Here is a 72,089-nt window from a genome sequence, read left to right as displayed (position 1 = left end):
ATCCATTTAGGGCTAGCTGCCATTCGTCATAAGAAATATAAATCTTGTCTAAGTCATCTTGTAGCCTCGAACAGTGACTCGACGACGACACCTTCCCGTACACCACAACATCATCAACAAACAGCCGTAGGTTGCTGCTCAAACTGTCCGCCAGATCTTTTATGTATATAGGAAATAACAGCGGTTATATCAAACTTCTCTGAGGAACTCATGACGAAGCCCTTGTCCCTAATGAACACTCTCGGTCTAAGACAACGTTCTTCGTTTTGTTACTTTAGATGTCTTCGAGTCACTCACGTATCTGTGAACCTAGTAACTATGCTCGAACCTACGCTGTCTGCAGTACGGCACCGAGTCAAATAATTTCCAGAAATCTACGAATACAGAATCTGACCTTTGTCCTTCATTCATAGTTCGCACGACACTATGCGAGAAAAGGGCAAGCGATATTTACTGAAACTGTGCATATTCGTGGACAGGAGCTTTTTCAGTCAGGAAGTGGGCTCGTTTGCAGCGAGACAAGAATCCACACGACGTCGCGGGCAGCACGGAGTGTGAGCACGAAGACCTTTGTCGTGTCAGCCCTTGACGCAGCAGCACGTATCTGTGTGGCGACGACAACAATGGACACCATGTTGTCTTTTCACGAGGGTCACGGTTCTGGGTTGAGCACCACGAGGGTCGTATAAGTGGAGAAGGACCATTCGCATATTACAATCGTCATCATCACACGGGCGCCGCACCTGCCTTGGCCATTAGGGGTTCCACTGGGTACAAAACACAGTCCCCTCTTATTTGCCTATCCTGTTACATGTTTCAAATGGCTCTGAGCACTATGGGACTTAACATCTATGGTCATCAGTCCCCTAGAACTTAGAACTACTTAAACCTAACTAACCTAAGGACATCACACAACACCCAGTCATCACGAGGCAGAGAAAACCCCTGACCCCGCCGGGAATCGAACCCGGGAACCCGGGCGTGGGAAGCGAGAACGCTACCGCACGACCACGAGCTGCGGACCCCTGTTACATATCTGACGTGTTAAAGCCACGGCTGTGACCTATTCTTATGGTTTACCTGACGTATCTTTCAATAATGTAACGCAACATTGCATGTTTCCCGTGCTATCCTGGTCAGCACGTTCCCCACATCACTCACCCACTGAAGACTGCTATTGCCAGAGGCGTCATCTCAGCGTTTTAAATTGCACTCTCTGTGTATCCCGAAATTACTTACCAGTTTAATCGTTTGTTCTTCCTACTGTACTGTATATGCACAATGAGTAAAAATTCATTATTAGCTATCTTTCTTGGTATTGCACTTTTAATAGCCGGCAGTGGGCAAATGATTGATATTCCATATCTCAAGAACGGTGGATAATTCAAACAAAATGCTTTGCCTTTTATGAACCATCATGATTCTATTGTCTTAGAGTACTGGATACCAAGATGTGTACCTTAAAGTTTTGTTTGTTGTTATTGTTATTTTGTTTATCAGCCTTACCTATCTGACCCCTTATAATTGAGCTAATGCTTCATTAATTATCATTCCAGCAACACCGAGCGGGGTGGCGCAGTGGTTAGACACTGGACTCGCATTCGGGAGGACGACGGTTCAATCCTGCGTCCGGCCATCCTGATTTAGGTTTTCCGTGATTTCCCTAAATCACTCCAGGCAAATGCCGGGATGTTTTCTCTTAAAGGGCACGGCCGACTTCCTTCCCCATCCTTCCCTAATCCGATGAGACCGATGACCACGCTGTCTGATCTCCTTCCCCAAACCAACCAACCAACCATTCCAGCAACGGTATGTTAACTCCTTACCTCTGTGAAGTTAATGACTCCGTATAGTATGTTGATAAACACCACATAAACGACTGATTTCAGCATCCAGGTGCTGGCTTTCATGCATATGCAACATGGAAGGAAGCGCGAAGCACTTAGCACTTCGATTTCAGCTACTGCCCTGCTCTCATAATAGCTTTTCTCCACATGCATTAGAGACTGCGGTCGCCCGAACGTACCTTTGTTTGCGTAAGAACATCTGTTAAGAACACCTATAATATGAAGTATTATTTGATCACGCGCATTCAGTTTTATACGAAGAAACCTTGTATCCCCTTCAAAGTCATAAACATACATCTAAAGGTTTGAACTTTGGGTACCGTGTTGGTCTGAGAATAATGGCAAAGACAGATGTGTAATATCGTTAGCTTGTGTCCCGCTTTGGGGAAGCGTGCTAAATTTAATTTGAGTTTCCTTCGTCTGTGTGATTTTCGACGTTGTTTTCTTTTAGCGGCTGGAGTGGCTCGAAGGTCAATGTAGGCTGGCGCTATCCCATCTGTCATAAGCACTGAAAACAATATAAATTTAATTTGAGTTTCCTTCGTCTGTGTGATTTTCGACGTTGTTTTCTTTTAGCGGCTGTAGTGGCTCGAAGGTCAATGTAGGCTGGCGCTATCCCATCTGTCATAAGCACTGAAAACAATATAAAAGAGGGTGGTGGTAAGTTCCTATGGGACCAAACAGCGGAGGTCATTGATCCCTAGGCTTACACACTACTTAATCTAACTGAAACTAACTTACTCTAAGGACAACACAAATGGTTCAAATGGCTCTGAGCACTATGGGACTTAACATCTGTGGTCATCAGTCCCCTAGAACTTAGAACTACTTAAACCTAACTAACCTAAGGACAGCACACACACCCATGCCCGAGGCAGGATTCGAACCTGCGACCGTAGCAGCCGCGCGGTTCCGAACTGAGCGCCTAGAACCGCACGGCCACCGCGGCCGGCAAGGACAACACACATACCCGTGCTAGAGGGAGGACTGGAACCTCCGACGGGGGGATCCGCACCAACCGTGGCAAGGCTAAATACGTTTTTTGAGCAGCTTTTCCGGTGACCGCTACGTCACAATTTTATGTCAATTTGCTTAAATTATTTAATTATATTCGTGATATAGCCTCATTAGAGCAAAAATGGCAATACAAAAACATTTAACACAAAGACACTTAGATCTAAAAGTAGATTTCATCCCGTCTTTGCATGCACTGATGCATGCACTACAATAATAATAATACAACATGTTTCCGCGTGTTAAAATATTTAGTATTTAAATCAGTGATATGTTAGTGCCATGTATTAATGTTCAATACAATCACAACTATGGAGACGATGATGATGATGGTTGTGTTGATTTCAATATAGTAAAACATTATACAACTTAATAATGAAAGTACCTAAAAAATACTGTAATACTTCTTCAGTCTGTTGTAATCATAACAATTTCTCTCTATGCGGAATTTTGCCCAATAACAATAGGATGTTTACACCACGCCTGGGGGAAAGATCAGTTTTCTTTACTTGCAACATTTTGTTAAATATGACTTTAATACATCACACACGAAATCTTGGTTTTATGGTATCGTGTAATATATAATTCTAGGTGTATTGTTTACAGTTTTCATTGTCATGTAACCCCCCACCCCCCGCCTATCCCATTGCTTTAAACTGAAATTAAATTTCATTGTTTCAGTCAGTATTACCATTTCTTACTTCTCTGTTCTAAAGAGCAGTCTGCTTAGAGCCCGCAGCTAGTGGTAGGACTACCTCCTGCCGCCAACTTGCAGACATTGAACAGGGTGTCGGGCAGCTCGGCCGAGCCGCAGCCCCACCACTCGTAATGAATGGCAAATGGCCTGGGATAGGGGGTGGGGGGGGAGAGGAGAGGGGCTGGGGCTTTATCCCGTAACTCGGCGCTGGCCCTATCCCATCTGTCATAAGCACTGCTGAGCCGCGCAGTCGCCGGGCGTATATCCAGCAGAGTTCTCGTCACCTCTGTGCTTACTGCGCGTACAAATATACTGTCCCTTCATATTTCACCAAACGGCCACAGACTGATTATTTAACTCGCCTCGCTTTTTGAGGATCAATGGTACCAAGCTTCGCAGTATTCGCGACGGCAGTTCGTAAAGCTTCTAATGCGAGAAATATTCACAGTAGAAGAGAGTATTTTACTTAAAAGTTTGGCAGCAGACGAGAGTAAACTGTCTGCGTCACCACTTTGCCTTATAACATATAACGTCGTAAGAGTAGAACTGTCAAACTATTGTCAAACCACAGTTAACATATTACTTTCAATATATTTAAGTCATTTATCATCTAATCGACACACTGACAGTTATAAGACACTCATCGATGTCACATCATTCTACACGCCAGTACGATATAGTTACTTTAATATAAATGACATTCACATTTATACACGGCCTCGCCAAAATTGTATTCGCAGGTACCTGACAATGACGGTAAATGACGAAACAGTCTCTCGTTAATAAAGATTAATTATTATAAGCAGCTATTCTGTTGCATATTTCTAATAATCTGAGGTACTGCGTAACAGAGCACTCGTAAAATTATGCAGTCAAAGAATAACACAAAAGAAAGAACAGACTTTCTGCGCGAAACCGTGCTACTTCCATGCTTTCGGAAAAGAAGCTACTACCCTGTGGGTCGTATCGAAAACTAAGTTACACATGTCGTCACACGTTAAGACCAATGCGCAACAAGAGAGGAGCATTGTCAGAAGAGACAGTTCATTTATTTCTAATTTACACGTCTAGTTCCGTTGGAACAAATTGACGAGCAAACCTCTGTGGTCATGGTAACAGTCAGTACATAAACAACAACAAAAAGTAATAAAAATGTTTATGAATTCTAAAAAGACGACAAGCTATAAGCTTATGTAAACGCAGTGAACAATGTTTCAGAGGATTTAGCTTAATTTTTCAAGGAATTGAAAATAGATGCAGAAGAGAACTGCACACCTTTCTGCACAAGAGTCAAGGAGGTGCGATTAAAATGCAGACTGGATTTTTCCAAGTATTATATATACGTTCACAAACGTTCACAAACTTATACCACTTATTGCTCGAACTGCAAGTTCCTGAGCCAAAAATACCATTTCAGAATGGGAAGAGTTACTGCGAAATATAGTGCCATATATTATAAACGAATGAAAATAAGCGAAGTAAACTACTTTTCGCGTCGAACTAGCACTTACTTCAGATACTGTTCTAATAGGACAAATGGCAGCATTAAGTCTTTGAACAAGATCCTGAATATGGCCCTTCCACGACAGTTTACTATCTAAATGGTTCAAATGGCTCTGAGCACTATGGGACTTAACTGCTCAGGTCATCAGTCCCCTAGAACTTAGAACTACTTAAACCTAACTAACCTAAGGACATCATACACATCCATGCCCGAGGCAGGATTCGAACCTGCGACCGTAGCGGTCGCGCGGTTCCAGACTGTAGCGCCTAGAAACGCTCGGCCACTCCGGCCGGCGTTTACTATCTATCTGAACACCTAGAAATTTGAACTGTCCATTTTCACTAATCATATGCCCACTCAGTGAAATCAAAACGTTGTGTTTTGTTGAATTGTGTGTTAGAAGCTGTAAAAACAGAGTCTTACTTGTGATTTAGCGTTAGTTTATTTTCTACAATATATGAACTTATATCTTAAACTGCACTCTTTGGAACACTGCCAGTGTTGTACGCAACCTCCTCTACAACCAAGCTAGTGTCATCAATATTTGAAAATCGCCTGTAATAACAGAAGGCGTATCATTCATATAAATAAGGAACAGGAGTAGCCCCAGCACCGATCCCTGGGGCTGATGCAGTCGTCCATCCTGTTCCAGAGGAAGCTTCTCGGCCCGCAGGGTCTGGTCGTTCACAGAGGGTGGGCTTGCTGGTAGTTGGGAGCTCCAACGTTAGGCGCGTAATTGGGCCCCTTAGGAACTTGGCTGAAAAGGAGGGGAACGAAGCCAGTGTGCACTCCGTGTGCATTCCGGGGGGAGTCATTCCGGATGTGGAAAGGCTGCTCCCGGATGCCATGAAGAGTACAGGGTACGGCCAACTGCAGATGGTGGCTCATGACGGTACCAATGACGTGTGTCGCTTTGGATTGGAGGAGATTATCTCTGGTTTTGAGCGGCTTGCGAGATTAAGGCGGAGCTCACCATCTGCAGCATCGTCGATAGAACCGACTAAGGTCCTTTGGTGCAGAGCCGAGTGGAGGGTCTGAATCAGAGGCTCAGGCGGTTCTGTGACCGTGTAGGCTGCAGATTCCATGACTTGCGCCATCGGGTGGTGGGTTTGCGGGTTCCGCTTAATAGGTCAGAAGTCCACTACACACAGGAAGCGGATACACCGGTAGCGGGGGCAGTGTGGAAGGGACTGGGAGTTTTTTTTAGGTTAGAGGGCCTCAGGTAACCACAGAAAGTGCGTCCGTCTTAGAGTGGGCGGGTAAAACACAGCAATTTAGTTGCAGAAACGACCTGTATTGTAGTTGTAAATTGTGGTAGCTGTTTAGGGAACGAACAGAGCTCCAAGCCCTGATAGAAAGTACTGAAGCTAAAATAGTTATAGGTACAGAAAACAGACTAAAGCAAGAAGTAAGCTCAACAGAAATTTTTCTGACAATCTAACAGTGTTCAGAAAGGATAGATTAAATACAATTGGTGGTGGTGTATTTATTGCTGTCAGAAGTAATTTGCCTTATACTGAAATTGAAGTAGATAGTTCCTGAGAAATAGTATGGGTAGAGGTTATACTTGACGCCGGCCGGAGTGGCTGTGCGGTTCTACGCGCTACAGTCTGGAACCGAGCGACCGCTACGGTCGCAGGTTTGAATCCTGCCTGGGGCATGGATGTGTGTGATGTCCTTAGGTTAGTTAGGTTTAATTAGTTCTAAGTTCTAGGCGACTGATGACCTCAGAAGTTAAGTCGCATAGTGCTCAGAGCCATTTATACTTGCCAATCGGACTAAACTATTAATTGGGTCGTTTTACCGACCCCCCGACTCAGAAAATTTGAGTCTCATTTCAAATAGGTAAGTAGTTCCATTATGTAGGTTCTAGCTCACTTCTCTCATTGCCTAAAAAATAACAAAATCGCTCGTTTCACTCGCAATTTTATTTTCTACGAAATTTCGAAAAAGAACCTAAATAATGGATCTACTATCCCCCTCCTAAAAATCACTTATTTTACACACAGTTTCCATAGGTGAACGTAAGAAATTAAAAAATGAGTAACTCATTTTCCTAGGTAAACGTAAGAAATTAAATTTAATGAACTTGGTGAATGACTCATTTCTCTTGGTGAACGTAAGAAATATAAAGTGAATGTATAAAATTATTCACTTCCTGCTTTAACAGCCATAAGCTTCTTATGAATTAATGTTCTCTCATGTTTTCTGAGTGCACATATCGCTACGATTGTACCACAAGTAACTTTAATTTGCTGGTAATTATAAACACAATCTTTACATATAGTTCGATGTTCCCATTTTAGAACACTCTTTCAGTGTAATTTTTCATTTTCAAAAGTGCAAAACAACCACCACAATATCCTACACACATCGTCTGTGTTTCGGAATCCTCTGACCCTATGTACACAGCGCTACACGAAGACTAACTTCTGAATTCCTTCATTAAGTCGGGCTGTTATTAAGTACATAGGCGAGGGTGTTGGATATTTTAGTCAAATGGCTAGCTCTCTTCACGCATAACGTTTTATTGACCTCCGGTATGGCCACTCCCTTTGGTCAACGAATGTCTGAAGTTTGGCTGAAGTACAGAAGCTTCGAATTTGTATACAAGGTGGTCCATTGATCGTGATCGGGCCAAATATCTCACGAAGTAAGCGTCAAACGAAAAAACTACGAAGAACGAAACTTGTCCAGCTTGAAGGGGGGAACCAGATGGCGCTATGGTTAGCCCGCTAGATGGCACTACCATAAGTCAAACGGATATCAGCTGTGTTTTTTAAATAGGAACCCCCATTTTTAATTACATATTCATGTTGTACGTAAAGAAATATGAATGTTTTAGTTGGACCACTTTTTTCGCTTTGTGATAGATGGCGCTGTGATAGTCACAAACATATGGCTCACAATTTTAGACGAAAAGTTGGTAACAGGTAGGTTTTTTAAATTGAAATACAGAACGTAGGTACGTTTGAACATTTTATTTCGATCGTTCCAATGTGATCCATGTACCTTTGTAAACTTATCATTTCTGAGAACGCATGGTGTTACAGCGTGATTACCTGTAAATACTACATTAGTGCAATAAATGCTCAAAACAATGTCCGTCAACCTCAATGCATTTGGCAATACGTGTAACGACGTTCCTCTCAACGTCGAGTAGTTCGCCTTCCGTAATGTTCGCACATGCATTGACAATGCGCTGACGCATGTTGTCAGGCGTTGTCGGTGGATCACGATAGCAAATATCCTTCAACTTTTCCCACAGAACGAAATCCGGGGACGTCAGATCCGGTGAACGTTCGGGCCATGGTATAGTGCTTCGACGACCAATCCACCTGTCATGAAATATGCTATTCAATACCGCGTCAACCGCACGCGAGCTATGTGCCGGACATCCATCATGTTAGAGTTACATCGCCATTCTGTCATGCGGTGAAACATCTTATAGCAACATCGGTGGAACATTACGTAGGAAATCAACATACATTGCGGCATTTAGATTGCCTTCGATAAAATGGGGACCAATTATCGTTCCTCCCATAATGCCGCACCATACGTTAACCCGCCAAGATCGCTGATGTTCCACTTGTCGCAGCCATCGTGGATTTTCCGTTGCACAATAGTGCATATTATGCCGGTTTACGTTACCGCTGTTGGTGAATGACGCTTCGTCGCTAAATAGAACGCGTGCAAAAAATCAGTCATCGTCCCGTAATTTCTCTTGTGCCCAGTGGCAGAACTACACACGACGTTCAAAGTCGTCGCCATGCAATTCCTGGTGCATGGAAATATGGTACGGGTACAATCGATGTTGATGTAGTATTCTCAACAACGACGTTTTTGAGATTCCCAATTCTCGCGCAATTTGACTGCTAGTGATGTGTGGATTAGCCGCGACAGGAGCTAAAACACCTACTTGGGCATCATCATTTGTTGCAATTCGTGGTTGACGTTTCACATGTGGCTGAACACTTCCTGTTTCCTTAAATAACGTAACCACCCGGCGAACGGTCTGGACACTTGTATGATGTGGTCCAGAATACCGAGCAGCATACATAGCACACGCCCGTTGGGCATTTTGATCACAATAGCCATACATCAACACGATATCGACCTTTTCCGCAGTTGGTAAACAGTCCATTTTAACACGGATAATGTATCACGAAGCAAATACCGTCCGCACTGGCGGAATGTTACGTGATACCACGTACTTATACGTTTGTGACTATTACAGCGCCATCTATCACAAAGGGAAAAAAGTGGTCCAACTAAGACATTCATATTTCTTTACGTACTACACGAATATGTAATTAAAAATGGGGGTTTCTATTTAAAAACGAAGTTGATATCCGTTTGACCTATGGCAGCGCCATCTGGTTTCCCCCTTCAAGCTAGGCGAGTTTCGTTCTTTGTAGTTTTTTCTTTTGATGCTTATTTCGTGAGATATTTGGCCCGGCCGCTATCAATGGACCACCCCGTACATATACTTTTGCTAATCATAGTATGGAAGTACAATTACAGATCTCTGACTCGAACCCTACGCCAAAATAAAATGGTATTGTTTCTCAAAATATGTAATAATTAGAGTGCAAAACACTTGCAGCGCTACCACCACAACTTAACTATTATGTAACACTAAAATAAATAAACATGGCCTTCATATTGACACTGCTGATTTAATTTGTAGGTTAAGCCACACCTGGAAGTGTTCATTGTATGATCCTTGTACCGCACTTTGCAAACACAGGGAATATTCAAGTTACGTACAGAGTTATTCAAAACGATCTAGACACAGTCAAGGGACGGGAAAAACTTCAGTATTGCGGTAAAGTGTTATATGTTATCTATATGGATACAGCAACTCAAGAATTTTTTTTTGTTACAATGACTTCCATCAACATGGCTGCCAGACCAATGGTGAAGGCATTTTGCGTGATGGAGTTTCGCAAGAGTGAGTCAACCATTACAGTGGGTCGGAAATTCTGGCCCGTATTTAACACGTTCCACCTACCAGAAAGTCTATTTACAGGTGAGAACAGACGTTTAGGAAAACATGATATGGTTCAAATGGCTCTGAGCACTATGGGACTAAACATCTGAGGTCATCAGTCCCCTAGAATTTAGAACTACTTAAACCTAAGTAACCTAAGGACATCACACATATCCATGCCCGAGGCAGGATTCGAACCTGCGACCGTAGCGGTCGCGCGGTTCCAGACTGTAGCGCCTAGAACCTCTCGGCCACACCGGCCGGTGAAAACATGAAATCTTTGTAAAGACAAAAGCAGAGAGCAGCAATCAACATTTAAGAAACTGTTCGCACGGATCAAGGAAGTGTTTCTCAGAAGTTCTCAAAATTCAACGTCTCATGCCAGTCATGACCTAAGAATTTCATAGTAAACTGTCTGAATAGTGCTGAGAAAATGCCCGCAAATAAAATTATATCGGATTCAGCGCCTTCAGCGCCAGCAAGTCATGGATTCCGACATCTTGGAATGTAATATCGTGTGGACAAGGTTAATGACCTTCAGGTTCGTTGTCATGATCGTGTCATAGACAACGGGGTGTGGATGTGATGTCATGGATAGGTAGTGACTTCTGCATGTGAAATCTCAAATCTAAGCATTTTGTTTGTTGGAACAAAGCCTTACTTGCTAGCATCACTAAGTCTCAGCTTGCTAACTGTTCGCTTTTGCTTGTTGGAACTATTCACGTTTTGACAGAACAAATCTCAACCTGCGTCAGAACCTTATCAATTGACAATGATCTGCATTGTCCCAGTATCTATGTTTACACTGAAAAACTGTTATACTGAGGAACTGTTACACTGGCAAACGGTTACACTGGAAAGCACCAACGTGTTACAGTTTTGCTGTAACATGGAGGGCAATTCGTCACAGTTTTGCTGTGGCGTGGGGCAACTTGTTACAAATTAATTTTGTAATGAAGGGTAAATTGTTACACTTTTGTTGTAACATAGAATACAGCTTGTCACAGTTTTGTTATAATATGGGGCAACTTGTTACAGTTTGGTTGTAACGTGTAGAGCAACTTGTTACAGTTTTGCTGTAACATGGAGTGTAGCTTATTACAGTTTCACAGCAACAAGAGCAGTTTTCTATAGGTTTACTTTAATGGAGGACAACCCCAGTAGCTGAAACCGCAACAGTAGCTGACACTACAGCAGTGACTGATACCACACCAGTAGCTGATACTAAACCAGTAGTTGACACTCCCCCCCCCCCCCCCTAGCTGACTGCCAAAATAGCTGACAGTCCTTCAGTAGGTAACTCCCTGAGTAACTAACTCCCCGAGTAGCTAACTCCCCCAGCAGCTGACTTCCCATTAGCTGATTCCCCAGTAGCTGGCTCCCCAATAGCTGACTCGCCCCATAGCTGAACCCCAAACCCCCCCCCCCCCCCCTCGGGGCTGACACGCTTTACACTGGATGAACATTAATAAAACCTACAAACTGCAAGGACGGATTCCTGACTGGAAGCCGGCCGATGTGGCCGAGTGGTTCTAGGCGCTACAGTCTGGAACCACCCGACCGCTACAGTCGCAGGTTCGAATCCTGCCTTGGGCATGGATGTGTGTGATGTTCTTAGGTTACTTAGGTTTAAGTAGTTCTAAGTTCTAGGGGACTGATGACCTCAGCTGTTAAGTCCCATAGTGCTCAGAGCCATTCGAACCATTTTGAACCTGACTGAAACTGGAGGAAGAAGCGGTTGTCATACAGGATACACATAATCGTACTTTGGCTTACATTATGTTGGTAGGACATATGCCTAGAGCTTGTACTAGGGTTCGTCTCAATATTCTGTACAATCCGGTCCTCAAATATGGTGTAAGCACAGTTCGCCACCTCCCTGCACGTTCATCTGTCCGAAAAAACCCACGATCACACAAACGCCCATAAAGAGCTTGAAATGTAGTGTGATGGGCTTGGTGTATGTGAGGTTACTTGTTTTGGTATAGCAGTGCTGCCTCTCGAGCCTTTGCATACAAACACCATCTCGGCTTCTTGCCGACATGAATACCGGATTATTCTGTTGCTTATAGTACGCTGCGTCAATCACACAGCCTGCAGCACCCGGCACGTGGACAGAGGAACTTTCATTCATCAACGCCATTTACTGTGGCAACGATGCTTTTCTGGAAACGTGTTATGGGAACTATTTTCATCCATTTCCAGTCAGGAATCCGTCCCTGCAGTTTGTCGGTTTTATACACTTTTAAGATCCAGCAGCTGACACCTACTGTCGATTTATGGCATATATACTATCATGTTATGGGACATACACTGGCAGATTCGGGATTTAGGATTCAATTGCAATTCTGATTGCCTACTGGTTTGTGTCAAATATCAATGTCTTGCTTGCTTAGCATTGTGGTTTCCACAGTGTGACTGCATAAGGTAGAATTATCAGCATAAGATGACAGACATTTAGTAATGCAAGCGCAAGTTTTTACCCTATAAAGAGGCACTATAATGTTTAGTTGACTGTGAAAGTAGGTAGCTGGAAGCAAATCAATTAACATTTCTTACCTGTACAAATGTGTATTGCTACTGTTCAGTAACTATTTGATAAAAGTGTCTTGTAGTTTCTGTTGTGTGACTTTATGCTTTAGCATTATCAGCAGAAGATGAAAATCAGTTGCAAGACAGGATGAAGGTAACATGATGTCACTGACTGATGTGACTGCCTTTGAAAGTTGGGTACTTGAAAACATAGCAACCCTCATTGCTCACCTACACGAATCTTTATTACTACTGTTCAGAAAGCTATTTTGCTGAAATCGTACTTAGATAAAAGAAGCGCTTAGATAAATGATGATGAGCTTACTTCATCGAACGAGATCCTTAGTAAGTTGCGGACTGAACAAAGACTCAGTAAGATGATGATAACAGAAAACATGTTTCAACTACGCCACACTCTCAGAAGTTTTTCTTATTGGTCCGGCCAATCATCATTTGATGTGTCAAGAAAAAGCATTTGCTGGTGGTAGGTATTCTGGTCATATTCCTATGCTTAACGCATTTCAAGCAAGGGAAGATGTTCTGATGAATGATAAATTAGCTGAAAGTGTTTTTTTTTTGTGAGCATAAGATGTTGACAGTGCCAATGTGGTGGGAAAAGTACAGTTTACTTTGGTATTCTCATCGACAAGCGCACTTTAATCTGTGAATTACTTCATCAATAGTGCTCATGTGTATTTTGGAATCATATAACACTATTTTTATGTATTTTTCAATGAGTCTAATGTGTGGTACAAAGATCAAACTACGCTCATAGTTTCACCTGTGATTTGTTATAGTGGTGTCAGTATTCAATCTGTACGTATTTTAAAAAACAGTGCAGGCAATTTACATGTGGAGATATTTAGTTTGAGCATTGATTGTCCTTGTGAAATGTGGTACATACTAAGATATTAAATCAGTAGTAACAATATTCAAGTCATGTGTTTTATTTTAAAATGTACAGAACGATGAAGCTAAGGCAGTAGTGCTATGTGTGTTTTGTCCTTGAAAACTTACATAATATGAGAAATAATACAATTTAATTTTGGTTAAAATTTCATTCGTGGTCAGAGATCTACAATTGTACTCACATATTACGATATGGAACCTGTGTGTGTGTGTGTGTGTGTGTGTGTGTGTGTGTGTGTGTGTGTATGTGTGTGCATGTGTTTGTACCCGAACTCAATACTTACTTTGATATATAATTATATTTTTGTGACAAACTTTTTTTTTTGAGATACCTACCTTTCATCTCTATCTTGTTGCACCATTGTCTTAGTCTATTTTACAAATGGCTCTGAGCACTATGGGACTTAACATCTGTGATCATCAGTCTCCTAGAACTTAGAACTACTTAAACCTAACTAACCTAAGGACCTGGACTGAAGCGCCTAGAACCGCTCGGCCACCATGGCCGGCAGACTATTTTACAACTCTGTCTAGTTCCACCACTGTCTTTGGTCATGTTCTACGTAAATGTTCGGTATTATCTTGCCAAAACACCGTCTACCTTCCTACCAAGAATCGTGTTCGGTCATGACGTAGTTTTTTTAGTTTTTTGATATTATTTATTAGTTGATTATTGGAAATATAGTCTGTAAATATTTTAGAGAGCTTGACATCATATTTCTGGTTGTTAAAAATTGCAGCTGTCCTCAAAATTCGTTCTGTATATAACTTCAAGCAGATACAGTTCAAATGCAAATAAGGAGCAATATTAGACCGTTAAGAATATTGATTATATTTTTCTAGTGAGAACATGATAGTGAAATAGTGCGCCCTAAGGTGAAGAATCAATGAAAAACTTGGAAAAACATCAGGTGATGTCATTTAGTTCTATGAACCACACATTCTCAGAACGACATGCCAACAACTTATTTCAGACGTAGAGATACCAGTGTAACACTTGGCATAGCACTGTGTGAGTTTCTGACGTTTACCTTTATGTGGAACGAACATTGACATAAGCGAAGTGTTTCCGGCGCGTTTTGCACACATTATAGTCGTTAGATAACCATGTGAACGCTTGACAAGCATCGTAGAACAGTTTAGATGTGGAAATATCTAACTTGAGGATTCATTGTGCCTTATACGTAGTGTAGATCTGAAATGAATTCGTTCAGTAGCTGGCATTAATTCAGCCTGCCTATTTGTTTGTGTTCTTGCCTGATTATCATAGCGTTATCGCCAATAAGTGTGTTCTGCAGCAGCAATTTTGATCGATATGTGGAGAATAAAATTTGTCACTCTTGTTAAATACATTGCATTCTTTGCGGTGACTTACTTTGCAGACATTTTAGACATTGACTCAAAATTGCGACACTAGAGTTGTATCATAGAACATTTTAAATGTACAAAGTATTTAATTTGATAGTCCGTTGTACCTTACACCGACTATTATGTAATAATCGACCCTACAGACACGTCTTAATCTGCAAGGTCAGGGCAGAAACATTGTTTCTCCGTGCGCGAGCGGTTGTGTGTGTGTGTGTGTGTGTGTGTGTGTGTGTGTGTGTTCTGCTGGGGTATCTTAGATGAGGAAATACTGCATGTTACACTCATAGGTATTTCTTACACAGTTCACGTGAAGTTTGTGTAATTTTTTTGAACTTAGCATGTTGCTATACTACATTTGTCTCTGCTGTTAACTTGGTCACACTTCTTGTGAACTACCGTGCACTGAGACTTGATTACTGAGTCAACTGTTCTATCAAAGTAATGCATACAGACGTAGCTTGACTATGGAGCTAATGGCTGTAGCATGCTTTAGCTGAGGAGAACCCAAGCGTAAGAGTGTCTTTGTATCTTGCTAGGGATATCTAATTCACGTCAAAATAAATGATGTCAGAAACGTAGTTTAATGCATGGCTTTCACACTGAGGATATTTTCTCCATCTTTTCCGCGTGTATTCTAACATTTCTGCTTATCGATTCTTATACATGGATAAGCAACATATAGTTTACATAATAAATTTACACAATACTTATATATAAATTCCATAAAATACAAAACGATATAATTATTTCACAGAAGTCATCAGAATGAAAGATTATAGGCATAAATGGATAAAAATATAACTTACACACGAGTGTACGTAACGTATGACGTTATGAGTTAGAGTTATTCACTGAGTGTAAGAAAAATGTAATAACATCTTATAATTATAGGGAAGTAGCAAGTATTTACGCCATTCCATTAGACAAGTAAATTATGGTTATTTGAAGCTAGTTTGACATTTTGGAATTCATAAGTTGACAATTAAATTTCATTTAAGTGTTATCATTGGTCAGTTAGGTATTTTTTTAGTTACATGAAAACAGGTACAACTCGGCTGAGTACCAGGGAGTCGTAATGTAGGCACCAGTGCGTAAGGCTGTATATCCACTGTCTCTGATGATTACGTAAAAGTGTTGTAAAAGTTGCGTTTTGAAAAGAGTCACAAGAGGATACGTACACTAATATTCGGTTTGGATGACAGTTCCGAATTTATTTTCATGAAGTAAAAGATGCATTTTTTACGACATATCTTAACTGCGCAAGGCATGTTATGCAAAAGTCGCTTAGAGACTAATGGACTGTGTAGTATTTTTGCGATCATAACAACATATTAAATATCGACTGAAAGGTTGACTGCTTATAAAATGACAACATCGGGATTTAGTTACAGAGTGTCGTGAGTATGGTGTAACGAGTGACTGGTAGTGTGAATTTCGCATGTAAAACTACAACTGAACCTCCTTAAGAAATTCTTGAGCAGGCAGCAGACATGTAGTAGCGACTAGAATATGTGCTAAGAAACAGTTTTGTGATTTGGCTATTCTGAGAACATACATTTATTCGATCAAGTAGTTATTTCAAGTATTCGAGAACGTAATCCCGAAAAGCATAATGAACTTTCGCTATTTCATAATAAATAAGACGCAGTCTAGGGCTAGTGCTATCGTAGTTTTCCGCAGTTTCTTCTTGGCTTAGTAATTGGCGTATCCTACAAGTATATGGTACATAGCCACACACAACAAGGCCACCTCCCGAGATAGATGCAACATCGTTATGGTCAGACACCAGACAGGGCGCGAACACCATGGACTATGTTATGCTTCTGCCTTACGTCACACAAATAATTCCTAAGAGGACATTCCTCCTTCAAACCCGTATATAAGCAGATGCATGGTTCCACCCAAGCAGTTACTTTTTTATTTCAGACTGAAAGTCTTGGTATTAGTAGGCAAACATTACAAATATAGTAAAAATGGCTCTAAAAATGCTTGTTGGTTGCTGAAAAAATCTCGTAGCTGCTTTTGAACGTTTTTTTTATTTCCACATTCATAACATGTTTCGGGCCCACCCCATCGTCTGCTGGCCTGTCAGAAATTAAAATTTGGAGTTACAATCTCTTCTCATAATACAAATGCAAGTGTACACAATTGCAAGGTTTTCAAGGTATAAAAACAATAAAAAATGGATGTCACAATAGGCAAAAATGTACGTACCACATGCAATTGCATAAACTCAGGAGGCAGTTGTAAATGCCGTACATCAAGAAATGCATACAAGGGTGTATCAGGTGCAATAACTATCCACTCACACAGGCAGAAATCGGATGTACCAGAGCCAGATCTGCAGTTAACGCGCACCGTTGCCGATAGAGGGCATCTGGGCTAGTACAATGCCATGTGGCAGAGCGGCCAGTATCGTAAGGAAATTTAAGTTGTATATCCAGTTTATTAACAGTAATAAAAGTAAAGCTAAAAGGTATAAAATCGTGTAAAATATCGCAGTAAATAATAAACATGTGAAAATTACAACACATAAAAATAAACTCAAAACTGCTGGAACCTTCGCCGTCTATTTGGTGCTATAAACAGTGGCCGCAAAGGACGCACGATTACTTCCAATGGCAATTGAAGACATTATCAAAAATATGAAAAACTAATCTCTTGTTCCGCTGATCTACTCATTAAGCGGAGCCGGAATGATCCCTCTTGTCCATGTTAACTTTAGCAAATAGAAGGAACGTTTTTTCTAAAACCATTAAACATATTGCTCTGAAATTTGGACTACATGTTCAGTGAATATTTATCTACAAAGTTATAATGCCATGTTAAGAAATATTTATTTGTTTTTGTTTAGCAATTTTTTTAAACAGATGCTTATTTTTTTCTCTAAAATTTTGCACTTTTTCATCTATAACTCTTGAATTATGCAATATTTATTTACAATTTGTTATAAAAATAAAGGAAAAGAAGGAAACAACATTGTACATAAATTTCATTGATATACTGTTAGCAGTTTTTGAGAAAGTGTTCCTCAAAGATGAAAGTTTTAAAGTTATGGGAAATGACTTCCAAAGCTTTTTAATACATTCCCGCCGCATATGATGGATTATCAGCATCCTCTTCTTTTTCCAGTGTTAGTTTCCTTTTAACTGGTCTTTTCTTCCCTTTTGCTGCATGTTGTAGGCTTTTGTCTCTTCTTCCTGCACCTCTTAGTCTTCCTTCATGAATTAGGGGCATTGTGGAAATGTTGTTCTGTCCTGGTTGGAAACCTAAACGTTTCAGCGCATCACATTTGACAATGTTTCCTTCATTGTATGTTGCCACTGCATCATACACTCCAAAATGCAATGTTTTTATCTGTACAAACACATTTTTGGGAATCCAAATTAAATTATTTACACTATCATTTGGATTTTGTGTTTTCCCATGTAAACACTTTTCCAGTAAACTTGGCTACGATAAACCTCTGAATATGTGCTTAATTACATCAATTACAAGATTTGGCAAACTGTTTTTATGTGTATATTCCTTTTCTGATTGGTACTTACACCATCACCTGTGGGGCACAGTGCATGTTGTGGATGCTCATTTGTTGATGCAGTATGAAAAAATAATGCCCATACTGCTCTCCTCGTATGCGCAATGCTTCTTGTATTTTGCGTAATTGCACATCCATAATACCTCTGCAATCTATCAATTGCTTCATCTGTCAATCTTCCTCCAAGGGTCTTACCATCACTAAGCTTCTGGAACCCTAATGCCTGCTTTAGTTTGCGCAAGCGAGCCCCCACGCGCTTCTGCACATGTCCAATGCACTCCTGTTTTTAATGTGAATTTCATTGCCATAAGGTTTGAGTTCCTCTACAGCTTTATATCACTTAGAATCATCATCTCCTAGATAGTTAGTGTATCATACATTGTACCACTCCTGTGATCTGGAAAAAATTGCTTTCAGTCCCTCTACTTCCATCGCTCCACTCGTGCCATGAAAATTTGCTTCACAACTTTCACTATGTTCGTCCTTGGTATTGCCCTTACATCTATAATGTTTTGAGAGAATAGCAACATCAATTACTTTGCAACTGTCTCCAATGGTGGCTGTCACAACTCGATTTAGAGATTTATTACCTCTACGTTGCCATGATCTATCTAAAGCAACAGTTAAATCTTTAGAATTCCCATTATCTGTCACAGCTTCTTCAACTGCTTTCTCCATTGTTGCTTGAGCAAAAGATCTTACCAATTCATTATAAAATCCAAACTTGGTTGGTGGTTTTGGGTAGTTCATAGTTCCACATAACATTGTCCCTGCAGCACTGCCCTTTCCAATGCAACGCAAGCCATACACTAGCCTAACATTTATATCATACACCTTCTTTCCACTATTATCACTACTAGGAACACTGTTAGAATTAGAAAACGACACTTCTGCAGCACATTTGTTACACTTCATTAACATTTTACATGCCAAACCAATGTGGTTATTTTCTATTCCAGTCCTCTTTCTTTGCAAACTTGGCATAATACGTTATGTTTCAAAATATTAGAGAGCAAGTAAATGTCAATTATTTCATCCACATCATTACTGTCACTTTCCTAGTTTTCAAATTTTTCTTTGCCGTCACAAAGTTTCTTGCTAGAAGAAGTTCTATTACATTCATTTGGAGTAATCAGTGAAGCAGTCTGAGCAGCATCTCCCTTCGAAACAACAAAAGATTTCGTCTTCCACTCATTGTGCCTTTTCTTAAACACTCGATTGCTGAAACGGGGCGTATTGATATCCACAAACCAAATACGTAAAACAGGTAAGAGCAAAATTCGTCAAATACGCAAAATTGAACAGCTAAACAACACAAATCAAACTCCACAAGTCAACACACATGGTATAGCGTTTATATTTACCGACATGAACAGTCACTGGTCACAGAGATGAAGCCAAAAAAAAAAAAAAAAAAAAAAAAAAAAAAAACCACGCTTAGAATTCACTTAGAAGGGTGAAACTTGATTTGTTTTAATCGGAAAACTCCAAATAATTTTATAATAAAAAAAACAAAAAACATTAGTTTTGTCATTTTCATCGTTCCGGCTCCCTAAAAGTAATCTGTCTACGTACAAAAATTTCTAGGTCTTCCAAGATATCCAAATAAACACCTCTATTTTCGTAATGAAAGACTCTGTGAACTGTTTTCGATGTCACGATGCTGATGACTGCACTGACGTAAATGAGCTCCAAATGCACTACTGCAGCTGCATAGTGCGGGACAATAAGTTGCGAATGTGGGTCTCACGGGAGGCGTGCCAGGTATAAGTCCCTGCAGTCGCACTATTCTTCTGTGTCCACGGTGGCTCAGATGGATAGAGCGTCTGCCATGTAAGCAGGGGCATAAACAACAACTGCTTTAACAAACGAAATAATTGACAATAAAACATAGTTACATCAATTACAACAAATGCAGATGTCTGAAATTAAAATTCAGTCGTAACATAATATTTTTCTAACCGATACTGGCATAAGTAGAAGTACTGTCATTGGCAGATTTCCATCATGAAGTGACACATCATAGGTCAACACTACAACAAGACAACATGAGGTGGCACCACGGTGCAATAAGCGTCCTCAATGTAAAATACAAAAGTAATGTAAAACACAAGCAATAAGAAATATATCACGTTACAAAAAAAAATATACAGTGATGGTAATTGATAATACCAATTTAAATAATTACAACAAGTGAAAATGTCTGAACATTGTTTGTCAGACGACAATAACAAATTAAATATATACGTCAAAACTACGATCGTCAAAAAAGAAGAAATAAACTCGCTGAAAATATGATTCCATTCACACAAATTTAGGAAATGAAACTTATTTGTCATAATGACGAAACCGAATAGTGGTATCAATGGTCATCTGTCGTTCTACATCGTTTGTTAAAGCACTTGTTGTTTATGCCCTGTCTCTTGTATTTGTTTTATCAACGATGATGACTGATATCAGTCGAAATCGATTTGCAACAAGATAAATAAATTATGTTTCCGCGACTGGTTGCTACATTCTTTATAATTTTATATTCCACGGTCGCTGCACAGAAAGGGAACCTTAAGGAGCCCAACATTTAAAACTTTCATGTCCGACAGCCGACCAGCAACTTGCCGCAAATAAGACAACAACAGGCGGCGTGAGCCGTCCACTGGCCACCACTGCTCTTGTACAACTTAGAAAGAGCGACACGTGCAACAGCACTAAAGACAAAAGTCCCCAACAGGTGATCGAGATATGCGTGACTTAAGTGATAAAATGCGTTAGAAAAATCAAAGGAGGCAAAAGCACAATGACTAGATGAAACAGCCGCCACAGGAACCACGTTCTTGTATTCGGCCACCGGAGTCATAACTGTACGACCAGGGCGGCAACATTTATGTTTACCAATCAAACAACCAATCAATAAGGATAATCTGCTGTCCACAGCCCGTGCAACAGTTTTGCAGTAAAAAATGAGTAGCGTCAGTGGACGAAAATCAGCCACTGTTAAATGGCCATGGTGCTCCGGAATGAGGAGAACTTCCGCCCGTCTTTACGTTCGCAGGCACAGCTCTCCTCAGTAAAATCTCATTTAAAATGGAAGTAGAACCCAAGAGACGCCAAAAATGTAAATAAAATTATTTCGGAAGGACGTCTGAACCAGGTGATTAAGACAGCGGGAATTAGCAGTGAAATAAAATACTTCATCCTCCCGAAAATCCGCTAAAAACTCAACATTTTGGATTGGCGTAATCATCTCATCGATGGTCTCAAAACTAGCATTGGAAGGGGGTCGCACGGTGTCATTCGATGTATACAAATGTGCATATAATTGATGTCACCTTTAGAAGTCAGTTGATGGCCATCACGTGTGGTGAGGGACGTAATAAGAGAGCGACGATGACGAGTGTGATACAAGGATTTCAGTTCCCCGATAAAGAGAACGTGATTTAGATTTCATCCTCAACGCTCCAGTCTGTCACTTCTTAATCAGCACCAACTTCGCCTACATCCGACGAACGTCAGCGGCCGTGAGAGGGGCATCACCTGCTCGTGCACAACGGTGTAATAAGACACGTATGTGTTCCGAAAGTCTCTCGCCCTTGCAGCACAATGACATATTAGGGTTTCTCGGATTCGCGGCTTTTCGTACTCAGACTTCCATCCCAGCAAGAAGGGGTAACGCTCTATACAGCGGAGACAAAACTCCGACTCAGCACCAGTCACGGCATCAACGGGCCCATCAGCAAAACGGGAGAAGTCGAGCGTCCACTGAGCACGACAGTATTTCGTGGGTTGTCGGGCGAGGTTGACAGTCGCTGCAACGGCACAGCGACCAAAGAGAGGCCAAGGAATGACTTCGACTGCAAGAATGGGATGACACTAAACGTCGGACAAATAAAACCTGTCAAGTCTGGTGCCAGACATCGCAGTAAAAAACGTGAATTTCACCAATATCGCAAATTTATGTTTCCAAACATCCTTCAAACGCATCGTACGAACCAGTTCACGGAGATCATGACTAAAATTAAAATGAGGGGACTGCTCAACGGGAGGCAACATACAGTTGAAGTCACCACCCAGTAGAAGGTTCCAGGGATTCTTACGTAAAAGATAAGAGACCGCCTCTCTGTAAAATTTTGAGCGTGTCATCGTTTGACCAGTGTCAGACGGTGCATAAAGCACAACGTCAAAATGGCCGGCCGCTGTGGCCGAGCGGTTCTAGACGCTTCAGTCCGGAACTGCGCTGCTGCTACGGTCGCAGGTTCGGATCCTGTCTCGGGCATGGATGTGCGTGAAGTCCTTAGGTTAGTTAGGTTTAAGTAGTTGTAAGTTCTACGGGACTGCTGACCTCAGAAGTCCCATAGTGCTCAGAGCAATTTGAACCAACGTCAAAAAGACAACCCATCTCGCTGTCAGAATCGAGAACAATGTCAGAATACTTTCACGATAAAACAGAGCAGTAGCCGTCGAATCATAAGGCGCTACATTAAAAAGGGTTTGAAACCTGGGGAGAGAAAAAGTGGTAAACAACACTTCTTGCAAGAATATAACGTCTGCACTAGAATCATAAGTAAACTGACGGAGGGTAGCGTATGCCTGAGTCATCTATGAAATTGGAACAAGAGTAAAGTCCACGTATGCCACATTCCGACATCAATACACTGCCGAGTTCATAGGAGGGATGGAGGTTAGTCCCACGCTCTGCAGAATCCTTAGGTGGTGTTTCCTTGCGCGAGATAGGAAGATCCGGTTGGACACGCTGTGTATCCCGGCCCTGAAGCAAAATTTCCACAGCATCCGGAAGAAAGGGAGACGAAGCACAAGATCTGAACCTGCTTGCGCTGACCAGGAGAAATAACCTGCTCCGTATGGGTGATCATCCGGCATGACAGACAGCGACGGAACAACGGGCTCAGTAGCCGACAAGGCTGGGGCGACTCGTGCTCTACAAGATTCAAGCTTCGAACGTTGCGTAAGCGAAGCATCGTCGATGACGGTCGAAATACTGAGATAGGGATGCGTAGCTGTTCGTCAGAGTTGGACATCTGGGGAAGGGGAGGGGGGGGAGGGGGTGAAAGGGGGGCGACGAGGGGGCGGATCAGACATTTCCTGTAAGATCCACGCCAGAGGCCGAACGAACGCACAAACCTGTCGCTCCCACAGCCTCCACAGGATTACGGGAGGCCTGTATCACCAACAGAAGCAGTAGACGCAAGCGGGGGTATAACGGAGGATTCCACAGTTGAAACACATGCATCCCGAGTACAACGTCGCAGCTGAGTTTCGGCACGGCTAGTAGACGGCGCAGAAACCATCTTCGGTTTTAAGGGAGGAAAACTGCCCGCGGATAAACTCAAATCGATCTCTGGATTGCCACTAGAATCAGCACCAAGCGGAATGAGGTTTTCACTGTAAATTTATGTTGTTGTTCAAGAAAATGTTTGACAACAAAAACCCGCTTCGGTCAACTAAGATATTCGTGAAATGTATACGCAGCTGCGAATACTAGCAACCATCATCTGTGTAAGGGAATGACAACAACGAAAATTTGTGCTACACCGGGGCTCGAACCAAGATTTGCCGCTTTACGCGAGCGGTCCTCTTAACCACTTTGGCTATCCGTGCGCGACTCACAGCCAGGCGCAAAGTTCCATATCTCGTCGTCACAAGCTGTACTCGTACACACATTATGTAATTCCCGTGCAGGAGGGACACATGTTAATGGAAATTCCCTGCCTGGTATCGGCAGATAAATACGATATTTCAGTGCCTTTGTTGTTAATAAGAGTAATGCAGCCGCGCGGGATTAGCCTAGCGGTCTTCAGCGCTGCATTCACGGACTGTGAAGCTGGTCCCGGAGGAGATTCGAGTCCTCCCTCGGGCACGGGTGTGTGTGTTTGTCCTTAGGGTAATTTAGGTTAAGTAGTGAGTAAGCTTAGGGACTGATGACCTTAGCAGTTAAGTCCCGTAAGATTTCACACACATTTGAACATTTTGAGAGTAATGCAATGTACTTTCGGACAGGTAGACATTTCCGAAGGGGCAGGCACTGCGGCGACTACAGCCGTTACGAAATCGTGAAATGTATACACAGTTGCGAATACGAACAAACGTGAGCTGCACAGCGGAATGACGATAACGATGTCCCACTTTACGCTGTCGGTCGATAAACTGCTTTCGCTATCCATACACGACTCTCGATCAGACCCAAACTTGCACATGTCGCCGTTCCTGGCTCATAAGCTGTACTCGTACACACATTATGTCATTCCCGTACAGTGGAGGACGTTTTACTTGACCGTCGCTACCCGGTAAGGAACACTGTATCGTTCTTCTTAACAACACACGTACTGCAGTATCGTATTTTTCCGCCGATACCAGGCAGCGGCTTTCCATTAAAATGTCCTCTTCTGTATGGGAATTACATAATGTGTGTCGAGAACAGGTTGTGACGCAGGAAAGACGACACAGGAAAGTTTGGCCCTGGCCGTGACTCGTGCACTGAAAGCCAAAGTGGTTAAGGCGACTGCACGAGTAAAGTGAGCCATCCGGATTCGAGTCCCAGTTCGGCACAAATTTTCATTTTCGTCATTCCCTTATGCAACTGATGGTTGTTCGTATTCGCAACTGCGAATAAATTTCATGTGTTTCAGAAAGGTTAACAACACAGCCAATACCGTAACTAAGACGTCGGTGACTACCCTCATTACATAAAAAGCATGACCCCACCTGATCAGCATAAGTAACACGGACCCAGTAACCACATATCTCAACATGTGACTGAAAGTTCTGTTTGACGTGCATCTCGACGGAACATATACCACTTTAGCACTGAAGGCGGGGTTGACTCGACCAGCGTCCCCAGCGAATGCCTGTAACTTCACCACATTTAAGCAACACATCTTTGAGATATTGACCATCTCCTTCCGGCAAGAAATTGAAAACCAGCACATTGGTATATTAAACAAGGACAACACTGACCCGTCCCTATGGCGGAAGGGAATATGATTGTCGTGTTAAGTAACAATCTGTCTACTTGTATGAGGTTCATGAATTTACGAAGTAGACTTAAAGATCACTGTCAAAATATGTGGTGTGAACCTGATCGCCGGTCGTTATGGCCGAGCGGTTCTAGGCGCTTCAGTCTGGGACCGCGCGACCGCTACGGTCGCAGGTTCGAATCCTGCCTCGGACATGGATGTGTTTTATGTCCTTATGTTAGTTAGGTTTAAGTATTTCTGAGTTCTAGGGGACTGATGACCTCGGATGTTAACTCCCATAGTGCTCAGAGCCATATTTTTTTAAGCTGATCTGAGGTGAGGTCAAACGTTTCCGCTAACCAGTCATGACTTCCGAGGAAAATTGGCTGCACGTTGCGGGTGGACTTGTCAAAAGCAAAACTATCAGCACCTTTGCGTTGGATTGTGTTGGACGACATGTTCACAACGAAGCGGTCGAAACCGCTACAAAAAACACACTTAAATTAGCACAAAAGAAGATTCAACGACGAACAACTACTCATAAAAGTCAGAACATGCCACATAAACAACAGAGTGCTACTAACAGTTTAGGGACTCTGATTTATGAAAAGGATGTTGGAAACCAAGAAACGTACTTTAAGAGTTATGAAATGTGTGACTGTATCACAATGCTGACCAGAGACTGCCACGGTAGCAGAAACTGCTGTCGTAAATATTTCCGTACGAAAGTTAAGTGACCACCTGCACGTAATGCGTCGCGGGCACCCAGCTGTGTCAGACGCCTGGAGAAAAAGTCATTAGCGCGTGCCTTTCAGAGCACAGGAAGAAAAAAAAAAGAAAGGGAAGGCCATTATCCTGGCAGGGTCGCCATATGAAACGTCCCCTTTGAACAATTTATATAGGACTGCGCTAACAAAGTATTGTGTGTCAGGTTAAGCACAGTCCTATATAAATTGTTCAAAGGGGACGTTTCAACAGAAACACTGCGACGGAGCAGAAGAGTAAACTCGCCCTACCTGCACGGCGTCGCAAGCGGAAAGATCGTATTGTGAAGCAAGTACTGTACCTCTCATGTTGTACTTAGGATGACAACTGACTTTAAATGAGTAAACATTTTGATGAATGTCGTCAAGTCGCCATTTCCCATTAGTAACTTCTTTTCTTGGTTTACAACCTCATAGCGGGAGGACTGCGTCGAAGTCTGCCACTCAGTGTTGTCCACTTGTTATAGTATGTTGCCAATCGACTCCTTGTTTGTCCGTCCGTTAAGAGCTCGGTGTAGTGAGAGGGTTAAAGCAGTTTCACCGGCAGTGTATTCTTCATTGGTCTACCTCCGACTTCCCAGTTAATTATTTGTCTCAAAATGTGTACAATTTACATCATTGCACATGTGCCACCGATATAGCTCTCTTCGATTAGCATATCATATACGCTGCGAAGGTGTTTTCGTCTGAGGCTAGCAATGTCTCGCCAATGGGTACAATGTAATATCGTTACTTTACGTCAGGTTTATTAGGATTATTCCATTGCTTCTTATTGATCTAGCGTTCTGATGCAATATGTCATTGTGTATTTTGTTGCAGCTGCAGGTTTCTTTGATCCTCGAGTAGCACACGGATGTTTTGTATCGATGCTATCTCGTACTTCTGTCGCTATGCTATCAAAGTTATACATTTCCTAGTTCCTCTACAATGTTATTTGCACTATCGTAGCTATCTCTTGTTCCGTGCAGCGACTAGTACATGTTGGTTCCAAGCGCTCTTCGGAGCAGCCCCTTGGGATCACTCCCCCCGTCGGAGGTTCGAGTCCTCCCTCGGGCATGGGTGTGTGTGTTGTCCTTAGCGTAAGTTAGTTTAAATTAGATTAAGTAGTGCGTAAACTTAGCGACCGATAACCTCAGCAGTTTGGTCCCATAAGACCTTACCACAAATTTCCAATTTCCTTGGGATTATTCACATATTCGTGTTTAGTGTTATAATCCAATAATTTCTGACAAAGCGTAGATTTATGTTCATAATGCTGGCAGAGTACTATGAAGAACTTTCTGTTTATGTGAATGGGCCGATGCGCCACTTAGCACCATACCTAGTTCACAGTGTTCCGTGTCTAACATGAATTGATTTTCTCTTGGCAGGCAACGAAAAATAATTATAGTATAGTTACATCTGGGACTATAAACAACCGGTTTGTCGATGTGTTTGCGTAGTTCTGTTGACGTGCAATTTTCTCAGCGCCATTTGATACACTTTGGGATCACTCTGTCTGTTGCGTGATGTGGTAATCTCTATTTGGCGCAATTCACTCCAACCGATTCACTCACTGGTCGCATCGGTGTTTACTATGGCATTGTATTCCAAAATGACCAAATGTGGACAACAGTATATATGTACAGGCATAGTGTAAAGGTTCACTGCACACAGCGTACTGTAAATATGCACATACTGCGGTATTATCTGATTCAAAATGGTTCAAATGGCTCTGAGCACTATGGGACTTAACATCTGAGATCATCAGTCCCCTAGAACTTAGAACTACTTAAACCTAACTAGCCTAAGGACATTACACACATCCACGCCCGAGGCAGGATTCGAACCTGCGACCGTAGCGGTCGCGCGGTTCCAGACTGTAGCGCCTAGAACCGCTCGGCCATTCCGGCCGGCTGGTATTATCTGACTAGGTAAAGTTACATTATTAATAATAAAGCGATTGATTCACGATTCACTTCCTACCATCTTCATTGAATTAAGTTTATAGATGTCTCACACAGAAAGAGTATGGAATATCGGAGGTATACTTTTTTTTGCAGATGGTACAATACTCACTAATGATAACTATAAAACCTATTATTAAGTTTGGTGTATGGGCAGTAAGACCAATGTTAAATAAATATATATATATTAGTAATCGGCTCTGGCCACATTAAGTAATCAAGATCACATTCACCAGCAGCCTCATGCGTAAAGATCGCAAAACCTAAAAGAAGAAGAAAGCCCAAACCTGGTTAAAAGCACGATTATCCATAATAAAAGCCCAGAGGGTTTGAGGCGGGGATCCTTGCCAAATAAAAAATGAGAATATTTTCTTGTGCAATATTAGTACGTTCAGCAAATGAAAATGGCTCCATAGTAATTTCTGGATTGTTTGGGGTTAATAAACGCAGACAGTCAATAATTCCGCTTCGTTCAAATGTCTGTGAATTCCTCAGGGACCAAACTGCAGAGGTCATCGGTCCCTAGACTTACACACTACTTAAACTAACTTACGCTAAGAACAACACACACACCAAAACCCGAGGGAGGACTCGAACCTCCGGGGAGGGGGAGGGTGGGGGGCGGGGCTCAATCGATGACATGGCACCTCAATCTGGCCGGAGGTAGTTCGCTCTGTGGTCTTGCATGTGCAAGTGCTGAATAAACCTTCGTTAAGTGAAGTTAGTGTTCGTCATTCAACTAATTACACCTTATTCTACGTGACATTATTCTAGTGGAGGCGCCGGGAATGGAACTTGTGATAGCACACATTAGCGACGACACAGTGGCCCCCGTCAGGCCACGACAGAGCCTCCGTTTACGTGGCGAGAAACCCGAGTTCCAGCCATATTCAACAGATCGCAATTATAGGAGACAGAAGAAGAATAGGACGTTACGATGACAGCAACTATGTGCCACCACATGAGACATCCTTCCGGGTTCTCTGGTGACGATGGCCAAGATCCAAACAAGTGGTTGAAGGTATCTGAGCGTATAGCCAAATTTAACAAATGGGATGAGATCGTGTGTTTGGCTAACGGATTTTTCTACTTGGAGGGCACTGCCAAGCAATGCTATGAGATCAACGAGGAGAAGCTCACAAACTGGGAAGTATTCCAGGCGGAAATGCGCAAGTATTATGGCGACCCACAACGACAGAAGTGCAAGGCTCAAGATAAATTAAAGGGCAGGGCACAGCGTCCAGGAGAAACTAAGCATCCTACTTTCAAGTCGTCTTGGAGCTGTGTATAACAGTGGATCCTAGAATGAAGGAGGAAGATAAGGTTGCACATCTCATGAAAGGCGTTGCTGAGGACATGTATCAAGCCCTACTCCTGAAGGAGGTTCCGACAGCAGACGACTTCATAAAATGGTGCCAGTATATCGAAACAATGCATCAAAAAAGAGTTACAAGCAAGAAGTTTGTACGGCTTCCAAAAGTTGCATCGATGTCTGTGATGGAGGAATCAACTGATTTCACAAGTGTTCTTCGTTAGATAGTCAGAGAGGAAGTTTAGCAGGCACTTGGATTGCACGGCGATAAAAAAACCGAGACGCTTTAAGAGGTCATAAGGTAGGAAGTGGAACAGACATTGAACCCAATCTCTCGTCCTTCATTTCCCTTTAAAACGGTGAAAAAGTCGAGACCCAGGAGGAGTTACTTTCCTACAATGCCGCATGAGGAACCTGTTTGGGCAACAAGGAAGACTGACGTCTGGAGAACCTGGATAACCAACCAGTATCCTTCCATTAAGGGCGACCGGGGCATGTACTTCGCCATTGTCGAGAACGGAGCCGCATATTCGATATCGCCCGCGCCAGAAGACAGCAGACCGATCTTACACGCCGCCAACTCCGGGAGGACGAAGATTGAAGATGAACAAGAAGATGTGGATGCAGGACGACGTAGGTCACCATCGCCGCAAGCTAGCCGCTGGAGAGGACGCTCCCCAACACGCCGATCAAGGTCTCCATCGCCGTACCGAAGCTCCAGGCGATCACCTAGCCGCCGCAACCTGGAAAACTAAATGGTGAGACCTTCCTTGGAGGTGAGGCCGCCGAAGAGCAAAATCCTCCGCCATCGATCACTACAAAAATGATAGGAAACTACGACGATATGCTCATGGATGGCCGACCAGCTCAAGCTCTTGTGGACTCTGGAGCATCATATTCAGTCATTTCGGAGAAGTACCGTCGCCAATTGCAGAAAACCGTATTCGTCGACAGCAAAACATCTCTCCTGAAGGTGGCTAATGGGTCATATGCAAACCCTACAGGAAGATGCCCTTAGAATTCATCGTCTCACAAGAGTGTAGTCATGACGTTATTCCCGGATGTGACTTTTAGAAAGCTTCTCAGGCAATTATAGATTGTGGTCGCTCGAAGATTATGCTAGGCGAGATGAGATACTGTGGACAGGAAGATACGTATCCGAGTGTGTGGAGGCTATGTGTGCTGGATGAAGTGATCATTCCTGCAGTCAGCGCTACAAAGGTAACTGTCAGGTGTCATGCCATGCATCAACCCATGGATCTTGCAGAGGAATGTAAAAGAAGCATACCACTATAGAATAACTTGGTCATCCCAGGCTCAGTCGTCTCGTTTAAGGACGGATTCGGTGAATTGTGGATAGTTAATTGTCGCCGAGAACCGCAGATCCTTCCAAGACGTATGTGCATGGGAAAACCCTGAGCCAGTAATTGACGAACAGCTGAACGTCATAGAAACCTCCCATGCCGAGTCTGTGGGGGAAATTAGCGCTACCACTTCGACACAAGATCTTCTAGCTCGACTATCACAAGATTTCACTAAGGAACAACAGAAGAAGCTACTTGCCATTCTTCAAGAGTTCTCTGAATGCATCAGTCCACAGGTGAAGAGCAAATTAGACAAATCGATGGCGAAGCTCCGGATTAGCAGTGGAGACCATCAACCCATAAGCCAGAGAGCATACCGCGTGCCAGCAACGGAACGTCGAATAATTCGCGACTAGGTAGAGAAAATGATGAAGAATGACATCATTCAGCCTTCGCAGAGCCGAAGGTCGTCACCACTGATTCTCGTCAGTAGGAAGGATGGCAGTTGGCGCTTTTGTGTTGAATACAGGAAGCTTATTAAGTTAACTAAAAAGGACGTTTACCCTCTTCCACAAATTGACGATACACTAGTCTGTCAGAAGGGAGCTAAGTTTTTCTCTACCATAGTCATGCACTCGGGATACTGGCCAATCGATGTAGATGAGGCTGATTGTGAGAAAACTGCACTCATCTCCCCTGAGGGCCTGTATGAGTTGAAGGTAATGCCGTTTGGTTTGTGTAATGCTCCAGCAACTTTTGAATGGATGATGGATGATCTTCTAAGTCACCTGAAGTAGACGATGTGTCTTTGTTATTTAGATGACATTATAGTATTTTCTGGGACATTTGATTAACACATAAAAAGGCTGATCACCGTTCTTAAGTGTCTCTTACAAGGCGGACTGAAACTTAATCCAAGAAAGTGTCTCTTTGGAGCAAAAGACATGAAAATACTTGGACACCTTGTGTCAAACGAAGGTGTGCTGCCAGACCTAGAAAAGGTGAGATCTTTAACGGTATTTCCTATTCTTAAAAGTATTAGAGATGGGAGAAGCTTTCTCGGATTATGTTCTTATTACCGTCCTTTTATCAAAGACTTTTGGGTCGAAGCCAGGTCACTTCCAGAGTTGTTAAAAGCCGATGCTTAATTTATCTGGGGTGGTGCTCAACAAGATTCTTTCGATGGGCTGCGAAAAGCTGTGACGACTGACCCTGTACTTGGTCTGTATGTGAGAGAGCACCTACAAAACTACACACAGATGCCAGTAGGTATGGGATCGGAGCTGTTCTGGTGCAAATTTCGGTTGGAAAAGAGACGGTTGTAGCCTATGCTTCTAGGACACTTACAAAAGCCAATAGAACCTACTCAACTACAAAAATCGAATGTCTTGCTGTGATCTGGCCTATGTGCAAATTCCGACCGTATCTCTATCGAAGGTCATTCACAGTTGTTACAGACAATCATTCACATTGTTGATTGACAGGTCTTAAGGATCCAACAGGATGACTCGCCAGGTGGGCACTACGTCTTCAAGAGTATGACATGACCATAGTGTACAAAGGTGGAAGAAAACACCAAGATACCGACTGTCTCTCAAGAAACCCTGTGCAAGATCATCAAGACTTTGATGAAGATAGTGACTGTCTCACTGCACCCCAGGATCTCTCTGCTGAGCAGAAGAAGAACGCCAAGATATCTCAAATTATGCTTGCCTTAAATCGGTCAGATGATGTGAAAGGACAATTTAAGGTAGTTAATTGAGTACTTCGCAAGAAAAACTTTGATCCGTTTGGAAAGACGTGGCTACGAGGGATTCCTAAACACATGCGCTTAGATGTTCTACAGAAATTCCATGACACATCTGAGGCCGGACATTTAGGATTTATTAAGACATACTATAGGATCCGCAAGAGATTTTTCTGGCCAGGTTTATTTGGGAGTCTCCGCACTACGTGTCGCACTGTCGAGATTGCCAGAGGAGAATGACAGTTCCTCAGAAACCACTTGGCAGACTCATACCAATCCCACCAGCCGAAACGCCTTTCCAACGAGTTGGGATTGACCTCCTCGCACGATTTCCAACGTCTGCTACTGGCAATAGATGGATTATTGTTTGCACTGTTTATCTGACACGCTGAGCCATTACAAAAGCCGTGAAACCAGCCGAAGCATTCGAGGTAGCAAAATTCATCGTAGAAGACATTGTATTAAAACACGGTCCCCCACGGTCGTTAATTACGGATCGAGGGAACGTTTTTCAATCTAATCTTGTGACAGTAATAAACCGTCGGTGCTACATTACTCATCACATGACCACTACCTACCATCCGCAAACTAACAGGCTTACTGAACGCCTTAATAAGACCTTAGCCGACATGCTATCTGTTGTGACTTGGCAAGACAGCCAAGCCACTAGGAGAGGAAGCCGAAAGGCACGCGTTTAAGCTCACGGAGGCTGGCGTGAGGTCTGGAACAGGTAAAGTAATTATACTAGCAAAAAAAGTACGTAGCTGCTGGAATACTTAACTTTAATCCATAATTGGTAAACATCGGTCTGACGGTACATGTATCACAAGATAAATAGCAGATGATAATGGCGCCTTGCTAGGTCGTAGCAAATGACGTAGCTGAAGGCTATGCTAACTATCGTCTCGGAAAATGAGAGCTTGATTTATCAGTGAGCCATTGCTAGCAAAGTCGGCTGTACAACTGGGGCGAGTGCTAGGAAGTCTCTCTAGACCTGCCGTGTGGCGGCGCTCGGTCTGCAATCACTGACAGTGGCGACACGCGGGTCCGACGTACACTAACGGACCGCGGCCGATTTAAAGGCTACCACCTAGCAAGTGTGGTGTCTGGCGGTGACACCACACTATCAATGTTCGTCAATGTTGACCAGAAGAACTGGGATGAGGTGCTACCTTTCGTGACGTTTGCCTACAACACCGCCAAACAAGGCACCACAGGATTACACCGTTTTCCCTGGTGCATGGGGGTGAGGTGACCACGACGATGGACACTGTGTTTCCGTTACATCCTGATGACGTGGACGACGACTACATCGGCCAGGTGTTAACCAGGGCTGAGGAAGCTGGGCAGTTAGCTCGACTCTGCACGCTGCAGGCTCAAGGAAACGATCGCCGAAGGTATGACGCGAGCCACCGCCCTGTTGTCTACCAGCCTGGTGACCTCGTCTGGATCTTCACTCCTGTTCGGAAGGTCGATCTCTCTGAGAAGCTCCTCAGGCGCTACTTTGGACCTTATAAGGTTGTAAGACAGTTGTCTGATGTTACTTATGAAGTTAAAGATTTCTACCCCGACACAAGACGACGAAAGATCGGAGATACGGTCCACGTCCTTCGAATGAAGCCCTATAAGAGTCCCTCCCGCAACCCAGGGTAAATTCGAAGCTCCAGCGACAGGCAACAAGCGGAAAGGTGACGAAGAGCGCATTGGCAAGGGAAGTTCTAAGAAGATCACCGCCAGGGCGAATATCAGTCATCGGGAGTCGGAGTATGCAGGATCGATGACTCATTTCCGGACTAGGACGACGTAACGCCGAGACGCTGTTCCCTTAAGGAGGGAGCAATGTCGCACTACAAGCTGAGTAGCACTGTGGTGTAGTGGTTATGATACCAGACTGCCCCATGGAGTGTTGTGAATTCACAACTCCTTTGTGCTGTAAAATTTTAATTTCTATATTCGGTTCGAGTACATTTTAGAAGTATCCACAAATGTCAAGAATCATTGTACAGGAATGTTCTGTATCTGTATATATACCGTATGTTTTCTGGCCGGAGGCATTTCGCTCTGTGCTCTTGTATGTGCAAGTGGTGAATAAGCCTTCGTTAAGTGAAGTTAGTGTTCGTCATTCATCTAATTATACCTTCTTCTACGTGACATTATTTCTGCATTATTATCGAATAACTCTAAAACCGTGGCCTACAACGAAAACTTATCCCAGTACAAAAATTAGCTAAGTTAAATACCTTACAAAAAGGTCCAGCTTATTTTTCTGTAAGAGTAATAGTTTGCTCTGTCGAGCGAGGGAATACGAAAATCTCGCGCAAGGTTTATGAAGACCAGCTTGGGAATTTCATAAAAGGAGGGTGGAAGAGAAAGCTGAATCATCCTATTTATAGTGAGGATAGCGTTCTTGACAGAAAACTATTGTCTCGAATGCTGATGCCATCACATAAGTTCCGCGCGAAGTGGCCGCGTGGCTCGAGGCGGCATGTCACGGACTGCGCGGCCCCTCCCGCCGGAGGTTCGAGTCCTCCCTCGGGCACGGGTGTGTGTGTGTTGTTCTTAGCATAAGTTAGTTTAAGTAGTGCTTAAGTCTAGGGATCGATGACCTCAGCAGTTTGGTCCCTCAGGAATTCACACACACACATGACGTAAGTTTCTGAATTGTCGATACGTTTAGTAGCGTTGTGCTACGTCGATGTAATTTTTCTCACTGCAGTCTTCTCTACAAGGGTTGAAAAAAGTCTGTGTACGCACTGAGTCTGGAGACGAAGCTCTGAAAGTAGTCTCTTAAAAAGCCGCGTCAGTCAATTAGGGTGGCAGCTGGGTTTAAGAGAAAGACAGGCGCGTTGCGTACGCCACAGCACGTGACACTGCAGGTCTTAGGAAGGCCAGCAGCCGTCTCCGGTGGGGAGCGAGTAACTATTTCAGACGAATTTAGTAATTTCGACTCTGTTTAAATGCTTGGAAGTTCTCGAAAGCACACAACAAAATTAAGACCTTTATTCGGTACCTCTCCAGTTAAATATTAATTTCTCGTGGGTTTCATATGGATCCCAGCGTTCAAGAACTGTGGCGGACAAGCCGACTAGTGAGACATGACAAGTTCGTTGCAGGACCCGTATATGTCGGTGGCAGATAGTAAGATCATATGAATTTAGTGTCCGGTGGTGGCGCGGGGAGCCATGCTCAACCAACTGCGTGATGGTAGGACGTTCAAATGTGCCGTCTGCCGTGCAGCTGCGAATGACGTGCGGTTGACGAAGACACCGACGACCCCACTCATTGTCGCCACACAGGTTTGTGTCGGTGTGGGTGACAACGAAAGGGAGTGAGAGTGGTGCAATGGCAGATAGCGCCACCAAATCGTATCCCGACACTCGCCATCAGAACCATTGGGAACATCTGCCGAAAAACCAGAGGTAGGACTTCCGTCCAACGGCACAGGTGGGTGCAGCATTGTCGCTGCTGAGGGCGCAGAAGACTGTACAGTTGATGAAGGCTCAATGTCTGTAGCGGTGAAGGGTGCAGCGACTGCGGAGGTACCAGAGGCTGCGAAGGCGGGCAGGAGTCGACTTCTGTGCCGGAGTTGTCGAAAGATCCGTGTGCCCCGACTTCAGGCACCGGCAAGGGATGCTCGAGGGCAGCAGGCTGGGTTACAGGCAGCGTGTCTGAAAAATGAAAAGCTGTATCAGGATCGTTATAATCGCAGAAGAAAAGTTGGTTCTGGTGCTGTCTATTGGTGGCCGATGCGCCACGAACAGTGTAGTGAACACGGCCAGACGTCTCAGTGGCGACACGTTAATCCCAGTTGTGAGTCTTGTATAGACACGATAGAAAAGCTTGTCCTTCGTACGGAGCTTTGCTACGAAGTCAGCGATGGAAACAGTAGTGAGGATGAAAGAGATGCAGCAGAACACGTTGGCAGAAACCACGTAAGAGTTCTGCAGGGGAAGGGTAGTGAGCAAGTATACTGCGATAGGTGCACAGAAACGGGATGAATCATTTTTACTCAAGTGTGAAGCACGAAGTTCGGATACCTGAGCTCTGAAAGTGCGAAAGAAACTTTCAGCTTCTCCGTTCGATTGTGGAGAGAATGGTTCTGTTTGGATTTGTGGAACTTCATATTGTTGGCAAAATTCTGCCGACGAAAATTGAAGACTAGTGTACGAAAAATTGTTTGAAAGAAACCTACTAAGCAAAAGACCGAAATTACTGAAAAACAGAAACGACTGCTTTGTTAATTCTAGCGTTAGCAGTCCAATGCTCTGGAATGGAAAAATGCGGACGAATAGCAAAAAGAGACCCGTAATATTGTGATACAGAACTAGTAGTGTCGTGGTTGACACAGCCACGTCGTTTAAATACCTGGGAGTAACGTTGCAAAGTGATATGAAATAGAACGAGCATGTGAGGATTGTGACAGGGAAGGCGAACAGTTTATCAGGAGAATTTTAGACGAGTGTTGTTCATCTGTAAAGGAGGCCACATCTAGTAAACTAGTATGACCCATTCTTGACTGCTGATCGAGTGTTTGGGATACGCACCAAGGCGAATTAAAGGAAGACATCGCAACAATTAAGAGTACGACTGTTAGATTAATTACCGGTAAGGTCGAACAATACGCAAGCATCACGAAGATGCTTCGGGAACTCAAATGGTCATCCCTGGAGGCAAGACGATGCTCTTTTCGACGAACTCTACTGAGAAAATTTAGAGAACCGGCATTTGAATCTGACTGCAGAACGACCCTACTGCCGCAAACATACATTTCGCACAAGGGCCACGAAGATAAGATACGAGAAATCAAGGCTCACACGGGGGCATATAGAGTCGTGTTTCCCCGGCTCTATTTGCGAGTGGAGCAGGAAAGGAAATGTCTAGTTGTAGTATGTGGTACCCTCCACCACTCACCGTGCTGTTGCTTGCGAGGTATGTATGTATATGTAGAAATGGATATATGCTGTACGCATCCACGATAATGGACCATCTTGTAAGGACATCCACGAACAATACGAGACTGGAATAGAAGGGAGAACCGATAGAGGTACTCAAGGTATCCTCCGCCACACACCGTCAGGTGGCTTGCGGAGTATGGATGTAGATGTAGATGTAGATGTAGACTGTCAGGTCGAAGCCAAATGAAAACTTCTTGCCCCGGTGCTGCCTGATTTTCCGCACATGCGTGGCAGCGGACTGTCATATCTGTTTATCAAGCGCGATGCTGGTGCGCTAGCTGCTTTGTTGTAATGATGTATGTACGTAAATAATAGTTTTCCATTTGAGTCCATAGACGTATCATGGCACTGCACTGAGGAGATATTTGAATGTTGTGCAGAGGCAGTTGAATTTAGTGAAACTAAACTTCTAATTGTTATTGTTTATAAGTCTCCTAACTATGTCTTCATAGCATTTCTGCTCAAGCTAGAGAGGGATCTTGATTCACTTTGTAGGAAGTACCAGAAATTAGTTATATGTGGTGACTTCAATAACAATGTTGTATATGATGGTGCAAGAAAAAGGATGTTGGTAGATCTCATAAATCCATATGATCTGATTCAGACTGCGTTTTTTCCAACTAGGGAGCAGGGGTACAGAAGCACAGCCATAGACAATATTTTTATTCATTCTTCGTTACTAGGTGGGCATTCTGTTAGTAAAAGGGTGAATGGTCTTTCAGACCATGATGCACAAATTTTGACAGTAAAAGGCTTTAGTACACAAACAAATGTCATATTTATTTAGGCGAGACGGTTGTAAATATGTTGACATGAAGAATAAAGATATAGAATGTTAAAAACGTTCGTTGTGTTTAAAAACCATTTAAGAGTTTTCATTAAAAAAATCGGACCCATTACTTTTCAGCATACACTCGTAGTACGGTACTTGAGCAATAGTAGTGATTAACGTTATTCAGTAGCCTGCAGTGCTTGCAAATCAGAATGATCAATGTGAAGAGAAGAGACTTTTTATATGTGGAAATCCGGATCGTTTCCCATAGGTAAGAGAGACAGTGTGGCTGCGTTTGAATGCTGTGCCGTACTGCGATAACGAGTTTCATGTTGCCGGCGGTTACAGCTTCTGTGTTGTATGGTCCGCCGGCTAAAACAGCGCAGTCACAGCCTAGTGATCAGTCACAAGAAACATTTTTCTACCATGCCGATATTGATGAAAGCTTGGGACACCGGTAGCTATTAGAAAATCTTCCTTTTACAACTGACTATAGTTGACTTGGCCCTTGCTCAGCGTCTTCGACGTGAATGGCACGGGGCGTTCCGCATTACCAACCTTGTGAGATAAAACTGACCCTAATCCATGTGATGATGCGTCAAATGCAGTCAATGTTGCATGTTTCAATTTCTGAAAAGACTTTTCACATTATTCAGTCCATAAAAGGAACATTTTTACGCCTGAGGCTACGTAGAGGAGCGACTATTTTTGCTGCATTCTGAATGAACGTGACGTAGTAATTCAGTTTGCCGAGAACAGCTTCGAGTTCTCGTACATTTGTAGGAGAAGGCAATCTGCGTATCTTCTCTAGACGCGTCGTCGAATGACGAGCACCGTGGACATCAATAACGTGTCCCAAATAATCGATTTCGGTATTGAAAAATAAAAAGTTTTGTGAATTACATCTGAGTCTTGCATTAATTAAAACTTTAAAAAGATACTCAAACCTATTGAGACGCTGTTCCGGTGGTTTTCCGGATACAATGATGTAATCAAAAAATTTGAACAGGACGGAATTTTCTATGTCACTTGCTGAAGAAAGCGTTGAAATAACGCAGGAGCAGAGGCACTTTCGAAGGAAAAGCACTGGTACTGATACAAGTCGATGTGCGTATTAGCCACCACAATTTTTTTTTTTTGTTTTCTTATCCATGGGAAGTTGAAGATAAGCATCAAATAAATCAGTTTTTGAAAGGAATTATCCTCCTGCTACGCTGTCCAGAAGCTCGGCAATATGTGGAAATAGGAAGGAATCAGTCACTGTTCGAGAGTTGACTGTAACGTTAAAATGGGCAGAAAGCCCAATCGTCTTGTTCGCTTTTTTGTAATCAGAACAGGGGGTCGTTATTGACTTGCAGAGATCGGTTTCAGAACTATTTGTTCTAATCTGTTGAATTTAGAAGCAACAATTTTGCGAATGGCGTGGGGGACCGGATGGGAGTGGTAAAACGTAGATTTTGCGTTGTCCTGGAGCGTAATGTGTCCGTGAAAATTCTTACCGTGTCCCAGTGTGCCGTCGAACAAATGCCCTTAGTTTTCACACATCTGATGGATATTGACATGGGAAAGTTGCATATCAGTAGCGTGCACATTGTCCTGAAAATCCAAATCACAGAAATCAAAAGCATCCATGTCAAAAAACAGTCTGGATCCGCGCGACCGCTACGGTCGCAGGTTCGAATCCTGCCTCGGGCACGGATGTGTGTGATGTCCTTAGGTTAGTTAGGTTTAAGTAGTTCTAAGTCTAGGGGACTGATGATCTCAGATGTTGAGTCCCATAGTGCTCAGAGCCATTTGAACCATTTGAACCATGGCAAAAATATTTGAACTAGAACGTGACTGAACCACAGTGAATGGTACTGATGTAGTCTTATTTCTATATTTTTCTTCCAAATCGCGCATTCCAAGAACAGATATACTTTCGCCATCGTAGAGGTGCAAATGTGATTCTTGTAGGTGAGCGTGTCCCAATTGCTGGCAAGTATTTTGATTAATCAGTCGGACTGAAATGGTACAGATTGATTGAAAACCTACAGAGAGATGAAAGACTTTCGGCTTGTCCTCTGAATGTGACTGCCTGTTTGAATAGTGATTGAGGATGGGTTTAGCTGTAAATCTGTTAGATGTAAGCTGGTAAGAATGAGGCAAGTTTCGCACTATGCGTTCCGTTGTGCGATTCCGTTGTTTCCGTCCACACTTCCCGTGTGCATTTCCAGGAGGAGTGGGAACAGATTCATAATGAGAGATCATATTTATTTCCTTTTACTCAAGTCGAGATTTGGGTGGAACAGAATTTTCTGTGCGTTTCTTTTGCATCAACACTGGCTCTGAGCACTATGGGACTTAACATCTGAGGTCATCAGTCCCCTGGAACTTAGAACTATTTAAACCTAACTAACCTAAGGACATCACACACATACATGCCCGAGGCAGGATTCGAACCTGCGACCGTAGCGGTCGCGCAGCTCCAGACTGTAGCGCCTAGAACCGCTCGGCCACTCCGGCCGGCGCATCAACACACTTGGTTTGTGTTTCCTGATTTATGGCAGTGTTGGCATTTCGTGTGGCGGAGAAAGCAGTTTTGCAATAATGCGCTACATAACATTTGACGCAAGAATTTGGAAGGTTTAAACTAGCTGAAGAAGCGTCTGGATGCTTGGAACTGTGTTTATGCTGTCGCCTGTGGCCGCGGTTGTCCCGAGTCCTCCGAAACTGCACCCGCTGCCAGCTCTCCACTGCACTTACAGGCACATTAAAGTGAAGTTCATCAAAGTGCTGCACTTCCTAGGCTTGGCTGACTTAAAGCACGTCACTGAGGCGAGGCTTACGATGCGTTGGGATCTCTGCTCGTACTCTATTTGACAGCAAGATTTTGAATGACGGCATCACGACGCATTTCATCTTGAAATGAGGCACCACTAGAGCAGTTAAATATTTGGTCCCTAGTCATGCCCTTGAGTTCAGCAACCCATTTCTTGTAAGAATGATTATTAAGTCAATGCGTACGAAAAAGATAACACATTAATAAGTTTATTAACAGTACGTATACTTAATAATAGACATACACTTAGCTTTGAAGTGCTTTAGGTCTTGTGCCACTGAGTTGTATACAATGAGAGTAATATTCTTGCTAGAAACAAATAGTTTTGAATACTGATACGATCAAATACGAGAGGGGGGGGGGGGGGTCGAAAAGTTTCTAGCCTAATAAATAAAGAATGACAGAAATTTCATAATACCAATTTCTTTTTCAATATAATACCCGTGTACACTAATACACTTGCGGGCACGCTCAGATAACTTCTGCAAACCATTCAAATAAAAGATCTTTAATTTCGAGTCCAACGAAGCATTCACAGCACCAATCATTGCATTATCACTGTTAAATCGTCATCCTTTGAGGTCTCTTTTTAGGTTTGGGAAAAGGAAAAGTCTGAGGGAGCCCGATCTGGTGAATATGGCGGACGACGTAACAATTCGAACCCGCGGTCTCCCTTTCGCAAGTAATCCATCATAATTACCCCTTCTGCATCCCAGAAGACCGATGCCATCACCTTACCGGCTTGATTTTTGCACCCGGAATTTTTTTGGGGTAGGTGATAAAGGATGTTTCCATTGTTGTGACTGTTGTTTTGTCTCAAGATCAAAGTGGTGAACCCACGTTTCGTCCGTTGACACATACCTTGCAAGAAAGCCGTCTTCATCCGCTTCAAATTTGAGGACCATTTCTTAACAACACTTCACACGCTCCTGTCTCTGATCTGCACTCAAGTCTATCGGGACCCACCGAAATGAAACTTTCAGCATTCCCAAAATATCCACAATAATGGCAAGAGCACGTCCATCGGAGATTCCAAATGTGGTTTCAATGTGCTGCAACGTTGTTCGAAGCTCCTGCAAAATCGTATCGTGAATTGCAGTCACTGTCTCATCAGTGGTAATGGTGACAGGCCTTCCGCTCATTGGCGCATCTTCCACACTCGTTCTTCCACGTTTGAAGTTGGACACACAGTTTTTCACTGTTGCATAAGACGGAGCACTGCCCTTAAGGGTGTTCCGCATGTCCTCCGCAATTTCCTTGGTCATCATTCCTTCAAATGAAGATATTCAGTCACAGCACGGTTCTCGATTCTCTCGATATTCGTTATTTTGCTTACACTACGGTATACAACGCACCCTAGCGGTAAAACTAGCGAAGCTGGAACCATGAAATTTGGCTTGCATACCCACAAAAGGTCATCATGAAAGTAGCTGCTGTTTTTTGTGCCAGAGAGTACGGGAACTACACTACTGGCCATTAATATTGCTACACCAAGAAGAAATGCAGATGATAAACGGGTATTCATTGGACAAATATATTATACTAGAACTGACATGTGATTGCATTTTCACGCAGTTTGGGTGCATAGATCCTGAGAAATCAGTACCCAGAACAACCACGACTGGCCGTAATAATGGCCTTGATCAACATCGACTCAAAGGAAGGCCTCGGCGCTTGTTGGTGACGTCACGTCAGCTAGGCACTGCGAACGCCAGGTATGTTGCAGGCATACTGATAATGGTGGCGTCTCCCTCTCTGACACAGGAAAATATGAAACTACTGGCGGTAGTTGACCAACACGCATTGTTCTGAAAGATTTCTGCAATCAATTAATTGTGAAATTCATAACACTTCTTAACAAATAGTGTACTCCTGAACTTAAATTTACACCTGTTTTAAGGGTGGACATACAAAAACAGCTTCATGGCGAAGCAGCAACAGAATTCGTGCTTCTTTACCTTATTTGTAAATCTGAGGAAGTTACGTTTGTACTGGGTTGCTTTTACAACAAACTGTGAACATATTGGTGTTCTTCTTTAGGTATTTTGGTTGACTATGGGGTGAGGAGCACTAAATGTTAATGAAATATCTTGCGATTGTACACGCTGGGGGAGGGGGTGGGGGACAAAAGAAGAGGCAAAAGAGAGATACTTGTTTTATCAAATAATTTTTTTATCTTATAAAGTTTCTCCTTTCAGTTGCAAGAGAGGAATATTTATCTTTTCTAATGTGCATGTTAAAGTTTAAGCTATTTTGTTTCCTGTTTAGAATTCCTTTCGTTGAAAAAGACTGTAATCTAATGACTGGAAACAGTTGGACATTTACACATGTAAATTAGTTCACATTTCCAGTGACGATATCAAACGAAAATAAATAAAGAAATAAAAGAAACGAGTTAATTGTAAGGGGGTTGGGATAAGTTTCGATAGCAAAATGGATCAAGTAAATATAGTTACTTGAATGTAAAATTTCCGAAGCTCTCAATGGGGCAAAGCATCTTCTTATATTGATCTACGTTTCTTTCGGCGACAGGATTCAGTAATACAGAACTATGATCTTCATTTGTCGCTTTACAATAGTAAGAAAATCTTTCATCTAAATACAACTGCAGAATCCAAAATAATACCAAACATTTTGTCTAAAAATAAGAGATTTATAGTGATAAGCACGCCCAGGCGTTTCTGCCTGCAACAGACCTGGCGTTCGCCGTGCCTAGCTGACGTGACGTCACCAACAAGCGCCGAGGCCTTCCTTTGAGTCGGTGTTGCCTTGATACGCCTGGGCATTGAGTCAAACAATGCGGTCGTGCATTATCCTGCTGAAATTAGGGTTTCGCAGGGATCGAATGAAGGGTAGAGCCACGGGTCGTAACACATCTGAAATGTAACGTCCACTGTTCAAAGTGCCGTCAATGCGAACAAGAGGTGACCGAGACGTGTAACCACATACCATCACGCCGGGTGATACGCCAGTATGGCGATGACAAATACACGCTTCCAATGTGCGTTCACCGCGATGTCGCCAAACACGGATGCGACCATCATGATGCTGTAAAGAGAACCTGGATTCATCCGAAAAAATGGCGTTTTGCCATTCGTGCACCCAGGTTCGTCGTTGAGTACACCACACAGGCGCTCCTGTCTGTGATGCAGCGTTAAAGGTAACCGCAGCCATGGTCTCCGAGCTGATAGTCCATGCTGCTGCAAACGTCGTCGAAGTGTTCGTGCAGATGGTTGTTGCCTTGCGAACGTCCCCATCTGTTGACTCAGAGATCGAGACGTGACTGCACGATCCGTTACAGCCATGTGGATACGATGCCTGTCATCTCTACTGCTAGTGATACGAGGCCGTTGGGATCCAGCACGGCGTTCCGTATTACCCTCCTGAACCCACCGATTCCATATTCTGCTAACAGTCATTGGATCTCGACCAACGCGAGCAGCAATGTCGCGATACGATAAACTGCAATCGCGATAGGCTACAATCCGACCTTTATCATCGTCGGAAACGTGATGGTACGCATTTCTCCTCCTTACACGAGGCATCAGAACAACGTTTCGCCAGGCAACGCTAGTCAACTGCTGTTTGTGTATGAGAAATCGATTGGAAACTTTCCTCACGTCAGCACGTTGTAGGTGTCGCCACCGGGGCCACCCTTGTGTGAATGCTCTGAAAAGCTAATCATTTGCATATCACAGCATCTTCTTCCTGTCGGTTAAATTTCGCGTCTGTAGCACGTCATCTTCGTGGTGTAGGAATTTTAATGGCCAGTAGTGTATCTCGGGCTAGAAACTTTTCTACCGCCCCTGGTGAATTTCTGAATAATGGTGAAGCTTACTGGCGTCACACTACATCAATAAAATTTTTCTCACAGTAGTCTTCCGTACTAAGGTTGATAAGTCTGTAGATTCATTGAATCGGAGAGCGAAGCTTTAAGTGGCTGCTTAAGAAGATGCTCCGCCCAGTTAGAGTGGCAGGAAGAGAAGTCATACGAATTTAGGATCCTCCAGTGGCATCCCGCATCGGAGACGTCTAACGATGGAAGAGCGAACTCACCCGGCAGTGCGCTGGTGCGTGGTTCAAATGTATGAATGCGTGGTGTCTGTTCTTTCGGGCATGTCCGGAAGAACAGACATCGCGCATAATCCACAGCTGCGATTCATTGTATGAAAATTGAAGGTGGAAGGGAGGAAAAGGATGCCAGCTGCATCGGGAAATTGCGCAAGAACAGCGACGAGAGAAGATGCGTGCCGGGCCAGAATTAAAAGCCGGGATCTACGGCTATTCCGGGATAGAGTGCACGAGGTATGGCGGCACGCCTCACGGGCGACCCGCAGTCCCATCAAGCGCCACCTATCCGCAGTCCCCGTCCATTTCCTCCGTATTCGCTACTCTGAGAGTCCCGCAGGAGATACGAAGATGGATCCATTTCCCATAGAGGCGACATGTCCAAAATATTGAGCCATGCTGCTTATACAGCCGTCCACAATTGCGAAAGTGATGCCAGCGCAGGAATTTGTGCACGAACGGACCTCTACATTGTGTCACATAAATGTTCGATGGGTGATCAAATCATTTGCTCGAATTGGCCAGACTGCTTATCAAACCAGTTGCCAAGTATTGTGGGCTGGTACGTGGTGCGCTGTCATCCATAAAAATTGCATCGTTACTTGGTACAATGGAGTCCACGAATGGATGTATATGGTCGATGATCGGTTCAGCTGGACCATAAGACCTAATCCTCAGTGTAAACACAGCCCACACCACCAGCTTGTACAGTGTCTTGTTGACAACTTGGGTCCACGGTTTTGTGTGGTCTGTGCCACACTCGCTCCCTACCAACAGCTCTCACCAACTGATATCGGGACTTACCTGACCTGGCCACGGTTTTGCAGTCGTCTAGGGTCCCACCGATGTTGTCACGAGCGCAGATGAGGTGCTGCAGGCGATGCGCTGTTGCCAAAGGCACTCGTGTCGGTCGTTAGCTGCCGTAGCCCATTAACGCAATTTCCGCCGTACTATTCCAACGGATACGTTCGTTGTACGTCCCACATTGATTTCCGTGATTATTTGAAGCAGTGTTGCTTGTCTGTTAGCTCTGAGATTTCTACGCAAATGTCGCTGCTCTCGGTCGTTAAGTGAACGCCGTCGGTCACTGTATTGTCGGTAGTGAGAGGTAATGCCTGAAATCTGGTATTCTCGGCACACTCTTCACACTGTGGATATCTGAATTTTTAATTCTCTACCAATTTCCGAAATGGAATGTCACTTGCGTCTAGCTCCAACTAACATTCTGTGTTCAAAGATTATTAATTTCCGTCGACCGGCCGTAATCACATCGGAGACCTTTCCACACGAATGACCTGAGTACATAAGACAGCTCCACCAACGCACTGCCCTTTTATACCTTGTCTACGCAATACTTCCACCATCTGCAAATGTGCATATTGTTATACTGCGAATTTTGTCACCGCAGTGTACAAGCCACAGTCCGTATTAAATTACGACTCCTTACATTTTGGGAGATATTTGGCAACTGTGTTTTGTAGTCAAATCTGACACCTGTTAAATGTCGATGCTCCAGTAAGAACAGTTTTTCTAAGAATTTCTTTTCTGGTGCTCAAGTCTGGTTCTCAGCAAATAAAAGTAGAGAAAATTTCGTAGCATTATCTGGCGCCGTAGGTGAGTTGTCAGCCTGGCTAACTGCCATGCAGGACCCGAGTTCAGTTTCTTCCTTGATAGGAGGACTCGAATGAGGTGCACTCAGCTTTCTGATGCCAAATGTAGAGCTACTCCACCAGATAGTATCGGTTCCATGGTCAAAAAACCGGACAACGGCCGGGACAGCAGTGTACTGGTCACATGCCCTTCCATGCCGCATCCGATAACGTCACTGGCTTAGGATGAACAGCAGTCAGTGGCATCAAATTAGCCCATCTATGGCCAGAATGGGGAAGTTTACCTTCCCTTGCCTTCACAACATTAGTATTACTTTACTTTCTTCATCGATCTATTGATATATGATTTATATGGGTATCAATAGGTATCAATAGTGAGATGATGGGCCTCCAAGCGCAATTTTAATATCAAAGTGATATCAAATTAATTAAATTCATCAATTGACTACTCCCAACCGCCAACTCCCAGCCCCACCCCCTGCTGACGTCATGTGTTTTTCCCAGCTGTCACTTGGGTCCACGCCCCATCCTCCCTCCCCACATCTCCCCCTCCCCATCTCCCCATTTGGCGCGAATTTCGAATTTTGCCAGGAATTTCGAATTTCGAATTAAAAAATCGTGGTATTTTCAAAAATGGTGGGAATTTCTTTGTTCCAAGACTGTGCACCTGTCCCTCCCCCACTCCCCATTGTCATGGGTGGGAAATTAAAAATTGATGGTGCCCCTTACAGGACTCGAACCCAGTACCTCAGGATGGGAAGCCCAAGTGCACCCGCCAACACGTGGGAACTGTCCAGATGCAGAAGAGGAAGGTTAGCTTAGTGTACTTTATTTATTTTTCGTGGGGAAACTGAAGCAAAGACTGGTCCTAATTACATAACTAATCACTAAGATTGGTCCTTATTACACAACCATATGCATAATGCTACATGAGGAGCACCTAAAAGCGAGATAATGCTCAAAACTTGACGATGTCATACAATTGACGTTATCCTGCAGGGAAAAATTTCACAGCACCACTTGAAACTAGTGGCAGACATACCCGAACACTACATAAGATGATCCCTTCACTTACCAGCTGGGGGGAAAAGTCTGAAGTGCAAGGTACTATCTGTAGTAAGACAGCCAAGCCACTCGGAGGTAGCCGAAAGGCACGCGTTAAGCTCACGCAGGCTGGCGTGAGGTCTGGAACATTACAAGGAAATGAGAACTTAGAAAAACGGACGTAACTGGTAGAATGCTTAACTTTAATCCACAATTGGTGAACATCTCTCTTGACTGTACATGCTTCACAAGATAAATATCAAATGCTATGGCGCCTTGCTAGGTCGTAGCAAATGACGTAGCTGAAGGCTATGCTAACTATCGTCTCGGCAAATGAGAGCGTAGTTGTCAGTGTAGCATCGCTAGCAAAGTCGTCTGTACAACTGGGGCGAGTGCTAGTAAGTCTCTCCAGACCTGCCGTGTGGCGGCGCTCGGTCTGCTATCACTGACAGTGGCGACACGCGGGTCCGACGTATACTAATGGACCGCGGCCGATTTAAAGGCTACCACCTAGCAAGTGTGGTGTCTGGCGGTGACACCACACTATCTTTATTTTTAGCGGGAATTCTGTTCCACTGACGAAATGCCGGTATTGGACAGATAGGAGTTTAACGACTGTATTACCGGTAAGCATACAGCGGAGGACTGTGTCTATGGCTATTAGACCATCATTGAGAGAACACAGCGATTTCCTACTGCTAATAACGCGAGTACACTGTTCGTTTAATACATATTTTTACGAGCTTCAAACAGCAGCGACTTCAGAAATGGATAGGAACTGTGATTGCCTTGTACACATGCGAGCTGAGTTGTTGACCCTTCGCTCACATCTCCAGGCAGTGTTGGCTTCCGTCACACAGCCTGAGGCTGCTGCCAACGGCATCACTGTGGGAGGTCGGACACGGGTATGCGAGGGACGTAGAGCACGTCCCACATGTCCCCCGATCTGCCAACTGCTGCGGCCGCCCCTGGTCCTGCCTTCACTGAAGTTGCCCCTCATCCGCAGTCGAGTGGGAGATCATTCCAAAGTCTCTCACGCAGTGAAAGGACCGATCTTAGTGCCTCCCTGGTTCGTTTGACGAACAGGTTTTAGGCTGCCAAGGAGGGGAAGGAAGCTAGTGTGCACTTCATGTGCATACCAGGGGGAGTCATTCCGGATGTAGAAAGGGTGCTTCCGGATGCCATGAAGAGTTCAGGGTGCAGCCATCTGCAGGTGGTGGTCCATGTCAGTACCAATGACGTGTGTCTCTTTGGATCGGAGGAGATTCTCTCTGGTTTTGGGCGGCTAGCGGAAGTGGTAAAGACAACCAGACTTGCTTGTGAGATTAAGGCAGAACTTACCATCTGCAGCATCGTCAACAGAAACTACTGTGGCCGTTTGGTGCAGAGCCGAGTGGGGAGGGGCGTCTGAATCAGAGGCTCAGGCGGTTCCATGACCGTGTAGGCAGCAGATTCCTTGACTTGCGCCATTGGGTTGGGGGTTTCGGGGTTCGACTTAATAGGTCAGGAGTCCAATACACACAGAAAGCGGCTACACGGGTAGCGGGGGCTGTATGGAAGGGAATGGGCGTTTTTTTTAGGTTAGAGGGTCTGAGGAAACCACAGGAAGGGCGTCCATCTAAAAGGTGGCAGGTAAAACACAGTAAGGTAGTTGTAGAAACGATCGATATTGTAGTCGTAAATTGCTGTAGCTCTGTTGGGAAAGAACCAGAGCTCCAAGCCCTAATAGAAAGCACTGAACCTCAAATAGTTATAGGTACGGAAAGCCGGCTAAGGCAGGAAATCAGTTCAGCCGAAATTTTTCAAACGATCTAACAGTTTTCATAAAGGATAGATTAAATACAATTGGTGGTGGAGTATTTATTGCTGTCAGAAGCAGTTTACTTGTAGTGAAATTTAAGAAGTTAGTTCTTGCGAAATGGTATGGGTAGAGGTTATACTTAACAATCTGGCTAAATTGACCCCCCGACTCAAAAGATATAGTTGGCGAACAGTTCAAAGAAAACCTGAGTCTCATTTCAAGTAGATACTCCACTCATACAAATACAGTCGCCGGTGTCTTAAATCTACCCTCGATATGCTGGAAAGCTGACGGTAGGCATAAAACGTCATCCGAAATTGAACTGTATGCTTTCCAAAAGTGTTTTTAGTACTTGGAGGAAATGCAGCTGAAAGTGTTGCCCTTGCCAGGGAATAGCCCTGATATGAAACCCAATTGAAAATTTGTGGGCTGTTGTGAAACAGAGGATAAAGAAATTTACAATAACCACCGAACAAGATCTCATGGAGAAAGTAGAGGAAACCTGGTACCATGAATATGATATTAAAACATCGTGGGAAAAGTTAATAAAAACCAATCCAAACAGGACAAAAATGTTGAGTAAGAACAAAGGCATGCATACAAAGTATTGAATGTACAAATATAATCTGTATGTGGATGTAAATGTGTAATAAATGTAAAGTTTTGGAAAAAATGTTTCTAGAACTACTAATTTGAACACGTCTACATACCCATCCTGCATAAAATTGGAGTAAAGAGTTCCACTATTTTTCTGCGAAAACTACAGATCACTGCAGAAGTCCTCGTCATTTCTAAACTTTCATTGGAGTAAAGAAAAAACGAGAATTTGAACTATGAAGAAAAAACGCTATATTAAACGATTTCTTTAAGTTTGATGGACAAAATTGCATGGTTTCAGAGCATTCCACACGTCCAAACCAGTTTATATACATAAACTGTCATGCATGTGTGTATTACAAACATTTCAGACACGTGAAATTACCTATCAGAAAAGCACAATCATTTTAAGTTCGACGACAGCAATCTATAATTCAAGAGGATGTTGTTATTTTGTTCGCTGTGGCAGGTTCTGTTTTACCAATGCTATGCAATATCACACTGCGTTTACGAAACATGAAAAGAACATGAGAGCATGTCTTGTAATAGAATCTCCTAACGTCACCTAGTAGAGAACTCTGTAAGTTTCCTCCGGTGCACTGAAAACAAATACCATCTGTGTGCTGACACTTAACTTTTTGCTCCATTACTCCTCTCTACTGACAAGCGTGTAAAGTTTCTGCCACCTATACTTGAAGAAGAAGTCCAAATCCAGCACACTATCATTCAGAATAGCAGCAGATTCTTGCGTTGTAGTTTCGTAAGCAATTTGATTATCATAGAACAGAGTGTTTCACGCAATGTACCCACATTTCAGGAAAAACACTATTATTTGTAGGTTCAACAACGAACTACAGTTCAAGTGCTGTCTGCTTTATAATTAGAGGTTGTGAAGTATGAAATAACACAGGACTTGCGGTAATACATGTTTTTAAATACACAGTCATGACAATAATAATAAAAACAGTCATGATCCCACGAGAAGAGATACAATCGATTTCTACTGGTTTTATAAGTGAAATCGGTGTAGTTTGAGAGCATTCCGTTTATTCAAATTACAAATTGTAATGCTCGAGGACATTACATTAGTTTCAGACGTATGAAATACCGATACAGATCATCATTTATAAAGTCATTTATTATGTTCGAGAGCATTCTTCATCGTTATTCTGAAACATCTAGAGTAGGTGAAACACTATGAACTATCTGCTTCCAGGCTTTAATCAGTCACACCATTCCCTGTAATAGTACATCCGATAACATTTTACTGCGTCTCTCTCCCGAAATATAGAAAAACAAATACCATCTACATGTTGGCATCGAGCATACTACATATACACATACTGGTCCACTGGCGCATGTGGCCACTGATCAAACTCGCTTGCACAGACCCGTATAAAGTTTTGTCGCCTGTAGTGGACGAAGTCCATATCCCACTCCGATCATAGTGCAAAATCTACGATTACGACTGGCCATCTTTCCTTGTGTGATTAGGAGTTGCGGAGTATTCTCGGATTCGTAGCATAAAATCGAAGATCGACAGATCCCCCCGCTTTGCCCTTCACCAACCCTCCCAGCAACGCGGGCGCTCATTTACTCATCTACTGACCAGAAGTAGGAGGGTACTATAAGCGATACATTCCATGCCTCGCGAAGGAACAGAGCGAGCTGTGTTCGTAGCTGCTGTTCAGCGAATACTGTCCCACACCAGTCATATTCCTGACCCCACTGAAGTGCACAAAGATCTCTCCAGATGCATGCATGTTGAGGAGGTTAGCACCCTTTATCGATGTATAGCAGACAGGAGAGTGTTTTGGTGATGTAACAGATGGTTGAGAAGAATCATGTGGTTTATACGTGATGGAGCTCCAGGCGGATGGAGTTTGAAATATTTTACGTAAATCTACTGTGCTATCAATTCTGGAGTATTATTCCAGTGTCTGGAGTCAGTACCAAGAAGGTACTGGCACCAGAGAAATGATCGTTAAACATAAACACACACTGCTATGACTACTCAGTTCTGCACCCAAAAACACAATATTGTTAGAGCCATATGTTTTCCGAAGTATTAGTCGTGCGGAATGCAAGGCTCTTAATGCTCAGTGCAGGACCGATATGTCCAACACCTGACATTAAACGACCCAGCAAGTTTTCTACCCCAATCACTACGGTAACAAATTTCAAGATGATAAAACTATTTCTCCTACAATATTCTGCTGTCCTACGAAGTTACTGAGCTGCTTCTCACTACGAAAGTATCGTCAGTTTATATCCGCCTCTCGACTTGCATTTAAATCAACTAGAACAAAGTCGGGGAATGCAGTACTGTTAACCTTCTAATGCATAGCTGACATACAACACCCTGCAGGTTTTCTGCCCCAATCACTACGATGACAAACTTAAAAATGATAAAACTACTTCCTTCTATACTATTCTGATGTCCTAGGAAGTGACCGAGTTGTCCCTCATTACGAAGATATCGTTGCTGCATATCCGCAGCTCGAGCTGCTTATAAACCAACTAGGACGAAGTTGGGAGACTGTTGTTCTGCCTCTTAGGAAATTGATGGGATTTTATACGTCTTTTTTAGTCGAAAATGTACGAATCCTCAGTCACATTTCCCACATCAGTCGTACTTATTAGTAGCAGTAGCGGTTTTAACGAATGCGGCTATGTCTCACTAGGAAATAGAGTGACGCAAAACGATATGAATATCTTCGATAGTTGATACGTTGAGTTACCACCCACGTCCTGCTGCACGAAAATGCACACGAACAAACGGCGACTTCTTACAACAGAGTAACCACTATAGCCAAAGGAGATGTAACAGTGTTATCGCTGTTTACAGTAGCATCGCCACGGCCCCAGTAGCATTCCTCTTGCACACAGAAGTCATTGTCTGATGTTATGTTGCTCATGTGCAGGATACAGCAAATTCTTCCTAATACCACGTGTCTAGAGTACACCGTCCGCACACTATTGATTCTTCTCCTTAATACTCATGGAATAACACTTCTTCTGAGAAGCGGCAGTAATTCGGTAATATCTATATCCTACTGCATGTGTGAGAACACAGTTCCAGATTGGGATACAAATGTTTCAAAAAAAAAAAAAAAAAGTGTATGAAATCTTAAGGGACTTAACTGCTAAGGTCATCAGTCCCTAAGTTTACACACTACTTAACCTAAATTATCCTAAGGACAAACACACACACCCATGCCCGAGGGAGGACTCGAACATCCGCCGGGACCAGCCGCACAGTCCATGACTGCAGCGCCCCTGACCGCTCGGCTAATCCCGCGTGGCACAAATGTTTCACTTGCTTTAATACAGCGCTTCTGTTTAATACTTATATCACCTCTTTTGAAGTATGTGTTACGAAAACCCATGTAGCTTACAGGGGTAGGGAAGGATTAAAACTGAATGTCGCCTGAGCATAATTTTTAAACTTTTGTTGGTACTGTGTAGCCGGTTACCCCCAACCCACCTCAGTTCCCCACATTTCATGGTATTTTTCCTCTAATTTTATGTATTATCAGCCAATTTACCTAATTTTGCAAGTTCTTTTCGCGATTTTACATATGACGGGGTTAAAGCCGAAGTGGTGTAAGTCACGATTTTAAAATTATTGAGTTAAGCGCTGCAGTACAATTTTGAAATATAGATCTGTTAAATGGAAGAATGGTGTAACTCACAGTTTTGTTCTTATCCCCATAGATGACGTTAGCAGTTTCACTTGTGAATGAAACGGCCGCTTTGTTTACAAGCATTGCGGTGCAAGTCTGACTTACGCCATTATTCCTCTAAGTGCTTCTAAGGTGTGCTTTCGTACTGTGTAGTTTACGTGTTTTGGTGAAGATGGATCTTCAATTTGATGAAGACACAAGTAGTGAACCCAGTATATTGTAAAATGCAGGATCTACTGATGATTATGATCCTTCAGAGAATGAAATGTTTGGTTCTTCAGGTAAGTTTAACTCACGTAGTCTATCATTTGGCCAATTACATTAATATTTCTTTGAAGTTTAACAATGACTGGCCTATAAACGTAATTTCACTGAAAATAATAGCAAACGTGGTGCGCGAGCTAAACGATGTAGCATAATTTCTGCACAACAATTCGAAAAATTAGTAACAGTCTTGATTCACAACCTCAAAACGTCGTATCATAACATTCGGAAAATAATTATGCGTGTTTGTTTGGTTGCAGAGGAAGAAGTGGAAATAACACAACATGAATTACCAAATCGAAGTAGAAAGAGGCAAAAAAGAGGGAGTACGAAGCAGGAAAGAAAGAAAAAATGAAATTTGGGTCAGGCTTATGAAACTAAGGAAGGGAGAAAAGTTCCTGAAAAGACGTTCTCAAACATAAATTGTAACTGCAGATTAAAATGTATAGATAAGATACCAAAAGTGGCACCAGAAGTTCATTAGAAACATTTTGGAATTTAGGTTCTTTTTCCTGTCAGAATGCTTTTCTATGTGGATTAATTAATCAAATAAGTCCTCAACACAGGCGTCCTAGAGATGGGTCAAGACAAACGAGGAAGTGGGATACCCGTGAACAAAATCTCTGATGAAAGAATGGATATTGCCCAGAAGCATATTCCCTCATTCCCCTCATACCAGTCTCATTATACAAGAGCTCAAAATCCAAACAGAAAATATTTGTCCCCTGACCTTAATGTACGTCTTATGTATAACTTCTACAGAGAATACTGCAAAGAGAAAAAAATTTTACCTGTTAATGAGCCCATTTATCGCAGATGTTTCAGTCATAACTTTAACTTGCACTTTCATGCTCCACGTAAAGATACCTGTGTGAAGTGTGACAAGTACAAAATACAGATGTCCACTTTAGAAGATGCAATAGAAAGAAAGAACGAGGAAGTACAACACGAACTTCATCTTCGAAAGGCGGAAGCTGCTAGAACATCCATGAAATTAGATAAAGAAAAGTCACAGAAAGATAAATTGTATTGTGCCTTCACTTTTGACTTGCAGAAAGCTCTACCATTCCCCAGACTGACCACTTCTGTGGCCTATTATAAAAGAAATATGTACTTATACAATCTTGGCTGTCATGAGCTGTCAACTGATATTGGCTTTATGTACACATGGGGTGAGACAATGGCCTCACGTGGGTCACAAGAAATAGGTTCTTGTGTTACAAAACATATTACTACAAGAGCATCAGCTTCAAAACATGTTGTCATTTATAGTGACACTTGTACGGGGCAAAATAGGAATTTGAAATTTGTATTGTGTCTCATGAAATTGCTTCACACCAGTGTTAACATCGACATTATGGACCATAAATTTATGGTTAGTGGCCACTCCTATCTCCCTAATGATTCAGATTTTGGATCTATAGAATCCTATGCAAGAAGTAAAACAGTTTATGTTCCTGCTGATTGGTGCTCCATAATCGCAAAATCAAGAAGAAAGAAAACTTTTATTGTTACGCAAATGTCAGGTGAGGACTTCAAGTCTACGAAGAATCTTGAACAAGCTACTACAAGGAGAAAACAAAATGTCGCTAAGAAACCAGTGTCGTGGCTTAATATGCAGTGGATTCGTTTACTGAAGAACGAACCTTTTATGCTCTATTACAAGGAGACTCTTAATGAGGATTTTCCATTTTCCGCTCTAAAAGCCAGCCAAACCAGGAAGGCCAGTTTCACTTGGACGTATTGCTATGGAAAATCTATACCATGGACCAAGACCTGTAACCAAGGAAAAGGAAAGGGACATGCTAGATCTTCTACCATACATTCCACCCATCGACCATGCTTACTTCCAGGGACGTACAACAGCTGAAGCAACAGTAGATGATGCAGGCCCGCTGGATGTTGTTGATACTGAAAGTGACTGAACATTTTCATAGCTAAGAAAGGATATTTCGTTGTACTGCTCTTAGTTATTTCTGAAATATATCATTTGTCATTAAAATACCTTTTGATTTTATTTAAATTTACTGAAAATACAAGATTGGTTAAAGACAAAATGGTGTAAGTCATTTGGGCCCTTCAAAAGACACATGATTTTATATTAAACCGTTTTCAGTTATGAACAAATTGAAACAATGACACCTTCCTGTGATGTAAAACACACAAAAGTGGTATTGATTTCTTGTGGAATTTATTATAATGCTTCTCACAAAACCTTCTGCTTCTCAAAATGCATGAAAAGTGACTTACACCACTTTGGCTTTAACCCCCTCACATAGCGTCGTATTTCTCTCCATTTTATGTATTTCCCGTCAATTTGTCGTAATTATACCAGGTTTTCCTCGTTTTTTCCCATCTCATGTCATTTTTCATATTTTTCGATATATATATATATATATATATATATATATATGGTTATATTGCTGGCATACCCTTGCGTTGTTTGATTTTATAAGAGGATGTTTGCGTGTCTTATTCACCAGCCTACTAAAAATCGTAAGGATTCCCCCCTTGCCCAATGATCTATATGCATGTATTTTGGATAGAACGATCATTCAAAGTGTAGTAAAACTCGCTTCGTACCTAGATGAGGCTCAACGAGTAGTGCAGATTGGAAACTTGAAGTCTGGAAACAATTCTGTGTACTGCTGCGACACATTAGATAGCTTATCTGCAGACTCATGTAGCGATGCACTTGATGGAAACTCAAAGCCTGGCACAGCTCTACATGTTCATTTGACTTCCACCCTACCGTGCAGAGATCTGCAACACTGAGCTGACATGTGCGCTGAGTTGATTTCTACTGCTTCTCTGATATTTTTCTCATAAGTATATGCTTTTATTGCTTGACATCTACAAATTGTAGATTTCGGGTAATTTTTTACCGTAGTAATAAGTTGTCATTAATTGACAGTGTGTCGACTTCATTTAGCATCCTGGACGTAAGAGTTTCCCTTCCCCCTACCTATAGAGTACGTCTCCCTGGCAGCGTAATTTATAGATGAACAAGTAGCATTTTACCAACTCGAACCACAACTGCCCGCCACTGAAAATTCTACACACATACATACAGAGACTATCCATGCGTATTACCAATCTCGAAGCTTCGATTTCAAGTTCTACGTTATTTTCGATTGTGTGGAGTCCTGCAGACAGCGAAAAAGTCTTCTCAAAGTTATTCTACAGGGAATGTAAGCACATTAGAATACCTCCTGCCAAAGAGCATAACATATTTGATGAAACTTATATTACCGATATTTCGTAACAATATTGTCTATATTCTGCAGTGATAAACAACAAACCGAGGCAAAATGCTGCGCCTACCACACCTTCTATTATACTCTTAAAAACCCACGACGACGGCACATTGTCATCCCAGTTCCGCTATTTTGTGTTCTAGATATCTGTTGGATGATGGGAGACGATCCTTCGTGAGTATTATTTTTATACACAAGATAGAACTGTACATCAGTCTGAGGTATAGTATAGCACTGTACTCGAATGCCCCCAGTCATTCACAACCATATATTGTACAGTACAGATGCAGTGTATTTGCTGCATTTTCCGTGTGTCTTTGTCTATGTGAATGTCGTGGATGGCCCCCTTAAACCTGAACCAGTACTCTCGGTGGTATGTCCATGTCTGAACCCTATCCCAGGCGCTGCGGATCATTCACTAGACACCATTATCGATATGATGCGTGATGGGCCCACCTTCGAACCATGTCCGGGACCTATCGCAGACACCATTCCGGATATAATGCGGGGTGGATCCACATTGGAAGACTAACTCAGGCCTACCCTGGATCCTGGGATCCATCTGCAATACACTCATAGACATAGACATACAGAAAATAGAGCAGATTCTCTGCATCTGTAAAATATATGGCTGTGAGTGACTAGGCGCATTCGAGTGTAGTGCTCTACTATACCATCCGACTAATGTGCTGCTCTAACTTGTACATAACAGTAATACCAACGAATGATCCCTCCATCCAAAGGACATCAAGCACAAAATAACGTAGTTGTGATGATCATATGCCGTTTCGTGGATCTTTAAGAGTATAATAGTAGGTGTGAGAGGCGCGGCAGGATTCCTTGGTTTGTTGTTATTACTGGAGAATCTAGACAATTTTTTACGAAATATCGGTAATATAATTTGCATCGAAGACGTTACGCTCTTTATCAGGAGGAAACTAAATGTGCTTATATCCCCTACAGAACAACTTTGCGAAGAATATTTCACTGTTTTAAGGGCTGTAGCGCTGTCGAAAATAACGCACAAGTGATGAAAATTGAGACTTAGAGATTAGTAATGTGCATGCATACACTCTGTACGTAGCGGAGGACAGCTGCGGTTCGAATGCATAACTTGCTACTTGTTCGTCTCTAAATTACGCTGCCGGGTACACGCACTCTGTAGGTAGGGAGAAGGCAAACACTTACGGTTCAGGATGCTAACTGCAATCGACATACTGTCAACCTATTATAACTTATTAGTAGGGTAAAAAAATGTCCGAAATCTACAGTTCGCAGATGTTCTGACCGGATTGTGTGAACGTATCGAAGTTGGAAGGTATAAACAAAAGTAGCGAAGCTCATCTGGTAACCAATAACGTCACATACTTATGGGAAAAATATAAGGTGAGCAACAGAAATCAACTCTGCACACATGTTAACTCTCTGTTGCAGGTCTGTGCAAGGTAGAGTGGAAGTGAAATGAACATGTAAAACTGTGCCAGACTTTGATTTTCCGTCAGGTGCATCGCTACATGAGTCGACAGGTAAGCTCTCTAATGTGTCGTAGCAGTACACAGAATTGTTTCCAGACTTAGAGTTTCCAATCTGCAACATTTGCTGAGCCTCATCTAGGTCTGAAGCAAGTGTTATTATATTTTATATGACCATCCTATCCAAAATGCATGCGTGTAGATCATTGGCAAGAGGGGAGCTTTTTAAATTTTTCGGTAGCCTGGTGTAAGAGGCACAGAAATATTCTTGTATAAAATGAAACAACGCATGGGTATGCCAGCAATATAACCATATACATATGGAAAGCTTTCGTTAAAAATTCGTAAAATGACGTGAAATTGGAAACAAATCGAGCAAAGCCTGGTATAATTACGACAAATTTACGCGAAATACGTAAAATGGAGAGAAATACGACGATATACGTAAAATCGAGAAAATAATTGCAAAATTTCGTAAATTGGCTGAAAGTACATAAAATTAGAGGAAAAGTAGCATGAAATGCGGGGTACTGAGGTAGGTAGGGGGTACTGGGACACTCAAGACCGAGCAGAGCTTAAAAACTATGCTCTGGCGACATTCGGTTTTAACCTTCCCCCTGCAAACTACATAGGTTTTCTGATTTGATCCATTATAAATGGTTTTTGAAAGCCTGTGACTGTAGAGACAATAGGTTTGTTTATTAATAAATAAATCTTCTGCTACCAGTCACGATTTTTCTTTATTTTACTTTTCGCACGACGCGTTTCGAGAAATAATTCCCATTCTCAAGTGCGTCATATCTTTTGATGTTGTCAGTGTGTGTGAGTCTGTTTCATTTCGTTGACTTTTACTGCAATATATAAGAAACACGCGAATTTTTGGTTGGGTATCAATTCTTTTTGTGAAGTTAGTGGTGAAATTTAAAAAAATTTGTACTTACAGTTTTATAATGGTCCCTTGCCCTATGCAGCATTGACCGTATGCTGCCTGTTTATGGATATTTGGATGACATGAGGTTGCAGGGATTGTGGTGTGAGTCATTGTGTTTTTCCTATAAATTTTGAATGTGCATGTGTTGTTGTGTCTTGTAATATTTAGGTCTAGAAAGTTGATACTTTTATTTTGCTCATGTTCCACTGTAAATCTGATTTTCTCACTTAGATTATTGAAATGATATAGAGTGTCTGTGACATCTTTGGTATCCCATTTCACTAACAGTAGTGTGTCATCTACATATCTCCTATAAAATTCTATTTTCTTTAGGCAAGGTTTTTGGCTGTCAAATAATTTTTGTTCTAAGTGATTTATGTATATGTCAGCTATGGTACCGGATATACATGATCCCATTGCTATACCATCTGGTTGTTTATGAATGTTGTCATTAAAGGTAAAGTAGTTGTACCTTAGGGTTAGCTGAAGGAGTCCCATTCTTGTGTTGCATAAGGTTCTTTTTTACTACTGTTAGAGCTTCTTATATGGGTATGTTTGAATAAAGATTGGTGATGTCAAGTGATATAAACTGTGCATCTTGGTGGAGTTTCCTGGTTTGTAGTTCTTTAGCTAGAATCATGCTGTTTTTTATGGACTATGTTGTTTCATATGTATAATTTTTCATCAGTATGTTATTCAGCTTTTGTGACAGTTTGTATGCTGGGCTATTTATAGAGTTGACCATGGTACGTATCGGATTTCCATTTTGGTGTACTCTTAGGCGTGGGGCTTTTAGATTCATACATTTCAGTTTCTGTCAACAGGAAATGTGTGTTCTTTAATTGTTCCTTAATTTTACTTTGAAATTGTTTAGTTGTGTCTTTTTCAATATGCTGAATATTATTAGCAGCAAAAAATTCATTTGTTTTGTCTATGTATTCTTTTTCTTTCATCACAACTAATGTATTACTTTTGCCTGACTTTAAAACTATGGACTGGTTGTTTTTTAGTTTATTATTTATAGATTTTAAAGTTTTTGTATCATTTATTGTATATTTAGATCTAAACTATCATTATTCATTTCTTTCTCAAGAAGCTTGCTTACTTTGTGACCTATTGCTGCTTCTGTATTTGAATTTAATTTTGCAGCATCTGCTGCACTTTTAGTTGCAGCTATAACATGTTTCAGTGTATGGTTGTTGAGGTTAGGTTTTATATTGTATTTTAGAAGATCTCTGTAACTGTTTTGTTTACATAAGATATTTTCGATGTGTAAGTGTACAACAAGTTGTGTGTGATGTTTAGTGTGTATGAGACTCTGCACAAATGGACCATTAGTAATCTTTAAGTACAAATTCTTCTAAATTTCTCCAACTAAAAATTCGCGTGTTTCTTATATATTGCGGTAAAAGTCAACGAAATGAAGCAGACTCACACAAACTGACAACATCAAAAGAAATGGCTTAATACACACAAAAAAACCCACTTGAAAATGAGAATCATTTCTCGAAACGCGTCGTGCGAAAATTAAAATAAAGAAAAATCGTGACTGGTAGCAGAGGATTTATTTATTAATAAACAAACCTATTATTACATAGGTTTTCGTAACACATACTTTAACAAAGGCGATATAAATATTACATAGATCGCTATATTAAAGTAGGTAAAACAAATATATCCCAATCCAGGACTGTGTTGTCACTCACGCAATTAAATATAGATATTACCGATTACGGTTGGTTCTCACAAGTAATTTTATTCCATGAGTGTTAAGGAGAAGAATCAATGTCTTTATCAAACTCAAGCCATTCCCTAGTGTGTTCTGCAGCAGAGTGGACTGATGCAACACATATTAGCCTTTATAGTCCGAGGAGGGTGTACCCTAGTGACATTTTGTTAGGAGCAAATTGCTTAATCATCCTACATATGAGCCAAATTACATAACATCAGACTGTGTCTTCTGTGTGCAAGAGGAATGCTGCTGGTGCCGTGGCGATGCTATTGTAAACAGCGATAACACTGTTACATCTCCTTAGACTATAGCAGTTACTCTGTCGTAAGAAGTCGCCCACTTCCACTATGTACTATCCATCGGAGCAGTATTTGCAATTATAGGAAGTGTTATTCAATGACAACCATTATTTACAGGATTAACAATGAACAATAGAGAATTAAAAATTCAATTTACAATTATAATGTTGCAGAAGAATCTGAGTAGCACCGTGGTGTAGTGCTTATGATACTAAACTATTACATGGATGGTAGTGAGTTCAAAATTCACCTGGACTGTACAATTTTAGTTTCTATATTCGGTTCGAGTACATTCTAGAAGTATCCAAAAATGTCAAGAATCACCGAAATGTTCTGAAGCTGTATATATACGGTATGAGTTCTGGCCGGAGGCAGTTCCCTCCGCGCTCTTGAACGCGCAAGTACTGAATAAACCTTCGTTAAGTGAAGTTAGTGTTCGTCATTCATCTAATTACACTTTCTTCTATGTGACATTATTCTGGTGGAGGCGCCGGGTGTTGGAACTTGTGACAGCGCACATTATCGACGACACAGTGGCTCCCATCAGGCCAAGACAGAGCTCCCGTTTACGTGGCGAGAAACCCGAGTTCAAGCCATATTCAACAAATGGCAATTATAGGAGACAGAAGAAGAAGAGGACGTTACGATGACAGCAACTGTGTGCCACCACATGAAACATCCTTCCGGGTTCTCTGGTGACGATGGCCAAGATCCAAACAAGTGGCTGAAGGTATATGAGCGTATAGCCAAATTTAACAACACTCAAGAGGACATCGTTATCAGGAGAAAGGAAACTGGCGTTCTACGGATCGGAGCGTGGAATGTCAGATCCCTTAATCAGGCAGGTAGGTTACAAAATTTAAAAAGGGAAATGGATAAGTTAAAGTTAGATATAGTGGGAATTAGTGAAGTTCGGTGTCAGGAGGAACAAGACTTTTGGTCAGGTGAATACAGGGTTATAAATACAAAATCAAATAGGGATAATGCAGGAGTAGGTTTAATAATGAATAAAAGAAATAGGAGTGCGGGTAAGCTACTATAGACAGCATAGTGAACGCATTATTGTGGCCAAGATAGACACGAAGCCCACGCCTACTACAGTAGCACAAGTTTATATCCCAACTAGCTCTGCAGATGACGAAGAAATTGAAGAAATGTATGATGGGATAAAATAAGTTATTCAGATAGTGAAGGGAGACCAAAATTTAATAGTCGTGGGTGACTGGAATTCGATAGTAGGAAAAGGAAGAGAAGGAAACGTAGTACGTCAATATGGATTGGGGGGAAGAAACGAAAGAGGAATTTTGCACAGAGCATAACTTAATCATAGCTGACACTTGGTTCAAGAATCATAAAAGAAGATTGTATACATGGAAGAAGCCTGGAGATACTGACAGGTTTCTGATAGATTATATACTGGTAAGACAGAGATTTAGGAACCAGGTTTTAAATTGTAAGACATTTCCTGGGGCAGATGTGGACTCTGACCACAATCTATTGGTTATGAACTGTAGATTAAAACTGAAGAAACTGCAAAAAGGTGGGAATTTAAAAAGGTGGGACATGGATAAACTGACTAAACCAGCGGTTGTACAGAGTGTCAGGGAGAGAATAAGGGAACAATTGACAAGAACGGGGGAAAGAAATACAGTATAAGAAGAATGGGTAGCTTTGAGGGGTGAAGTCGTGAAGCCAGCAGAGGATCAAGTAGGTAAAAAGACGAGGGCTAGTAGAAATCCTTGGGAGACATGAGAGATATTGAATTTAATTGATGAAAGAAGAAAAAAATGCAGTAAATGAAACAGGCAGAAAGGAATACAAACGTCTCAAAAATGAGATCGACGGGAAGTGCAAAATGGCTAAGTAGGAATGGCTAGAGGACAAATGTAAGGACGTAGAGGCTAATTTCACTGGGGGTAAGATAGATACTACCTACAGGAAAATTAAAGAGACCTTTGGAGAAAATAGAACCACTTATATGAATATCAAGAGCTGAGATGGAAACCCAGTTCTAAGCACGTAAGGGAAAGCAGAAAGGTGGAAGGAGTATATAGTCCGCAGCTCGTGGTCGTGCGGTAGCGTTCTCGCTTCCAGCGCCCGGGTTCCCGGGTTAGATTCCCGGCCGGGTCAGGGATTTTCTCAGCCTCGTGATGACTGGGTGTTGTGTGATGTCCTTAGGTTAGTTAGGTTTAAGTATTTCTAAGTTCTTGGGGACTGATGACCATAGATGTTAAGTCCCATAGTGTTCAGAGCCATTTGAGCCATTTTTTGAAGGAGTATACAGAGTGTCTATACAAGGGCGACGTAGTTCAGGGCAATATTATGGAAATGGAAGAGGATGTAGATGAAGATGAAATGGGAGATATGATACTGCGTGAAGACTTTGACAGAGTATTGAAAGACCTAAGCCGAAACAAGGCCCCGGGTGTAGACAACATTCCATTAGAACTACTGACATCCTTTGGAGAGCCAGTCCTGACAAAACTCTACCATCTGGTGAGCAAAATGTATGAGACAGGCGAAATACCCTAAGACTTCAAGAAGAATATACTAATTCCAATCCCGAAGTACGCAGGATTTGACAGATGTGAAAATTACCGAACTATAAGATTAATAAGTCACGGCTGCAAAATACTAACGCGAAGTCTCTACAGACGAATGGAAAAACTGGTAAAAGCCGATCTCGGGGAAGATCAGTTTGGATTTCGTAGAAATATTGGAACACGTGAGGCAATACTGACCCTACGACTTAGCTTAGAAGCTAGATTAAGAAAAGGCAAACCTACGTTTATAGCGTTTGTAGACTTAGAGAAAGCTTTTGACAGTATTGACTGGAATTCTCTCTTTCAAATTCTGAAGGTGTCGGGGGTAAAATACAGGGAGCGAAAGGCTGTTTACAATTTGTACAGACACCAGATGGCAGTTATAAGAGTCGAGGGGCACGAAAGGGAAGCAGCGGTTGGGAAGGGAGTGAGACAGGGTTGTAGCCTCCCCCCAATGTTATTCAATCTGTATATTGAGCAAGCAGTAAAGGAAACAAAAGAAAAATTCGGAGTAGGTATTAAAAACCACGGAAAAGAAATAAAAACTTTGAGGTTCGCCGATCACATTGTAATTCTGTCAGAGACAGCAAAGGACTTGGAAGAGCAGTTGAACGGAATGGACATTGTCTTGAAAGGAGGGTATAAGATGAACATCAACAAAAGCCAAGCGAAGATAATGGAATGTAGTCGAATTAAATCGTGTGATGATGACGGAATTAGAGTAGTAAATGAGACACTTAAAGTAGTAAAGGAATTTTGCTATTTGGGGAGCAAAATGACTGATGATGGTCGAAGTAGGGAGGATATAAAATGTAGACTGGCAATAGCAAGGAAAGCGTTTCTGAAGAAGAGAAATTTGTTAACATCGAGTATAGATTTAAGTGTCAGGAAGTCGTCTCTGAAAGTATTTGTATGGAGTGTAGCCATGTATGGAAGTCAAACATGGACGATAAATAGTTTGGACAAGAAGAGAATAGAAGCTTTCGAAATGTGATGTTACAGAAGAATGCTGAAGATTAGATGGGTAGTACACGTATCTAATGAGGAATTATTGAAAAGAATTGGGGAGAAGAGGAGTTTGTGGCACAACTTGACTAGAAGAAGCGATCGAATCGTAGGAAATCTTCTGAAGCATCAAGTTTAGTATTGGAGGGCAGCGTGGAGGGTAAAAATCGTAGAGGGAGACCAAGAGGTGAATACAATAAGCAGATTGAGAAGGATGTAGGCTGCAGTACGTACTGGGAGATGAAGCAGCTTGCACAGGATAGAGTAGCATGGGGAGCTGCATCAAACCAGTCTCGGGACTGAAGACCACAACAACAACAACCGTCCTTTTATCAAAGACTTTTGTATCAAAGCCAGGTCACTCCAAGAGTTGTTAAAAGCAGATGCTTAATTTATCTGGGGTGGTGCTCAACAAGATTCTTTAGATGGGCTGCGAAAAGCTGTGACGACTGACCGTGTACTTGGTCTGTATGTGAGAGAGCACCTACAGAACTACACACAGATGCCAGTGGATACGGGATCGGTGCTGTTCTGGTGCAAATTTCAGATGGAAAAGAGAAGGTTATAGCCTATGCTTCTAGAACACTTACAAAACCCGATAGAACCTACTCAACTACAGAAAGAGAATGTCTTGCAGTGATCTGGGCCATGTGCAAATTTCGACAGTATTGCTACGGAAGGCCATTCACTGTTGTTACAGATCATAATTCACTTTGTTGGTTGACAGGTCTTAAGGATCGAACAGGACGATTCGCCAGGTGGGCACAACATCTTCAAGAGTATGACGTTACCATAGTGTACAAAAGTGGATGAAAAGACCAAGATGCCGACTGTCTCTCAAGAAACCCTCTGCAACATCATCAAGACTTTGATGTAGATAGCGACTGTCTCACTGCACCTCAGGATCTCTCTGCTGAGCAGAAGAAGGACGCCAAGATAACTCAAATTATGCTTGCCTTAAATCGGCCAGATGATGTGAAAGAAAAATTTAAGGTAGTCAATGAATTAGTTTGCAAGAAAGACTTTGATTCGTTTGGAAAGAGGTGGCTACCAATGACTCCTAAACCCTTGCGCTTAGACGTTCTACAGAAATTCCATGACATATCTGAGGCTGGACATTTAGGGTTTATTAAGACATAGAATCCGCAACAAAAATTTTTCTGGCCAGGCATATTTAGGAGTGTCCATCACTATGTTTCGCACTGTCGAGAGTGCCAGAAGAGAAAGGCAGTTCCTCATAAATCACCTGGCAGACTCTTTCCAATTCTACCAGCCGAAACGCCTTTCCATCGTGTTGGGATTGACATCCTCGGACGATGTTCAAAATCTAGTGGCAAAAGGTGGATTATTGTTTGCACTGATTATCTGACACGCTAAGCCATTATAAAAGCCGTGAAAACAGCTAAAGCATCCGAGTTAGCAAAATTCATCGTAGAAGACATTGTATTAAAACACGGTGCCCCAAGGTAGTTAATTACGGATCGAAAGAAAGTTTGTCAATCGAACCTTATGACAGAAATAAACCGTCGGTGCAACATTACTCATCACATGCCGACTGCCTACCATCCGCAGACTCCTGCTCTAGTGTAAGTCCTAGTCGATGGAAAGGGAAATTTTATCAAAATTCAACGAAGGCGCGGTTGGGCGATGAATTCTTGGGCCGCTGGCAGAGTGTGGTAACAGTCGACAGCCAGCGGGCCAGGCAAGGTAAACATGGCACTCGCCGGAGCGGAGCTGCGACGGCGATATTGCACGCAATATTTGTTTTGAGTGGAGCAACAACGAGGCAGGAAACTGCATCGTTGCTTTAAGTTATTGCGATGTAGAGCCAAGAGTGTCGATTTGTAAGTGGCTGGCGCGTGGGAATTTATACCTGCCATAGTTTGTGTCTCACTCTGACACTACCTCAGAAGAGAGGGAGAAACCAATACTTGTTGGGCTATATTCCGCCTCCGGGGCAGGACGGAACGGCAGCCTGGAATTTGGCGATCGTAAGGTCTGCCTGAAGGAGGGTAGTGACAGCAGTCTGCAGCAGGTCCAGGAGGGGCTCGGGTCCACTCGAGTCTACGGGCCACGTTCAATTCCCACGTGGTGTACCAGGGCCTGTGCGAGGCATACAATGTGGGAGGCGACAGCACCAGAGCCGGTGGCACGTGTTTCCGTCCGGCAAGCACCAGTAGCGGACTAGCGGCAAGTTGCAGCACAGCATCCAGGAGGGCGCGGATTCGAGCCTGGGAGCAGCGGCGGCCCGAGGGCCACGGGTGACCAGTACACCCACCTTTGTCCCGTGGTCGGACAGAGCAGGCCAAACGGGGCAGAGGGCGGTGAGGTGGAGGGACTTAGCAGTCCCCCAAAGCGCGGGTAGCGGAACGGTGCCAGCCGCAACGGGTGGCAACCGGCTGAGTGCGGCCGACTCGCATCGACGGGCGACCTCGATGACGGCAGCAGCGGCGCCGCCATACCAGCAGTTGCTGAGTTAGCTGGACTCGTGGGACAGCGCGCGGTGGCACCCCGACATTACACTTCACCCATCGAGTACTGTAAATTAGCTGTATAAACGAATGTTAGTGAATACCGCCGTATCACTCTGCACTGCCCCTCGACGCTCTCGAACTTGCTCGGCCTCCTGACAAAATACAGCGCTGTAGGCCCCGGCTTCAGCTCTGCCAACTGGAGTCTCGTGTTCGACCCTCTGACTCTGCAACAGTGGTGTCAGAAGTGGTGCCGGTTACAACGCTGGTACCGGATTTCCACTCCCACATCTTACGTTGAGCAAGTAGTGTTGAGGTGTGCCTGTGTAGAGGGGTTGTTGAGGTTTTTGGTTGTGTCGGTGATGGGTGGTCGTGCACTTCTTGTTATGTCTTGTCGTTCGGGATGTGTTCATCCGTACCATTGTAGGGACGAAAGTAGGACTGTTCACCTGCACACAAGCGTGATGTGGAGGGGTGCATGACGTTTGATTTATGGTTTATGTGTTATTCTTTTGTTAATTAGAAAGGACTTTTTAAAAGTTTCTTTTGTAAGGCTGGAGGGGCCTGTAGATTTATATGGATTTAGGGGAAATTGGGGACATGATAACATAGCGCCTAAGCAATGTAATTTTTGTAACCTATCAGGCCACGGATTACCGTGTACAAAGTAGGGTGCCGAAAAATTGTTTTATTTGTAAGAGATTTGGTCATTTGGCATGCAATTGTTCAGAATGTAGTTGGGCGATGATTCGCCACAAAAACTAAGTTTAGGGAGTAGCAGAGTGAAATTAATGGCAACATTGGAGCTATAAGCAGGAATGGTGGAAACACGGCAAGCAGCGGAGGCTGCGGCTGAAAGGTGGCTACACTGAGCCACTGTGCCAGAGATTGCGCCAAAAAGTATTATTAAGCCGCCTCCACAGTGCTTGTCGAGAGCTGGTAGTAGTCAGTGCTTGTCGAGAGCTGGTAGTAGTCAGTGCCTGTTAAGAACTCGTAGAAGCCAGTGCCTGTTAAGAACTCGTAGAAGTCAGTGCGTGGGCAGAGCTCGTAGAAGTCAGTGCCTGTTAAGAACTCGTAGAAGTCAGTGTGTGGGCAGAGCTCGTAGAAGACAGTTCGTGTTGAGATGTGCTAGTGGGCAAGGCTTGTCGAGATGTTGTAGTAAGGAGTGTTTGTTCCATGTTTTATCCAGTTATTTGATGGGAGAGATAGCAGATGTTATTGTAATGATCAGAGTGCATTTCGTCAATATATATGAAGGTAAAAACCACTATGTTCTTTATTATTTGTGTGTCTGAAATAATGCATCATTACAGGTTCAGTCAACAAAGCATCTGGCTTGTGTTCTTGTATTAGAGTGTAATTCTGCTTTCATTACGCGATTATAGTATTTGTAATTTTCTTTTATCACGTCAGTAAAATTGGTATTTAAAAATTCTTGTCTTGTTGAAGAAGAACCGTGCCAGATGTGCGTTGAGTCATACTACCACATACAGAACAGCTACCCTTGTGCTTGTTGGTTTCGTAGGTTTCATAGTTGCTGGGGACTTAATTAATTGTGTCAACGAAAAATTTCATTTCATTCTTGTTGTTGTTCTTTGCAGTCAGATGGAGTAACAATACTAGTCAGGGCCAACCGATTACGAGAATAGCGTAATCGGACAGACAGCTACGAAAAACAAAAAGTATTTTCATTCATATTTAATTAAGCCCCCATGCACGTGGCGACCGCTGCTTCGGATCGTCCCTTGGAATCTTCTGATTGTAAAAATAGTAGACCGTAGTATTGTTGTAGTAATTTGTAGTTTAGTAATTGTAGTTTATATTGCATGTGTAGATTTGGTAATTGGCATTCTTCTAATGGCATTTTTCAAATTTTAATTTTTATTGTCTTGTCTATGGGTTTGACAATTTAGTGCAATTATTTCAATTGTTCGATTAATCGTGTTTGAGGGAAACATTTCATGTAAATGGTATTGTTGGAGATAAAGAGTCATTGTGTGTAATTTTCGTACAGTGACGAATTTTTTATGTTTTGTAAATGATTACGCGGTCGATGAAAAAGGCGAAAATGATGAATAGTGAGAATGACGAAATTGTTGACATGGCGAACTCGCCAACACAGGACAACAGTATGATGAATAATGGAGTTGAAAACAATTTAATAAGTCGGGAAGACAGTCCGGAACCATTTAAAAATTTTTCTCAATTAGAAAATTCACAGAATACGAGATTAACGATCGAAGATTCTGAAATAGTATCGAACACAGATAGCTTTACAGCTATGACGAAGGAAACTGGTTTTGCGGGAAATGTTCGGGGCGAAAAGAATTTTGAACCATTTAATATGGAGCAGTTGATGGGTGTAATATTAAATTTGGGATCTGAATTAAAAACAGTGGGATCACAAATAGGAACAATTAAAACAGAGATAGGAACAATTAAAACTGAGATGGGAACAATTAAAACTGATATGGGAACAATGGAAACACGGTTAGGATCTGAATTGATAACAGAGATTGGAACAATTAAAACAGAAATGGGAACTTTGGAAACACGGTTAGATTCACGAATAGGGACATGTTTCAAAAATATGAAAGATGAATTAAAGAAAGAAATCAGAGAAGAAGTACAACCGATTTTGAATGCTCACAATAATAGATTAATTGCAGTAGAGATTAGACAAAGGGAACAGGATAGAGAACAGGAAGAAAGAGATCGCGTGATAGTACAGAAATTTTCAGAGCTAAATTTACAACGTGCAAAAGATAAGGAAGAAATATTTGAGAGAATCGAGGAATCCGTACCAAATGACAGATTAAATAACCTAACACAACAGTATGAACAGTTAACTACTAAATGTGTTAATACTGAAACCCGAGTCGCGACACTTACGGAAGAAGTAAATAAACAGAAAGAACAAATAGGTGATTTATCGGAAAGAATTGAGGAGATTTCAGATAAATTGACAAGTCTTAGTTTAAATGGGGACAGAGATTCAGATGATACAGCACCGTTGCCATTTGCAGAAACCGAAGAGTACCAGAACATAAATAAGCATGTTGAAAATCAGGGAAAATTTAATGAGCGCGTTAAAAGAGAAGTTGAGGCATTACGAAAGCAAGTCAAACAGATCGAAGGCGAAATTGTAGGAAAAGACAGCAAAAGAAATTTGGAATCACAGATATCAGAGGGGTTTGAAGAAAATAATTTGTTTCATTTACGGGATGCGACAAGAGAGCGCCAGGCGCGCGAACTTGACAATAATCGTCATTGGGACTGGGACAGACGCGGTAGGTCTTTGTCGCCACGAGGCGAAAGTTTTGACTATAAACACTTTTTGACTGTCCGGAAATTTAAGATCTTCCGCAATTCTAAGAATGACATACATCCATGTGCATGGTTAGATCAATTTACGTACGCACTTCCGCCAGATGTGCCACAAAGTCACAAACTGGAAATTATGTGCGGCTATTAAAGTCCTCAGGGGATTCACTACTCTAAGTGAATATGTGCCGTAGCGAGCATAGGGCCCCGAGCTGTAGTGGTGCTATTTCTCTTTTAGTTTTCTGTACCGCTGCCTACTCTTTTACTATTCTTTGCATCTGTCAAAACAACTCTTCGACTATCAATCTATCTAGAGAGTAAGTAAACAATAACCGGATTTGACTAATTTACCCAAAAGTGACTTCGAAAATTACTGTTTGAACTTACTGTACCTTCAGCAGCATTCATTCCTAGTATAAATGAAATTTTATCTGTTTATCTTCGAATGGGTTTGTGGGGCGCTCAACTGCGTGGTTATCAGCGCTTTATCTTCGTAACAATATTACTTCATATGTTGACGATATTCTTATTGCTAAACGTTCTTGGAGTGAGCATAACAAAATTTTGGATTCATTATTACGTATCTTTGCAAGAGTTGGCTTTACAGTGAACTTAGAAAAATCTGAATTTGGTCGTTCTCAGGTGAAATTTCTCGGTCACATTATTTCTACAGAAGGTATTCTTCCTGATCCAGAAAAATTAGATGCTATTCGTAATTATGCTGTTCCTACCACAAAACGTGAGGTTCGTAGTTTCCAAAATTTTTGTGGAATGATATACTTTTGAAAAATTTTTGTGGAATGACATACTTTTGAGAAACCAACAGCTAGATGTAAACATGCGGAGAGTACAAGGATACCGCGCTGTGTTTTGGCGGCGGCATATACTCAAAGCAACAGTCAAGTCTGCGCGCCGCACAAGGCAGTCGTTGACCGCGAACAATTGCTTCCTACGTCACGCGCCTACAGCTGATCGAGCGCTCAGTGCGAATGCA

Source organism: Schistocerca americana, chromosome X (assembly GCF_021461395.2).
Source record: "Schistocerca americana isolate TAMUIC-IGC-003095 chromosome X, iqSchAmer2.1, whole genome shotgun sequence".
Lineage (NCBI taxonomy): Eukaryota > Metazoa > Arthropoda > Insecta > Orthoptera > Acrididae > Schistocerca > Schistocerca americana.
This window is presented reverse-complemented; position numbering follows the sequence as displayed.